The sequence below is a fragment of the Schistocerca serialis genome, chromosome 8, assembly GCF_023864345.2.
Source record: "Schistocerca serialis cubense isolate TAMUIC-IGC-003099 chromosome 8, iqSchSeri2.2, whole genome shotgun sequence".
In the NCBI taxonomy this organism is placed as follows: Eukaryota; Metazoa; Arthropoda; class Insecta; order Orthoptera; family Acrididae; genus Schistocerca; species Schistocerca serialis.
This window is the reverse complement of record NC_064645.1, coordinates 489,592,231-489,664,319: the sequence shown is the minus strand read 5'-3', so window position 1 is coordinate 489,664,319 and position 72,089 is coordinate 489,592,231. Positions and strand designations below refer to the sequence as shown.

Here is a 72,089-nt window from a genome sequence, read left to right as displayed (position 1 = left end):
GGGGGGCGGGGGTGGAAGCTGACCAAGAAGATGAAGGAGATCAGCTCGTGCCACTGGTGTGGACGATGGAATGTATACAGTACAAAGAGAAAAGGTATATCCAAAAAGGGAAAGACTGACAGCGACAGCTTGGAAGGAAGTGTTTAAGTGGATTGGGTGATAGTGGAGAGTATCATGGAGAAGAATCATGAGTCCTCCATGGGCTGGAGTACCTTCAACAGACGGGAGATCAAATCGGACGGACTGAAAATGGACATGGGGACGCAGCTTTGTTTCCTGAAGACAGAAGATGACTGGCGAGTAGGATCGTAAGAGGATCGACAATTCATCCCGATTGGCTCGAATGCCGCGGATATTCCAGTGGATAATGGACATAGGGTGAACAGAAAATGGAGGAATGTGACCAAGGTTGCCGTCAACTCAACGACTGCTCAGAGCTTGCGACCGACAGCATGAAATGGCATTCAGCCGAAGGCAGAGGATCCTGATCCATAGGTTGTTCAGGAGCAGCTCCTGCCACCAGCGATCGGCCAGTTGATCGGCCGCCAGCAGTGCGCCTCGGCGACACAGAAGACGGCCGAGGGCGATTTCCGCCAGGTGGTGCTGTGGATGGGACATGCCTTGGCGGAGAAGGAGATGAACTGGGTTTCTTATTAGCCTTCTTGGAAATATGATGTTTAGATGAAGGAGGAACCGATGGGTGTGAAGTTGGGGTACGTAAAAAATGTTCACGAGTATGCTCTTTTTTCGAAGTCTTGGTGTCTGACTTTTGGGCTTGAGATTTAGGAGAACCCGATGAAGGGTGAGCCATAGAGTGGGCAGGCGAGAGTGGTGAGGTTGAACGGGCGATCTTTGCGCTGACCGATCTGACGACCGTGGCACTAAAGGTGAGGACGCAAGTCTGCGTGGCCGCCTCCTTTGTTGGCCGAGGAGAAGAATGGACAGTGCTGTATTTTCCTGTCTGAGGCACGGTGGGCTGTCGATTGGCGAATAATTTTCGAGCAACAAAGGTCGACACCTTTTCCTTCACTCTGATTTCCTGGATGAGCTTTTCGTCTTTAAAAATGGGGCAATCTCGAGAGGAAGCAGCATGGTCACCCATACAGTTAATGGAGCGAGGGGATGGAGGTGGACAAGCACCCTCATGGGCATCCTTGCCACACGTAACACATTTGGCCGGATTGGAACAGGACTGGCTGGTGTGATTGAACCGCTGACACCGATAACAACGCGTAGGATTTAGGACGTAAGGGCGAACGGAAATTATCTCATAGCCTGCTTTGATTTTCGATGGGAGGTGAACTTTGTCAAATGTCAAGAAGACAGTGCAGGTTGGAATGATGTTCGTGTCAACCCTTTTCATAACTCTATGAACAGCCTTTACGCCCTGGACAGAGAGGTAGTGCTGAATTTCTTCGTCAGACAATCCATCGAGGGAGCGTGTACAAACGACTCCACGCGAGGAATTTAAAGTGCGGTGTGCTTCAACCCGGACAGGGAATGTGTGGAGCTGTGAAGTACGCAGCAATTTTTGTGCCTGGAGGGCACTGACTGTTTCTAACAACAAGGTGCCATTCCGTAATCTGGAACAAGACTTTACAGGACCTGCAATTGCGTCGACACCTTTCTGAATAACGAAAGGGTTGAGCATGGAGAAGAAGTGACCTTCGTCAGACCGAGAAACAACGAGGAACTGTGGCAACGATGGAAGAACTGTCTGTGGCTGAGACTCAGTGAACTTACGCTTGTGAGCAGACATAGTGGAAGGTGAGGAAACCATTGCGGAAGAATCCCCCATGATTACGTCTCCGACGGCGCGCTCCTCCTGACAAACGGATGGAGGGATCAATCGGCACTTTCGGAAGGTATCAGCTCGGGTAATCACCCCTCCCTGGGCATGGCCGTTACCAGGGGGTACGTACGTGTCCTACCTGTCTACCCGGGATGGGGAATTACGCGTTACCCCGTCACCGGCTACGCACAAAAATGCGTGGGTCGGCCTTCAGACACGCACAGGGAGGAAGAAAGAGAAAGGGAAAAACAAAGAAAGGGAAAGGAAAGAAGAGAGGTCTCAAACGCCGCAGCAGAGAAAAGGGTAAAGAGAAGAGATAAGGAAAAGAGAAGGACAAAGGAAGGATGTAGACATACAAGCAGAGAAGGCGAAGAATGCGCTACATTTACGAGCGTCCGTCTCCAGATGTGGGAACAAACCATACTCCCAGAGAGGGAGAAAGGGGAGGAAAGAGCCAGAGGTGAGGGGAGGGGGGAGGGCGAAGATGGGGGATAGGGAAGGATGCGGAAAAGGAAGGTATGCAGCCCGGAAAGGAAGGAGGGCCACATTAGCTCGGGGTCCCATGCTCGCTACGCACGTATCCACAAAAGAGTTGTGAACCCCCTGGGGGTGCTCTTTGCGAGTGTGTGCGTCCTTCATTTGGTAAATTATGAATAGATGTCCACCTTCTGCTCGTCTAAGGGAATTACAAAATTGTTTGTGTTCCATGATTGCATGATCGAGTAAGTATTAGATTTCATTATTTAAAGAGAAGCCTCCGGTGGTGAAAACTGACTTTTAATCCTTATTCCGCTTCTTAATTGTCGCCTCATAATAAAATCATACATAGAATAAGTTGTATTACAACATAAAGACATATACAAGATTAAGCTGATCACATGTAATTTGGTAGCAAACACTCTGAAAGGAATAATTGTCAAATAATAACACAAAGTATGCGAAGAATGAAATTTTCACTCTTCAGCGGAGTGTGTGCTGATATGAAACTTCCTGGCAGATTAAAACTGTGTGCCAGACCGAGATTGCGGTACACGCGAGGCGCCTATTTGCTTCTACCGCCCTGAGTGGAATGCGTAAGTTGTAATAAATGTTCACCAACCTACAGTCATCTATAGTAGTTGTTCCCTGCGCAGATAACAGCACGCTGATCGTGAATCCGTTATCTTGAGGCTGCAAGAAACTCTTAGCGAGAAACTATTATTTTAGAAATAATTACTACGGTCGCAGGTTCGAATCCTGCCTCGGGCATGGATGTGTGTGATGTCCTTAGGTTAGTTAGGTTTAAGTAGTTCTAGGGGACTGATGACCACAGTAGTTAAGTCCCATAGTGCTCAGAGCCATTTGAACCATTTTTAGAAATAATTAAATTTCCAATTAGTTTGTTTATATGGGATGCCACTGGTTTTTTATTAGCAGAAAACGAGAAACTGCACAATTACATTATTCCTTAGAGTCACAAGCAATTTGCATTCTTCAACAAAATATTGAACTGCGAATTTCCGTAATTACTATCACACTGTTCTCAACTATATGTCCAAATAACCAGAAATTGCTAATCAAGTCTTAACTAACACCGACAATCTTAGTACGATTGAGATAAGTGACACGTCATCTGCGGTAACACAGAGGAAGTACGAAGGAGAGAAATATTTGTGAGGGAATGGGTTTATCACACGCATGTATATCCCTCTGCCTCTCTACCTCTCTCTCTACCTCTCTTCTTCAACTTGCCGTAACTGATGACCTCACTGTTTGATCTCCTCCCTCTAAGTCAAATGAGCAAACAAGTATACCTGGCCTATTGCTGTTGACGTTGGATTTCTGTCGAATCCGACGATAACGGTCCTACCACCGAAATGTTCTCACTAATTCACTGTCTGCCATACCTTCCAGTTCATAATGAATCCTACTTCCGTTACCCTACACTGATGAGCCGAAACATTACGGCCAACTGCTTAACAGCTTGTTTGTCCCTCCTTGTAACGAAATAAATCACTAATTCCGCGTATCAGGGATCGGACAGTTTGTTTCTATGTTTTGGAGGTATATCACATCAGATGTCTACTTACAGATCACGTAATTCGTGTAAATAACGGCCGCTGATTTGGATACGCGTCGATGGCCCATATGGGTTTCGTAGGATTTACATCAAGTGAATTTGATCGCCAAGACGGCAACTTGAGTTCACTATAATGCTCCTTAAACCCCTGTAGCAGGGTTCTGGCTCCGACACACGGACAATTATACTACGGAATGCTGACATCGTCGTCGGGGAAGACATCACGCGTAAAGGGTGCAGGTGATTCGCTGCAGTTAACTTGTCTTCGGTTACTACCACAGGTCCCATGCAAGCACAGGAGAATGTCTCCAACACCCTAATACTGCTCCTACCAGCCTGCGTTCGTGGCGCGCTGCACGTTTGGAGCCGCGTTTAAGGAGACGACCATCGAGCTACTGTAGCAATAATGTGATTCACCCGAAGTGCCTACACGTTTCCATTGATCGACGCCCGAATCCCGATGGTCTCGTGCCCACTGCAATCGAATAGAAGATGTCGTTCAGTCAACATGTGAACAGGTAGGGGTGCTCTACTTTGGAACTACATGTTAACAATGTACAATGAACGGTGTGCTTCGAAAAATTTGTGCGTGCACCAACATTGTGCTCTTTCGGCAGAGATGTCACAGAACGCTGTTTAGTTTGTCTAATTTTAATAACTTAAGATTAGCATTTTGACGAGAAAATTCTGATTGCAGCAGCCAATCGCGTAGAAGGATCACAATTTAGGTGGTCTTTCTCGCGATACCCGTACCTCATACCACATTACGGCATCTTGCCACTGCTGCCTTCTCAACTGCCCTAAAAAGAGCTTCTTGTACCTCAACATGATAGCTGCAAAGCCAGGATTATTACACAGTCCTATCGGATTAGGGAAGGATGGGAAAGGAAGTCGGCCGTAGCCTTTCAAAGGAACCATCCCAGCTCTTTACTGAGACGATTTAGGGAAATAACGCAAAACCTAACTCAGGATTGGCGGTCGCGGGTTTGAACCGTCGTCCTCCCGAATGCGAGTGCAGTGTGCTAATCATTGCGCCACCTCGCTCGGTTACGTATACTTGCCGACATCGCAAACAGAAGATAAAAACGGGTAATCCAGTATGTAAAAAGAAATAGAGTGCTAATAATCGTGGGGGATTGAATCGCGATTGTAAGGGAAGGAATAGAAGAATGTGATAGGACAGGAATGATAGAGGAGAAACAGTAATCGTATTCTGCAATGACTTCAGCTAGTAATAGCGAAATAATCTGTTCAAGAATCTCAAAAGGAGGAGACAGACAAGGCCGTGAGACATGGGAAGGTGCACACAGTCCGGAACCGCGCGACTGCTACGGTCGCAGGTTCGAATCCTGCCTCGGGCATGGATGTGTGTGATGTCCTTAGGTTAGTTAGGTTTAAGTGGTTCTAAGTTCTAGGGGACTGATGACCACAGTAGTTAAGTCCCATAGTGCTCAGAGCCATTTGAACCATTTGGGAAGGTGCAGACTGAAAAAGGGTGTAGAAGAGGATGTATTGCGTCATGGTCAGGTAGAGATACCGAAATCAGATATTGGATTACGTACCCAGCACGAGACATAAACTCAGATCACTCTTTAATAATGAAGAAGAGTCAACTGAAGCATAAGATAATCTTCTAGAAGAATCAGTGAGGAAAGATGTCGGATACTGAATTACTGAGCAGTGATAAGGCTCGTTTAAAGTTCTCTAAGTATGGGCATACTGCGATAGCTGTAACACAGTAGGCTGTTTAATTATTGGGGAGTTGGCATCTCTAAGAAGGGCAATCACATATTTTGGACAGACAAACGTAAGTACTAGGAAGGTAGAAACTTTCTGTAACATTAGAAATACTACAATTAATAATTAAAGAAAGGAGTAGAAAAAACGTCCAGAGAAATTCAGGAATACAGAAATATAAGTTACTTAAGAATTAAATAAACAGGAAGTGTAGGGAAGCCAAGACGAAATGGCTGCAGGAAAAATTCGAATAAAATTATTGTCGTAAGGACTCACTCAGCATATAGGAAAGTCAAAACAGCTTTTGGTGAAATTAATAGTAAGAGCGGCTACTTTAAGAATGCAATAGGGGTTCCCTTTTTAAATGCAAAGGAGAATATGGAGAGGTGAAAGAGTGCACTGAAGGCTTCTCTGATGGAGAGGACTTGTCTGATGACGTAGTAGAAGAATAATTTTTGGTCGATATTGAAGGTTTAGGGGATGCTGTTTTAGAGTCATAATTTAGCAGCACTCTTGAGAACTCGAGATGAAATAAGGCAGAAAAGGCAGATGATGTTCTCTTGAAATTTCTAAAATAGTAGAGAGTGGCGGCAAGCAAGCACGCGACTATTCAAGTTGGAGGCTTTCGATGCAACACTCTGATCATAAGGTAGGAAGAGCAGATTAGTGCGACAATTAGCACACTATAACCTAAGAGCACATGCATGAAAGCTGCTGATAAGGTTATCTGACGGAAGAATAGAAAAGAAAATTGAGGATCTGTTAGGTAAGGGTTTCATAGTGTGATTAAAACGAAGAGTGAAAGAGCATCAAAGATAATAATCACTGACACTGTTATCCTCAGTGATAGTGAAACACTGCAGGTTCTCTGATAATGTTACATGTGTAAATTTCATTGCTAGAAACGTATTTTAATTTCAGTACATCATTTCTTCTGATATCTTAGAAAGGACACACTAAGTGTCCAATTGCGCCACCGAGTGCGGAAGAACTGTTGCCACGGCTGAAAATGCTAGACGCAATATGCGACTTTCAAGCAGAGCATGAGCTGCGTAAAGACAGCTGAACATTCCATAAACATTCGGAAGTTGCGAGATGGTATGCATTGCCCAGGTCTGGGTTGTCGTGGTTGCAGAGAGTGGTCACACTCTTACAACGTTGAACGCGTCCATGATATGCAAATATTAACAAATGTTACTATCTCATGTGAAAAATAAAATGATTCTTTCGGTGGTTTATTCGTTATTTCTCTTACGGACATCCTTACAAATTTTTCTAGTACGTTTTCATAATGCCCCTCTAAGATAGTGAAAAGTTGATTATAATCACTCTGTACAGTTGTAATATAGCTTATGTTAACATTAACCCTACGCTCAGACAATGTTGGTGTTTCCGTTATCAGAAATATCGGTGTCGTCTCGTTTCGAGAAGGGTCGGGCTTTGTCTCCCTCTAGAAAAAACCGGTAACCTTCACCCCACACACGATTCCTTCAAGAATCGAACACCAGTGTGTGAAAAAGATTCGGACTACTTTAAAAATGAGATAGTGTGTTAAGTATATGACTAACTATTTTAAAACTTATAGTTGAAGACCCAAAACGCTTAATAATGTTGGTTTTATTAGATTCACATTGTTCAGTGATAGACTGATGGAAAAGATTAGAAAGGGTTTGAAATTATGTTCAAAGTTTGTTGGAAGTCGCTAAGTGCTCTCCTTTACGAAATACTCGATAAGTATAGCTTGGATTTCCGGGCGGGACGGCGTGCCGGACCCACTCACGAATCCGCCCGGCTGATTAGTGCCGAGGTCCGGTGTGCCTGCCAGCCTGTGGATGGTTTTTAAGGCGGTTTTCCATCTGCCTCGGCGAATGCGGGATGGTTCCCCTTATTCAGCCTCAGTTACACTATGTCGGCGATTGCTGCGCGAACACTATCTCCACGTGTACGTACACCATAATTAACCAAGCAAACATTGGGGGTTACACTCGTCTGGTGTGAGATGTTGCCGGGGGGGGGGGGGGGGGGGGTCCACTGGGGGCCGAAGCGCACAATAACTCTGGGTTCGGTGTGGGGCGACGGTGGCGTGAGTAGACTGCTATAGCCTGTTGTGGGGTTGTGAACCACTGTGGGCTACGGCTGGGACGACTCGTCTCCGTCGTTTCTAGGTCCCAGTCCCATACAATAAAATACCATGGTTTGTGTTGTGTCTAGGCAAGACAGCCTAGACACAATGAGAGGAAGCCGAAAGGCACGCGCTTAAACTCACGCAGGCTGGCGTGAGGTCTGAAACAGGATACGTAATGAATGCTATAAAGAAAAGTACGTAGCTTCTGGAATACTTAACTTTAATCCACATTTGTAGAACATCGCTCTTGATGATACATTAATAGAATCTCAATATCAATTGAATACGGCGTCTTGCTAGGTCGTAGCAAATGTAGCTGAAAGCTATGCTAACTATCGTCTCGGCAAATGAGAGCGTATTTGTCAGTGAACCGTTCCTTGCAAAGTCGGCTGTACAACTGGGGCGAGTGCCAGGACGTCTCTCTAGACCTGCCGTGTGGTGGCGCTCGGTCTGCAATTACTGACAGTGGCGACACGCGGGTCCGGCGTATACTAATGGACCGCGGCCGGTTTAAAGGCTACCCCTTAGCAAGTGTGGTGTCTGTCGGTGACACCACAGTTTGAGTAATTTGCACCCCGTTTCAAGAAAAGCTGGTTTCTCAAGCTTCTGAATATTTATAACGTCATGTCTCCCGAGTGACGTACAATGATATAACTTTGCTGATAAATTCAATGGTACTCAACATGCGTGTTGAACAGAGTTAGCTGAGAAGAAATTATAAATTAAACTGTTCGAACTGCTGCGAAAGTTTTACAAGATGAACAACGAAAAAATATTTTGGCATAAAACTATTTTTCGCCCCGCGTTCGCACCCCGATTATTGATTTTATTTACTTAATTTTATTTTATTATTGTTGTTTTCATTTATCTGCCCATGTCCGTAGAAGGTTACTTGACGAATGTTCCTTATCAAGTGAGGCGATACAACGGCGTTATATTAGTTGTAAAATCACAACTGCATTTCACAATCAGTGTCACACATTCATTGTATGATATATGAGTGTATCGTATGTCGAGAGGTTACAATTCATTTAAGTTCTCGTATTCTTATACTTCATTCCCGCATCAGTCTTGTAATAATTCTCATACTTTATTCATATGTTTGTTCTTCAGGAAGATGTGGCGCTTTCTCTTGGGTGATACCGATCGCATAAACATTCGAAACACAGATATTCCGTACACAACGAGCATCGCGCGAATTCAGGTTTCTCACAGTAACATTTTTTTTTTTTTTTTTGTATGGATCTTAATTTAGAAAGTAACATCCTTAACATTGGCGAAGATTTAACGCGTTGCTAATAATTTCACGACAAACCAAGGATAAAGGATCACTTTTCCGTTGTTTGGCGCTTGCAATTGGTTATGAATCACACTACTGGAATTTCACCGAAAACAGTTTCCAATAACTTTCTCATTCTTTTCTTTTGAGATTCATTCATCTGATGTATAATTAATAGTCGAATAAGGGCAACCTTAAATGAGTACAGACAGAATATTCGTGTTTTAATCTTCTACAGACGCGGACACACATGAAAAATAAAAATAAAAGCTAAATCCGGGTTTCGAACGCGTCGCAAGATTAGAAAACCGCAACGGTAACGACTATGCCACAATTTCGTGCGAGGACAGCGGGAAATAAATGGCAGATGCAGTACTTGTGAAATACATCGTCAATTTTGAATGTCGTTCTCACGGGAACAGTCGAGTATCTATGGATAAGCCGAGACACGTGCTGGTTAATTTCGACCCCTCTTCCTGTAGGCTAAGTTTCTGTGAAGTTTGACTGCGGCACTTCCCATATTATCATATTCGAAGCAGCATAACTCACCGCATGCGAATACACAAACTATATTCATCCAGTATTTGAGAGTGAGAGCACTTTGTGAATTGCAGCAAATCATACACATAATGTCAAACTTTGGCAAAACTTTTACTTGCTGACACTCCCCCAAAATGATGATAGGAAAGATGTTTATCGCTTATTACATTTTAGCTGTTACACAGCTAAACTGCCGCATCAAGAAAGACGTTTTCATCTGTTTCTTCCTTATTCAATACACATTTGGCAGACAGTGTCTAGATATACTACTGGCCCTTAAAATTGCTACACCACGAAGATGACGTGCTACAGACACTAAATTTAACCGACAGGAAGAAGATGCTGTGATATGCAAATGAATAGATTTTCAGAGCATTCACACAAGGCTGCCGCCGGTGGCGACACCTACAACGTGCTGACATGAGGAAAGTTTCCAACCGATTTCTCATACACAAACAGCAGTTGACCGGCGTTGCCTGGCGAAACGTTGTTGTGATGCCTCGCGTAAGGAGGATAAATGCGTACCATCACGTTTCCGACTTTGATAAAGGTCGGATTGTAGCCTGTCGCGATTGCGGTTTATCGATTCGCGACATTGCTGCTCGCGTTGGTCGAGATCCAATGACTGTTAGCAGAATATTGAATCGGTGGGTTCAGGGGGGTAATACGGAACGCCGTGCTGGATCCCAACGGCCTCGTATCACTAGCAGTCGAGATGACAGGCGTCTTATCCGCTTGGCTGTAACGGATCGTGCAGCCGCGTCTCGATCCCTGAGTCAACAGATGGAAACGTTTGCAAGACAACAACCATCTGCACTAACAGGTCGACGGCGATTGCAGCAGCGTGGACTATCAGCTAAGATACAATGGCTTCGGGTACCCTTGACGCTGCATCACAGACAGGAGCGCCTGCGATAGTGTACTCAACGACGAACCTGGGTGCACGAATGGCAACACGTCATTTTTTCGGATGAATTCAGGTTCTGTTTACAGCACCATAATGGTCGCATCCGTGTTTGGCGACATCGCGGTGAACGCATATTGGAGGCGCGTATTCGTCATCGCCATACTGGCGTATCACCCGGCGTGATGGTATGGGGTGCCATTGGTTACAGGTCTCGGTCACCTCTTGTTCGCATTGACGGCACTTTGAACAGTGGACGTTACATTTCAGATGTGTTACGACCCGTGGCTCTACCCTTCATTCGATCCCTGCGAAACCCTACATTTCAGCAGGATAATGGATGACCGCATGTTGCAGGTCCTGTACGGGCCTTTCTGGATACAGAGAATGTTCAACTGCTGCCCTGGCCACCACAATCTCCAGATCTCTCACCAATGAAAACATCTGGTCAATGGTGGCCGAGCAACTGGCTCGTCACAATATGCCAGTCAGTGCTCTTGATGAACTGTGGTATCGCGTTGAAGCTGCATGGCCAGCTGTACCTGTACACGCCATCCCTGCTCTGTTTGACTCAATGCCCTGGCGTATCAAGTCCGTTATCACGGCCAGAGGTGGTTCTGGTACTGATTTCTCAGGATCTATGCACCCAAATTGCGTGAAAATGTAGTCGCATGTCCGTTCTAGTATAATATACTTGTCCAATGAATATCTGTTTATCATCTGCATTATTCTTGGTGTAGCAATTTTAATGGCCAGTAATGTAGGCCAGTAGTAGAGTATTAGAGAGGATATAAAATGTAGACTGGCAATGGCAAGGAAAGCGTTTCTGAAGAAGAGAAATTTGTTAACATCGAGTATAGATTTAAGTGTCAGGAAGTCATTTCTGAAAGTATTTGTATGGAGTGTAGCCATGTATGGAAGTGAAACATGGACGATAAATAGTTTGGACAAGAGAAGAATAGAAGCTTTCGAAATGTGGTGCTACAGAAGAATGCTGAAGATTAGATGGGTAGATCACATAACTAATGAGGAAGTATTGAATAGGATTGGGGAGAAGAGAAGTTTGTCGCACAACTTGACCAGAAGAAGGGATCGGTTGGTAGGACATGTTCTGAGGCATCAAGGGATCACCAATTTAGTATTGGAGGGCAGCGTGGAGGGTAAAAATCGTAGAGGGAGACCAAGGGATGAATACACTAAGCAGATTCAGAAGGATGTAGGTTGCAGTTGGTACTGGGAGATGAAGAAGCTTGCACAGGATAGAGTAGCATGGAGAGCTGCATCAAACCAGTCTCAGGACTGAAGACCACAACAACAACAATGTGTATCACTGAATGTACCTGAAAAATTATATCATTGTGCTGCACATGGTTCAGAAAATTTGACGTCATAAATATTGCGATACGTGGAAAATAGCTTTTGCCCAAATTACCCAGAATACTCTCACCCAGAGTTTGATAACTGTTGCAAGCTTTATATATAATTTCAAACATTTTCTTTAACTTTTACTCGCTTACATGGTTAACATCAAATATTTGAACACATTAATTCGTAAGTAATCAGAATATAGAAGCTGTTATATACGAGTTCGAGAGCGTGCTGAAAAGTAATACTTCCGAATTTTTTATTCTGTTCCCAAAATCTGTTGAGGTGTCAAATGTCATGCATATTACTCGGTCCACTTTTCTGCCTTGCCGATACAAGTTTCAACATTCTGTCGCTAGAGGACTCCTAATTGTAGTGTATAACATGGCGGTGTGTAACGCAACTATAAAGTTGCGTAGGAAACAGCGTTCGTAATGGAGTTGCGTAACCGCAGAAAACTTCGTCGGCACATGCAGCACTCGCTCCTTCGGTATGACAGTGCCAGACCACACACGAGAATTGCGACGTCTGCAAACCAACACCTTTGGTTCCATGTCATCGATCATCTCCCATGCTGGCCCATCATGGCCACATCCGATTTTCATCTGTTTCCGAGATAAAGAACACCATCAAGGACTCACACTGATAATCATGAAGCGATTTGTACAGTGGTGAGCTCTTGGGTCTGTCAACAAAGTGAAACATTTTAGAGTGAACGTATCAACCGTCTGCTCTGTAGTTGGGAAAATATGTTCGTCGTCAGGGTGACTTTGTTCAGAAGTAAATATGTATAAATGAAAAATAAAGATGTACTTTTAATAAAGCTTACTATTTCAAAATTCATTGGCGATGGTGGAATATGCTGCAAAATTTCAAATTATTACAGACGTTTATTAAACAGTTTCGATGAACATTAAGTGCATTTGAATCTTACGATGGAATACATTTTTTATATATCATAGTTTCGAAGATATTCCCTCTAAACCTAATATGCCAAATTACTTTTCAGGGTTTATTTTACCCCTTGAATATCAAAGCCACTCGCGTCTGTCGTCTGCTGCAATAGCCCACTAACGCCAAATTTTGCAGCACTTTTCTGAAGCATATGTTCGTCGTACATCCCACATTGATTCATGCGGTTGTTTCGAACAGTGTTTTTTGTCTTTTATCACTGTCAACTCTACGCAAATGCCGCTGTTCTCGGACGTTAAGTGAATGTCGTCGATCACTACGTTATCCGTGATGAGAGGTAATGCCTGAAATTTAGTATTCTCAGCACAGACTTGATACTGTGGATCTCGGAATATTGAATTCCCTAACTATACACCAAACGGAATGTCCCATGAATCTGCCTCCAACTACCAAACCGCGTTCAAAGTCTGTTAGTTCCCAGCGCGCGGCAATAGTCATGTCGGACACCTTTGATATGAATCACCTGAGTACAAATGACTAACCTCCCTTTCACCCCTTGTGTACGGAATACTACCGCCTTCTCTACACATGCATATCGCTATTCCGTAACCCTTGTGACCTAAGTGTGCAGTTGTAAATAGACCACGAAATATGGAAATAGAGAATGAATTACATCTGATGTGCAAATGTTTCATGCACCTCTTCATTTCGTAAGATAAAATCATCGTGTTATAGCTCTACATCAGTGATCGTCCAATATTTACCTCAAGAGCAAACACTGATATTATGGTCGGCATCTCGCGCCGCTTATGAACCGATCTTATTATTAATTGACAGTCTACAAAAATTAGTATATTATGTGCGCCCAATACACTAGTTAATGTAAGTGTGCGATAAACTAGCCGCCGACCCCAAAACAGTGATCATTAAACATGGGAACCATTCGGAAAACTTCAAATCGATTGTTTTCTAGTACCGATTGCTGCCACCTCCAGCGACCCCAAAGTTGTGACATTTTAATTACGTCACAAAATGTTGTTGTGTTGTGTGTGTGAATAGATGATTAATTGGATAATAAATGTAATCACGTTTAAATGCAGTAAACAACATGAAACACGATCGCAAATGTTACTAAATGTTTTGGATATCGCTTTTCTTACACTCACAGAGGTCTATGACAAGAGCGCTAATTTTATTTCATGTTCCTTGCTAGAAATATGTACCGCATATACGAATCCATGTTATTTTATACCATAGCATCTTATCGCTGACAGCCTCGCCCGCCTTCAACTGTCAATACTGAAAGACGAACAAGAAAACATACCCACTCTCACATCCTCATCCCGTAGTCACCATCGTATATAATCCTCTGCCATCTAATGCCAAATTTACTTAGCTCACGGCCGAAATTACAACCACCAATTAAAATTAAGCACGTCTTAAAATAATACTTTAGCTACAAGGTTCATTATCTTTTTTATTTTTTATTTATTTATTTATTTTTTTACTGAACGGGGAAATTTCTCAACGTTGGTTGATATTTCTGGTTTCCGTCGTTGTTTCCCAGGTGCGCATTGTTACAAAACACGGCAGACAACCGTGGGCCGCACGACTACTTCATTCGGCCGCACTTTGATGATAACATTACTAGGGGGCTAGCAAGCAAGACGAATTACTACTGATGTATCTCCGATAGCTCCAAACGCGTCATTCGGTTTTTCGATCCTTAACAGTGAACTAGATGCATACATATTTACTCTGCTGTTTATTTCGGATACTCAACGTAGAAGCGTTTCATCTCGTAAGAAGATTTTTACCATTGTTTTTTCTCCTTTACACACGAGTCATGACATTCATTGTTGGCACAGCGTGAATCAATTCTGGAAACAGTACTTTGCTCTATGTCCGGCACCGACTGATAAAAGTCAACAGACTGAACGTTTTATTCGCGCAGATTTCTTCATCTAGCACCTTACGACAGCGAAGGTGGGTTTTGATCTCCCATTTCCAAGCAAAATTAACATACAAATGAGAAGATAGCGCGGCCGGACATTAAAGCGGTCGTTCTTTTTTTGTGCTCCTCTTTAATGAATGCATAACCCAGAGTCCTTTTAATAAGAAGGGACTGGAGGAAGGACCATCTTATGGACTGCTGTTTCATCTGGTTAAAAGGTGCCTTCTATTATGCCCCAAGGAAAAACAATTATATCTATCCAGAACACTCCCGGTATTAGCAAAAGGTTCTTTGAAACTTATCTCCACCAGCGAGAATAACACAAAATTTTATTAGCAGAAATAAGATAGTGCTGGTCTTTAGAGAGCTAAGGGATAGGAATTCCGAGCACTGGGCAATGGGTTCTGCATTTGCTTGAAAGCGGTTATTAGATAAGGGAATCTGTGGCAACGCGTTTTGACGTTAATATTACAGGAACAAATGTCCGTCCGAATCCCATTTCTCGCTGATGTATTATGATGGCATGACTTTCGGCTTATCGAGAAACACAGCAACACGGTGTCGCCAACTGTAGGTGATTTTGTAATCAAACACTCAGATTTGACGGTAATGAGAAACACAGCAACACGGTGTCGCCAACTGTAGGTGATTTTCTAATCAAACACTCAGATTTGACGGTAATGAGCTTCAAGGTAAGGATCAAGATTATTGATAACGTACATGGCAATACCAAGTAAACTTATACTAAAGCAAAGAAGTACATATCTAAAAGATTTTATTCTATATCTGTTTTCAGATATTATGCAAAAAAATGGTTCAAATGGCTCTGAGCACTATGGGGACTGTGTCCACCTGTACATTTCGTTTATTTTTGCTTGACACGATGGCGTCTACCAAAAAAATGGCCCTGAGCACTATCGAACTTAACATCTGAGGTCATCAGTCTCCTAGAACTTAGAACTACTTAAACCTAACTAACCTAAGGACATCACACACATCCATGCCCGAGGCAGGATTCGAACCTCCGACCGTAGCAGTTTCGCGGTTCCAGACTGAAGTGCCTAGAACCGCTCGGCCACACTGGCCGGCCTATTATGCAAAACTGCTCTGGGAAAATCCCTTTTGAATCGACTGTTACTGTTTCGAGACGAACCCATTCAAGCTTTTCATTTGTCTGTTAAATCACTCGCGTCAGAAATATGACAACGGTGGTGAAAACCTTGATCAAATCGACGGATGGTTTTGTCACCCCAACCAAACATAAACGTCTACATACAATGCAATACAAGCTGCAAAGAAAAAGTACATTCGTGCTTGTTGTCTTCTATTAAAATTGGGAAAAATTGTATTATTTTACTCTTATTCCCTGCTATTCACAGTTATCTTGAACCAAGTTGAAACCTGGTGGTAGTCGTCAAGGGAAGGCAGGATTCGTTTACGATTGGTTGCCTTTTATAATTACACACAATTTATTTTAAACCAGCAATAAATAAGAAATACCACACGTTATTTATGAAGCAATAAACAACAGTGTAAATAATAGTGTTTTCAGTGGGTTTCAATTTAGCAAATCACCATTACACACTGATACAACAGATAATGTTTTAAAAGCAAGCCACTGTGATCTGAGCAGAAGGCCCTACACGCCAGGAATGGCAATAAATTAAGAACTGTTTAAGAACTCGCTCCAATTTACCACTTACAGGTATTGAAATCTTAAGGTAAATCACCACAAACATAGCAGAAGGCATCAGATGCCAGGAATGGCAGTAAATAAGTTATTAAGGCTTGTTGCTCAAATACAAATACCAAATTAGAATTTTAGGGTAAATGACCGCAACCACGGCTGAAGGTCTTACAAGCCAGGAACGTCAATAATATACAAAATTTAAACCTGCTGTAAAACAGCAAATACAGTAGCAAAAGTTAATTAAAAAAGAAGGTCCAGCAACAAACACTTTAGCGAGCGATGAGATAGGCAGCCAAGAGTTGCATTCACTTCACAACATGGTAACTCAGACTAGTGGCAGTCAAACGAATGACTAATGATAATCTTGCTGAAGCTACCTGACGTCCGATAAACCAAATGCAACGATGGAACAATACGGCAAAGCCGGAACCGGCGGTCTGCACTATGTCCCCAGAATACTGTGTTTAGAGCGCTAGAATCGAGAAAGGAATCACTACCACCAGAGTAGAAGAACCACCAACCAGCCTACAATCAAGAAAACTGTCGAAACTGCACGCCTTGCCGGGCAGCAGCGGCAAGGCGAGGAATCGTATACTATTGTTACATACGCTAACCCCCGGGCAGGTAACTGGGGCGTTAGCGGCCACCAGGCAAGAAAAATTACCGCTGGTTGAACTTAACAAATTGTAAGAAGTTGAACGCAGTAAACAGTAATAAGATATCGACGAAACCTCATCATATCCGCCTTCCCTAAGCACTCCACTCGCTGCTCTTCGTCTCGGTGATACTATGAGCAGCAACACGAAGCCAAGTCACTGGAGAATCGCGAGATATCACAATGGTGGAAGTTTCTCTACTTGGATTTAAATGCACTCATCTTCAAACTTGCTGGATCCGATTTACAACGAGGTCATGCACCCTCGTGACCACAGCCATTCCATCCGGCAGTCCCTGCGTGCTGCCAGCGGTCCTGGCGTGTTCCGTACTGTGTGGATCTGGCTCCTCATGACTCCCCAACCGAACTCGCACACTCACACGACCCGCCAAAACAATGACGTCGCCCCAAAGATAGGGCAACCGTTACTACATATCTATAACAACCGCTGCTGCCACTAGCGGACAGGCAACGCTTGCGAAACCGAGTGGCGCCAGTCAACACGAGAAGAAGACAAACAACCGCAACCATGCCAACTAAACGGTACCGTCTGGCCTGCAACAGAGGCTAGAAACCTACAAACAGCACGGCTCACAAATCCCTGCATGTATATCTATACTATTTTACACCGAGCGAGGTGGCGCAGTGGTTAGCACACTGGACTCGCATTCGGGAGGACGACGTTCAATCCCGTCTCCAGCCATCCTGATTTAGGTTTTCCGCGATTTCCCTTAATCGTTTCAGGCAAATGCCGGGATGGTTCCTTTGAAAGGGCACGGCCGATTTCCTTCCCCATCCTTCCCTAACCCGAGCTTGCACTCCGTCTCTAATGACCTCGTTGTCGACGGGACGATAAAAAAACACTAACCTATACTATTTTCTAAATTTGTTATTACAATAGGAAGGTATTGCGTAGTATCGAATCCTGAGCAGGATACGCCAAATGCGAGACTTCCCCATTCCTCCCACCTTTCAGGCCTTTCACCTGGATGATCTGACAGGTATATTTACAGCGAGTTCACTTCTCAGGACTCACTGTTGATTAATAAAGTTATACAACGGAATTTAATAAACACGCTGTCGGTTATTGGCTCTAATCACTGTGCCCTGAGTCAATTCATATAGTACAAGGATGATCACATTAACGACTTCTACTAGTTATTGTCAAGGTTTGGAGAAGGACAGAGATAGCGTTTCGGTTATCACGATTCACTGTCATGGTAAGTCGCATGATAAGGTTGACAGCAAACGATGACCAATATCTTAGTGGGCCAGAGCGACCATTAGAGAGATCACCGCCTCCATCGAAATTAACAAAATTTTTCCCTACCCATCCACATCGTGCTTGTGCTGCAATATAATCATATCATATATACAGTATTTTTATGGTAGGCTTGGAACTTTATTCCTGTGAGTCCATTCGTCTCAGCATCTAGAAGTCTAAATTCTGATCCCAAAAACGTCGAACACGGCTGCTGTCTCGAAATCCAGAACACGAAACTCCACACTCGAAAGACAAAACCAGAATGTCTAAGAAGTGCACTCTTCTGTGCCTGGTGACAGTTTTTCGTGCGCCTAAAATATCGTAGCTAATCGTGTGGTTTCTCGCCAACATTAGCCCATACACAACTTTCTAATGTCTTTCATCGCCCCCCCCCCTCCTCCCATCGGTTCTGTAAGAAGGACTCTACCAATCAACATCTGTATCGCCCTCCTCTGTCCAGAAAGTCGAGCTCAGTACCAGAAACACAGGTCGCCATCCAATGAGAGAGCGTGCTTTTCCTGCCAGAGCGACTTTGTCAGAATAGGAAAACGCCAAGGAAAAAAAGTTATACTCCCTCAACGTCGGCTTGGCGAGCCACCAGCCTTGCAATGCAGTCATAGTCAAGGGCCGTTTCCGGTGAGTTTTCTGTAGATGTTACCTGCAGCTAGAGTTTACGCTTTTGTATGTGGTGGATAGTGTTTCAATGAAATCTCTCATACCACTGGTCAGACTTTCATATCCACCTGAGGGCTTACTACGCAGTCCGCAGTTTGGATTTGTGAGAACAGTGGGGGGGGGGGGGGGGGGGGGGGTTGCCTTTTTGGCACTGCAACTGTAGCCAGCGATATTATCCTAGGTCCTGTCGGTTTACAGCCCTATGCCATCCTAGCAACTATCCGTTCTCGTACAGAGACAGTTCTCTCACTTTCTCTCTGCCACAAATTTACTTTCCAGATTACGAAAGGACACCACCATCTGTGCCCCAAGGCCACGAAACCTGTGGCTATCCCTTGATCCCTAGCTCTCGCCTGCTCCAGACGGCACAGCCTCCGCCTTTACTTGTGATGTACCCTGCATGAAAGCCCATAGACAAGAAAAAGTGCGGAAAATTTGCACTACTTCTGCCATCGCTGTCATGTGTGTCCTTACAATTCTAAGTGCAGATGCTCATTATACATATCAGTAGCATACTTCTATGTTCCATCTCCACTTACATGAATGAGATGTGCTTAGCCAGAAAGGCTAGCCGTCTCACATGACTCGCAATCCAAATTTTGCATGAGAGGTAACATATTGAAAAACTGCTAACATGGCATCTCACAGTAAAATTTTGAAAAATAAAGAAACTATTTGTTCTGTGTAATTAGAACGAAATATTTTTAATTGCTCATCGAGGTACAAGGTAGAAGGTTCCTCCTGTTCAGGAATGTACACAACGATTGGTCATCTACATCTACATGATTACTCTGCAATTCACACTCAAGTGCTTGGCAGAGGGTTCATCGAACCACAATCATACTATCTCCGTACCATTCCACTCCCGAACAGCGCGCGGGAAAAGCGAACACCTAAACCTTTCTGTTCGGCTCTGATTTCTCATATTTTATTTTGATGATCATTCCTACCGATGTAGGTTGGGCTCAACAAAATATTTTCGCATTCGGAAGAGGAAGTTGGTGACTGGAATTTCGTAAATAGATCTCGCCCCGACGAGAAACGTCTTTGCTTTAATGACTTCCATCCCAACTCGCGTATCATATCTGCCACACTCTCTCCCCTATTACGTGATAATACAAAACGAGCTGCCCTTTTTTGCACCCTTTCGATGTCCTCCGTCAATCCCACCTGGTAAGGATCCCACACCGCGCAACAATGTTCTAACAGAGAACGAACGAGTGTAGTGTATGCTGTCTCTTTAGTGGACTTGTTGCATCTTCTAAGTGTCCTGCCAATGAAACGCAACCTTTGGCTCGCCGTCCCCACAATATTATCTATGTGGTCTTTCCAACTGAAGTTGTTCGTAATTTTTACACCCAGGTACTTAGTTGAATTGACAGCCTTGATAATTGTACTATTTATCGAGTAATCGAATTCCAACGGATTTCTTTTGGAACTCATGTGGATCACCTCACACTTTTCGTTATTTAGCATCAACTGCCACCTGCCACACCATACAGCAATCTTTTCTAAATCGCTTTGCAACTGATACTGGTCTTCGGATGACCTTACTAGACGGTAAATTACAGCATCATCTGCGAACAACCTAAGAGAACTGCTCAGATTGTCACCAGGTCATTTATATAGATCAGAAACAGCAGAGGTCCCAGGTCGCTTCCATGGGGAACACCTGATATCGCTTCAGTTTTACTCGATGATTTGCCGTCTATTACTACGAACTGCGAACTTCCTGGCAGGAAATCACGAATCCAGTCGCACAACTGAGACGATACCCCATAGGCTCGCAGCTTTATTAGAAGTCGCTATGAGAAACGATGTCAAAAGCCTTCCGGAATTCTAGAAATACGGAATCAACTTGGGATCCCCTGTCGATAGCGGCCATTACTTCGTGCGAATTAAGAGCTAGCTGCGTTGCACGAGAACGATGTTTTCTGAGACCATGCTGATTACGTATCAATAGATGGTTCCCTTCGAGGTGATTCATAATGTTTGAATACAGTATATGCTCCAAAACGCTACTGCAAACCGACGTCAATGATATAGGTCTGTAGTTCGATGGATTACTCCTACTACCCTTCTTAAACACTGGTGCGACCTGCGCAATTTTCCAGTCTGTAGGTACAGATCTATCGGTGAGGGAGCGGTTGTATATGATTGCTAAGTAGGGAGCTATTGTATCAGCGTAATCTGAAAGGAACCTAATAGGTATAAAATCTGGACCTGAAGAGTTGCCCGTATCAAGCGATTTGAGTTGCTTTGCAACCCCTAAGGTATCTACTTCTAAGAAACTCATGCTAGCAGCTGTTCGTGTTTCAAATTCTGGAATATTCAATTCGTCTTCCCGGGTAAAGGAATTTCGGAAAACTGCGTTCAATAACTCCGCTTTAGCGGCACAGTCGTCGGCAACAGTACCATCGGCACTGGGCAGCGAAGGTATTGACTGCGTCTTGCCGCTTGTGTACTTCACATACGACCAGAATTTTTTCGGATTTTCTACCAAATCTCGAGACAATGTTTCGTTGTGGAACCTATTAAAGGCATCTCGCATTGAAGTCCGTGCCAAATTTCGCGCGTCTGTAAATTTTAGCCAATCTTCGGGATTTGGCGTTCTTCTGAACTTCGCATGCTGTTTCTGTTGTCTCTGCAACAGCGTTCGGACGTGTTTTGTGTACCATGGGGGATCAGTTCCATCTCTTACCAATTTATGAGGTATGAATCTCTCAATTGCTGTTGCTGCTATATCTTTGAATTTGAGCCACATCTCGTCTACATTTGCATAGTCAGTTCGGAAGGAATGGAGATTGTCTCTTAGGAAGGCTTCTAGTGACACTTTATCTGCTTTTTTAAATAAAATTACTTCGCGTTTGTTTCTGGTGGATTTGGAAGAAACGGTATTGAGCCTAGCTACAACGACCTGTGATCACTAATCCCTGTATCAGTCATGATGCTCTCTATTGGCTCTGGTTTGTTTGTGACTAAGAGGTCAAGTGTGTTTTCGCAACCATTTAGAATTCACGTGGGTTCGTGGACTAACTGCTCGAAATAATTTTCGTAGAAAGCATTTAGGACACTCTCGGAAGATGTTTTCTGCCTACCGCCGGTTTTGAACAAGTATTTTTGACAACATATCGAGGGAAGGTTGAAGTCCCCACCAACTATAACCGTATGAGTGGGGTATTTATTTGTTACGAGACTCAAATTTTCTCTGAACTGTTCGGCAACTATATCATCGGAGTCTGGGGGTCGGTAGAAGGAGCCAATTATTAACTTAGTTCGCCTGTTAAGTATAACCTCCACCCATAGCAATTCGCACAGAGTATCTACTTCGACTTCACTACAAGATAAACCACTACTGACAGGCACAAACACTCCACCACCAATTCCACCTAATCTATCTTTCCTGAACACCGTCTGAGACTTCGTAAAAATTTCTGCAGAGCTTAATTCTGGCTTTAGCCAGCTTTCTGCACCTATAACGTTTTCAGCTTCTGTGAACATTGTAAGTCTGTAATCATTTAATAATTGTCAAACTATATTATAGAGAGAGAGATTACTCTTTCATTTACATAGACAACCCTTTCCCGAGCAGGAAGTATTAACCTCTCTAATTTTGTGTGACTATAGCAGCGTGCAAAGATCGCACCAATAAAAATCATTGTTGGCTGCCAGAGTCTGGAGGAACGATATTGATCGTCGGATGCCAGTATGGTGGGTCTATAGAGGCAAGATCTCGAGGTACTGTACACTTGAACTGCGTTGCTGGAGGATTTATTTTGCTGAACAGATCCATGTAATAATCCTCCACCGTATTTTGTTTCCTTCACTCTCCTTTGCTGTGGCATCCATGACTAATTAAAAGAAAGTTTTCTCTTTTCACTGCCACTTACAGAAAACGTTCTAGCAACCTACTTCACAGCTTCTATCACATATTCGTGAACAAATATAAATTTCAACCGTTTCTTTATCATATCAATGAGGCCTGAATCATCATCACATTCCACACACGTATGCCCAGGTTGAAGGAGCTCATGGTCTGCAGCGCAAAGATGTTGATCTTGCTTCAAGGTGAGCATCCACTAATTTAAAATATGACGAATTTAAATTAGCATTAAATATTACTGTAATTAGTCTTAAAAGACTATGCATTTAGCTATTATTGTACTTTCAAAAAGGTTCATACCAGAAGCTTTGTTAAAGATAGCAGTAATTCTCCTTTTGTCCACCATTTCACTCCCTCTATTTGTATTCTAAATACAGTCCAGGCACTGGCTTACAGCCTACAGTTTATCATAAGAGCGTGCAACACCACGAAGGAAATTATTTATACTTATTTTACTCTAAGGGATCCACATTTTAGCTTACCAAGTGTGCAGTTTTATCTTTTTCTTGTGAAATATCACTTGTACCACTTGTAATCTCAACCCCCCAATTGTAACCCGCTCTTGTACGGGATAATGATCCTATTAAATCTTTTGCTGCTACTTGTCTTAGTCTACTAGGTACAATATGAACATCAACAGTAGTTTTGCCTTTTCACATGGCCTGCCAATGCATAACACCTTTCAAACTCTTCTTTCCATATCTTTGAAATAACAAGTCACCTTTAATTTCATATAACATTTCAGCAGACCGTAATACGTATTACTTGTGTTTACTTACATGACTATGCCACAGTAATTTATTTATTATTTCTTTTGATATGCACAATAATTGTCGAGCCTCACACAAGTTCCGACACCATAATAGTATTCCTGGCCTCAATAGGTAAAACTTTAGTTTAGCTGTCTTCTTCTGTCTCCCATCTTCCCTTTTAATTTTCTTCAGCATTGGGCCACAGTCCTATTCCTTCACAATGACCCTTAGAGATGCCACAATAAAATTTTCAAATGCTACTCGCTGCATATAATACGAACTATAGACCACCTGCCTCATATATTTCAAACTGTTCTGATTTTCTTCTAATTCTTCATTCTTAGTTTCTGTTATTTCTGTTGGAGTGCGATATAGCGTATTGGCTACGATTTTCATCATGCCAGGCACGTTTGTAATGGTGGATTTGAATTCTTGTAGTTATAGTACCCATTTTGCTAACCTTTCACACATTATCCTTTCCGCAGTCAAAAGTTGCAACGCTTTGTGGTCTGAGAACATGCGTGTATTTTTTCCATACATAACATACCCCGAATTTCTTGAATCCCCACACAATACCGAGGGCCTCTATTTCCATCACCGAATAATTCTTTTCTCCCTTTTTAAACACTGTAATGCTGCCTTCGTCCGACTGGTATGGATTTCTTGAAATTGTTTTAGAATCAGAGCTAAAATTATCACGAAGGAAGGTTGCACCAAATCGTTGACAGATAAAACATAATAATGCCATGAAAAGCAAGCTTTGGATTACTGAGCTGAAGTAATATTCTCCTGCTTTTTTCTGTATCTTGAATTGATGAAATAATTGTTAGTTTTATGAAACTGAATCATCAGGCACAAAAGTCGTTGCTGCAGAATGAGAAAGTTTGGCCACAGAAAACCTAGTTTTATATTAGAGTTCAATGCAGAGAATGATGATAGGATGTTGTTAACATGATAAACTGCAGGCTTGAATAACGTACATTGAAATGTGGAAACTACGCCATGCTTATGGTGCACGATTGTTGTGACACCAAACTAATCACTTGCAATGATTAATTAATAGTCTGAAAAAGCAAAAGAATTTTTGGATTAGTAGAGTCTGGTGCTAATTACACTATTATTAAATCAAATGGAATGCATTTCTTAAGTATTTGTTTACATTACACTAAAAATTATGATAACAATATGTACAGAAACTTCCCCTTTGGGAGCTATGACAGGCAGAAGAACGAGAGTGAGATTTTTGCCTTTCAAAACAGCTCAAGAACGAAAATTCCACAGATATCTGGATAAGCACAAGAGAAAAACTGGCCTCAGTACATTTAAGTCTTTGACGTTAAGCTCTAATCTTATCATGCCCGCTCGAATAGTGGGGACAATGTTTCTCAGAGATTTTGGAAGTTCCATTCGACCATGTTTCATGCGGCAGTTTATCGTTGAAATGCTATCGCTGTTGTGGTCTTCAGTCCGAAGACTGGTTTCATGCTACTCTCCATGTTACATTATCCTTTGCAAACCTCTTCGTCTCTGAAGAACTGCTGTAGCCTACATTCTTCTGAAGCTGTTTACTCCCTCTATGGTTGTTACCCCCCACGCTTTCCTCCAATACTAAATTAACGATACCTTGATGCCTCAGAATGTGTGTGATCAACCGATCCCTTCTTTTAGTTACGTTGTACAACAAATTTCTTTTCTCCTTAATTCTACAGAGAACTTCCTCAATAGTTACATGATCTACCCATCTAATCTTTAACATTATTGAATAGTACCACATTTCAAAAGCTTCTATTCTCTTCTTGTCTGAACCATTAATTATCCATGTTTCACTTCGAAACATGGCTACACTCCAAACAAATACCTTAAAAAATTCTTCACATTTGAATCCATATTTGATGTTACAAATTTTCCTTCTTCAGAAACGCTATTCTTGCCATTGTCAGTCTACACTTTATATTTTCTCTACTTTGGCAGTCATCAGTTCCTTTGCTACCCAAATAGCTAGTCACATTTACTACTTTCTGCATCTCGTTTCCTAATCTTATTTCCTCAGCATCACCTAATTTAATTAATACTAATTGCACAGCTATGAAGTTGCTCAGCTAAACAAGTTTTTGGTCACAGGTAAACAATAACGTTTTGCAAATGTTTCAGATATGCCATTTGATCATAACAGACTAAGATTTTTCAATGAAGTATTAGATATCATGACTTAGCGTTAACATCTGGAATTTAAGTAAATATTTCCTCTCCCTTTCCACCCCTCCCCTCCCCCTATTTGAGCTTAGTGAACAGGAAACCCAGGAAAGCTGTTACGTTAGCACTTACTGAGTTAGAGACATTATGAAGCATTGATCAGTGACAATGGCACTAGTGAGATTTCGGCTACTAATTCTGTTAAATGAGGTTCCGTTGTGCTCTGCAAAATTATCATTTAGTATGGATTCTGCAGTCTCAGTTTATTCAGCCCCAATTTATCAGAAAAATTTCAGTTGATGTTATTGACAAATATATATATATATATATATATATATATATATATATATATATATATATATATATATATATATATGATAAGCTCTTATTTAATGACCTTTTCATTACTTTTTTCACAGGAAACATCGTATAACAATGTACAATATATGGGATAGGTGCAGTCAAAAGGCTGTGACAGTTCGTATTTCATTACAGTAAGTGTTAGGAGTCAGGAGATGCTAGCTGGTAGTGATGGCTGAATGGTTTCTTGCAGTTAGTGACAAAGTACAAAGACTGAAAGAACGGTGTGGGTGATGTAGTCAATGATCTTGGGGATCCATCTTTGTAGTCACTATCTGGACAGAGGTTGATGGCTGAACAGCATGAAGATCACAACAGTACATCCTTCCGTGGCAACCCATAGATTTCTTTGCTGTTAGTCAATAAAACACAGGTAAAATGTTTATAGAACAAATTGGATACACTGTTGTGTAGGAATAGTGTCAATACTCCATTAATGAAATACATTTACAATTATGAAAATAGTTTTGTTTTATGACTGTGGTGTGAATTCAGAAAACCATAGCGTTCTCACTGGATCTACATTTATGTAGGCCAAGACAGCATCATACACTCCTGGAAATGGAGAAAAGAACACATTGACACCGGTGTGTCAGACCCACCATACTTGGTCCGGACACTGCGAGAGGGCTGTACAAGCAATGATCACATGCACGGCACAGCGGACACACCAGGAACCGCGGTGTTGGCCGTCGAATGACGCTAGCTGCGCAGCATTTGTGCACCGCCGCCATCAGTGTCAGCCAGTTTGCCGTGGCATACGGAGCTCCATCGCAGTCTTTAACACTGGTAGCATGCCGCGACAGCGTGGACGTGAACCGTATGTGCAGTTGACGGACTTTGAGCGAGGGCGTATAGTGGGCATGCGGGAGGCCGGGTGGACGTACCGCCGAATTGCTCAATACGTGGGGCGTGAGGTCTCCACAGTACATCGATGTTGTCGCCAGTGGTCGGCGGAAGGTGCACGTGCCCGTCGACCTGGGACCGGACCGCAGCGACGCACGGATGCACGCCAAGTCGGTAGGATCCTACGCAGTGCCGTAGGGGACCGCACCGCCACTTCCCAGCAAATTAGGGACACTGTTGCTCCTGGGGTATCGGCGAGGACCATTCGCAACCGTCTCCATGAAGCTGGGCTACGGTCCCGCACACCGTTAGGCCGTCTTCCGCACACGCCCCAACATCGTGCAGCCCGCCTCCAGTGATGTCGCGACAGGCGTGAATGGATGGACGAATGGAGACGTGTCGTCTTCAGCGATGAGAGTCGCTTCTGCCTTGGTGCCAATGATGGTCGTATGCGTGTTTGGCGCCGTGCAGGTGAGCGCCACAATCAGGACTGCATACGACCGAGGCACACAGGGCCAACACCCGGCATCATGGTGTGGGGAGCGATCTCCTACACTGGCCGTACACCACTGGTGATCGTCGAGGGGACACTGAATAGTGCACGGTACATCCAAACCGTCGTCGAACCCATCGTTCTACCATTCCTAGACCGGCAAGGGAACTTGCTGTTCCAACAGGACAATGCACGTCCGCATGTATCCCGCGCCACCCAACGTGCTCTAGAAGGTGTAAGTCAACTACCCTGGCCAGCAAGATCTCCGGATCTGTCCCCCATTGAGCATGTTTGGGACTGGATGAAGCGTCGTCTCACGCGGTCTGCACGTCCAGCACGAACGCTGGTCCAACTGAGGCGCCAGGTGGAAATGGCATGGCAAGCCGTTCCACAGGACTACATCCAGCATCTCTACGATCGTCTCCATGGGAGAATAGCAGCCTGCATTGCTGCGATAGGTGGATATACACTGTACTAGTGCCGACATTGTGCATGCTCTGTTGCCTGTGTCTATGTGCCTGTGGTTCTGTCAGTGTGATCATGTGATGTATCTGACCCCAGGAATGTGTCAATAAAGTTTCCCCTTCCTAGGACAATGAATTCACGGTGTTCCTATCTCAATTTCCAGGAGTGTATATTCATAGGACAAAATCAACCTTTTCTTAAGAATTTTAAACGAAAGTCACAAATGAAAATTAGCTAAGATATGAAAAAAATGTTCCCAAATCTGAGCTAAAAAATATTCGCTTGGACCTCATGAGGTGCCTAGACTAGCTTAATTATTCAAAGCTCACTTGTGTGGCTAGAGCTAGTATTTACACAGCTTTTATTACAATTGCTACTGAATCAAGTTTACATCCTTACCATACAGCACCATGATATGTTATGCATTTACAAACAGTTGGTAGTGAAGGCAAACCTTTCTTGTGGCAACCTTTCATTTGATTTATACTACAAATAGTGGAAAAATACACATAGAAAATTACTTACTTAACATTTCAATATAATACACTATTGACACAGTGAAGAGTTATGTCATATATATATATATATATATATATATATATATATATATATATATATATATATATATATATGTGTGTGTGTGTGTGTGTGTGTGTGTGTGTGTGTATAAAAGACTTCCTTTTCCTTTACAGAACGCTACTATACTCAAATCAAGTGTTTTTATTTATCATAGTGTACTGCACATGCAATGGACATACTAACACTAAAATTTCTTTAGGCCTTGTATTTCTAATAACTACTACTTACACATATATTTCAACCAGTGATTGAGTAACACAGGCAGGGTAGGGCTTGGCAATTTGTTTATTTTACATTCACAACTAGTGTAGGAAAGTTTGGTGAACTTAAGTACTAATACTTCGAAAGTTTTGCCCTTGTAATAAGTGTCTAACGGTAAGCAGCAATAGTAATCACATCGCTTTGTTTCAATCCATATGGATATCATACCTTCAAGCTGATATTTCTTAAGATCTTGGTGGGTATACAATTCCTTAGTTTTGTTGGTTTTAGGATAAGCTGCCAAGTAGGATCCTGTGGGTGGAATCCTGAACATTTTATAAGAACCTGTGTAAAGCAGCTGCCACTTATAATTCCTTTTGCACAGAAATGAAGGTCTCAGGAGTTTTCAGTAGAATGTTTTCTCCTTCCTGATATCTTTGCATTTTCCGTAATTTCTTTTGTGATCGACACTCACTTGGTCAATTGCATGAAGTATGCATTCTAATAGTGTACTAATTGGAATGAACTTCCATTTGGCATTGGAATATAATAAGTGTATTTTTCTCAAATACATGCACATACTTAAATAGGAATATTTTCAATTCTGCCTGCTGCAACGAGTCAATGGCTTTACAGTCTACAATCTTATGCTTTGAAACTTCCTGGCAGATTAAAACTGCGTGCCCGACCGAGACTCGAACTCGGGACCTTTGCCTTTCGCGGGCAAGTGCTCTACCAACTGAGCTACCGAAGCACGACTCACGCCCGGCACTCACAGCTTTACTTCTGCCAGTACCTCGTCTCCTACCTTCCAAACTTTACAGAAGCTCTCCTGCGAGCTTCTGTAAAGTTTGGAAGGTGGGAGACGAGGTACTGGCAGAAGTAAAGCTGTGAGTGCCGGGCGTGAGTCGTGCTTCGGTAGCTCAGTTGGTAGAGCACTTGCCCGCGAAAGGCAAAGGTCCCGAGTTCGAGTCTCGGTCGGGCACGCAGTTTTAATCTGCCAGGAAGTTTCATATCAGCGCACACTCCGCTGCAGAGTGAAAATCTCATTCTGGAAACATCCCCCAGGCTGTGGCTAAGCCATGTCTCCGCAATATCCTTTCTTTCAGGGGTGCTAGTTCTGCAAGGTTCGCAGGAGAGCTTCTGTAAAGTTTGGAAGGTAGGAGACGAGGTACTGACAGAAGTAAAGCTGTGAGTGCCGGGCGTGAGTCGTGCTTCGGTAGCTCAGTTGGTAGAGCACTTGCCCGCGAAAGGCAAAGGTCCCGATTTCGAGTCTCGGTCGGGCACGCAGTTTTAATCTGCCAGGAAGTTTCATATCAGCGCACACTCCGTTGCAGAGTGAAAATCTCATTCTGCAATCTTATGCTTTATTTGATATTCAATATCCTCAACCTGGCTACACTGGGAATGTGCACTATCTGTGTACGCAGCTTCTGCTTTGACCCTTTCACGGCTGCTATGATCGATCATACAGCCTGTCCGATTGACTAAGGCGGCTTAAGGTGTTGTGAGCCTGGCTGGTGGGTGACTGACTCAGCCCTACAACTGCTGCAAGTTACGGTCACTGCCTGCTAATCCGGCGTTCCAACGCATGTACGACCACTGTTCAGTAATATTCTTTATGAAATCACTGGCACACCGTATAGTCTGAGTGGTTGCAGGTTTTGTGAACCACGAAAACAAATTCAAAATTAATCCAAGTTTTCTGTTATTTGTTAAATCTGGGCTGAGAAAAAGTTATTTCAGAAAAATTATGAGAACTTTTCTATTTATTACTGGAAAATTCTGTAACTTGAGATTTAGACTAACAAAATTCGTCTCTGTAACAAACTAAATTATCATTAATACCAGACCAGTACGTTTCCAGATATAAAGTTGCAAATTGAACAGTTGTTAGAAAAGCCATCCAAAACTCGGACCTTCTTCTGTTCCACGCAGCAGTGAGGGTTGCTGGGAAACTGCACTTATTTAAATGCACTGCTTGCCTTTTGCAACATATGTTACGTGAGTTGTGCAGGATAATTCATGCCCTTTCGCTGTGTATAAGTTTGTATCATGTGTACTAAGCAGATTAGGAAATGACATTACAGATACTTGACTGTGCGTGTCGGTTTCCATTCCAGATAACCATGAGGGTTTCTGGAAAAGTGTATACTTTGCTGCAGAAGGTGCCTTTTGCAACAAGTGATATGTCAGTCACTTATAATAATATTTTCCCTTCAGATTCTGTATGTTAGTGTCATTTGACTAGTGTACATTAGAAATCAAACTGTATCTACACTCCTGGAAATTGAAATAAGAACACCGTGAATTCATTGTCCCAGGAAGGGGAAACTTTATTGACACATTCCTGGGGTCAGATACATCACATGATCACACTGACAGAACCACAGGCACATAGACACAGGCAACAGAGCATGCACAATGTCGGCACTAGTACAGTGTATATCCACCTTTCGCAGCAATGCAGGCTGCTATTCTCCCATGGAGACGATCGTAGAGATGCTGGATGTAGTCCTGTGGAACGGCTTGCCATGCCATTTCCACCTGGTGCCTCAGTTGGACCAGCGTTCGTGCTGGACGTGCAGACCGCGTGAGACGACGCTTCATCCAGTCCCAAACATGCTCAATGGGGGACAGATCCGGAGATCTTGCTGGCCAGGGTAGTTGACTTACACCTTCTAGAGCACGTTGGGTGGCACAAGATACATGCGGACGTGCATTGTCCTGTTGGAACAGCAAGTTCCCTTGCCGGTCTAGGAATGGTAGAACGATGGGTTCGATGACGGTTTGGATGTACCGTGCACTATTCAGTGTCCCCTCGACGATCACCAGTGGTGTACGGCCAGTGTAGGAGATCGCTCCCCACACCATGATGCCGGGTGTTGGCCCTGTGTGCCTCGGTCGTATGCAGTCCTGATTGTGGCGCTCACCTGCACGGCGCCAAACACGCATACGACCATCAATGGCACCAAGGCAGAAGCGACTCTCATCGCTGAAGACGACACGTCTCCATTCGTCCATCCATTCACGCCTGTCGCGACACCACTGGAGGCGGGCTGCACGATGTTGGGGCGTGAGCGGAAGACGGCCTAACGGTGTGCGGGACCGTAGCCCAGCTTCATGGAGACGGTTGCGAATGGTCCTCGCCGATACCCCAGGAGCAACAGTGTCCCTAATTTGCTGGGAAGTGGCGTTGCGGTCCCCTACGGCACTGCGTAGGATCCTACGGTCTTGGCGTGCATCCGTGCGTCGCTGCTGTCCGGTCCCAGGTCGACGGGCACGTGCACCTTCCGCCGACCACTGGCGACAACATCGATGTACTGTGGAGACCTCACGCCCCACGTGTTGAGCAATTCGGCGGTACGTCCACCCGGTCTCCGGCATGCTCACTATACGCCCTCGCTCAAAGTCCGTCAACTGCACATACGGTTCACGTCCACGCTGTCGCGGCATGCTACCAGTGTTAAAGAATGCGATGGATTTCCGTATGCCACGGCAAACTGGCTGACACTGACGGCGGCGGTGCACAAATGCTGCGCAGCTAGCGCCATTCGACGGCCAACACCGCGGTTCCTGGTGTGTCCGCTGTGCCGTGCGTGTGATCATTGCTTGTACAGCCCTCTCGCAGTGTCCGGAGCAAGTATGGTGGGTCTGACACACCGGTGTCAATGTGTTCTTTTTTCCATTTCCAGGAGTGTATTTGATCAAGTCATAAGCAGAAAGGAACCATGAGCACATGAAAGAGCAGCGCTTTGCAACATTACAAAGAAAGGCAGTTAACGAAGTCTTTGACAGGAGTGTGGAAATGTGGACATCAGTGAGTCGCCATTCCATTCTTCACATTTACCTTCTCCCGCGCCCGGCCGTCGGGCGTTCCTGCCTGCCAGGTATATATGAATGACTCTAGCCATCTGGCAGTTCTGCCAGCACCCATAGCAATCTGGGTCATCCACCTACCAGTCATACATGTATGTGCATAGCCATAAAAGGCATTGGCGGTATTTACCATGCTCACTATTTGTTTTTACTAATTCAATAGCAATAACTTTGCCATCAATGTTCAGAAAGCATTCGCCTGAGGAGAAGTTGGTCACTCCATCCTCCACCTATAAGAACTCTATTCCAAAAATACATTTTACGGTGAAACCACTTACAATTAGGAACAGTCATATGATCACTCCATTGCCTATTACAACTTCAACCTGCATTTACATTTTGATATTTTGTGATGTGACACCAATTGCTCCAACAATCTTATAGATCTGTACCGGGAGTATTGTTACCCTATTTCTCTCACGAATCTTAATAAACAGTCACCATAGCACCCATGTCCAGAACAATTGTAGTAACATCAGATGACGAAAGTGATGGTGTTTTGAATGTGCACGTCGTTCTGCAAAAGTCATCCAGAAGGTTGTGGCAGAGAGTAAAGCACCTGATACTCTCAAATCTGCCACACTAATGTTGCAGAAAACGACCTCAAAAAACAAGAAAAATCTTGCAGCAGCATTGTCATAAGAAAATAACACTACTATGATAACTCTGACGTGGCGGACTTGGCGATGTGCGTCACATTCTTTATGTGATCAAGAGTCAATGCACTGACTTCATGTCAAGCAATGTTAAAGCAGACCGTCTCAGAAATAGCGTTCTGTATCCAGTTTGACCTAATATCCCTATTTGCTTTTTTCTCTGATGACCAGAAATTGGCACCACTGTCTGTATTGAAACCTGACTATTTCGTACTTAGTATGATCCTCACTGATTGTACATGGTAGGTTGCATAAGATGGAGCCATACTTTTATTTTGTGTACAGTTCGATAGATCGAAACGAGGGTTTTGGTAAATGATAGTAACCAGAGAGGTACGCGGTCTTGCTGTACGCTGATACTGCTAACTCTTGTTAGATACTGAAAGAGTTATTTTTAAAAGATATAGTAATCGCTATGGAAAGTAAAAAGTATTTATTCTCACGACTGCAATTTTGCCCTTAAAGACAATCTCTAGATGTACGGTGAACGACTGTGCTTCAACACATGTCATACTTTAAAAATGTTCTGGCATGTACACATGACATCGTATCATCTGACCCTCTGTAACGCTGATAACGGACTTAACATAAATCTCTATAAACCACTGTTCTTGTGCACCATTCACATGTGAACTGAGGCACTTGGCATAGTTGACGATGACATGCAGACATGTCGGAAGACTTTTAAGATCTCACATGTGCTGAAGCACAACAGTATGTGGTACACCACTTGAGAATGGCGTTAAGGGCGAAATTTGAATCCTGGTAATAAATACTTTCTGCGTTCAATGGGAGGACATGATGTCTTTTAAAAAGTTCGGCGTCGCTGTAAACCCCAGCTATGAGGAGCGAAATAAATATATTTTAGGAAAGGGAAAAATATACATATCAACAGAATTCGAAAGCTCTTGAAAGTATGAATAAGTGATTAACACACGTTGTCGTATGCACAGAAACCTTTCGTTCATGGAAATACGCTTTGGAAAGTAAGCAGTCACCCCTACGTAATGTGGAATTCAGCACTACATATTGCGAGATGCAACCTTCAGTACAAAGGAGGCGGAGATTATTGTTTTTCTGTAGAGAAACAATAACAGCAGAATTTGTCGGACAGGAGAGCTCAGTAATTTCGAAAAACTTGTCATTGGTTATCACTTAAATAATTAATCCATCAGGGATCTTTCACCCTATCTAATGCTGACCAATTCGAATGTCTGTGACGTGACTGTGAAGCGAAAAATCTAAGGAAGAACCACAGCGAAATCAAGACACTGTGGACGTTTTGCACTGACTGACAGGAATCGTTGAGCATTGTGGAGGTCGCTGATATCGTCTGAAGTCAGCAGGAGGAGTCGCTCGTTAGTTTTAAAGTGCTTCCAGTAGGCCAGCAAGCACAATGACTGTGTGTATGGAGTTAAGGGAAACGAGTAAAGTGGGCTTAACGGCTCCTCATGAACCATACATTTTTTATCATTGTTAAACGTCTCTTGAGGTAGTTCAACGAGCGACTGGAAACGAGTGGTTGGGAGTAATTAACCACGCTAAACCCTGTAGCATTCTGATGGAAGTGTGTGCGTATGGCGATTGCCTAGAGAACATTAGCCGCCCGTCATGTAAAGTTCTACAGAAGCTAGAAACTTAGTACTATCTTCAATGCGAGATGCTTTTCATACACACATCAAAAAAAGTTTTTCATCATCCCGGTTCCAAGAACTCCTGAAGATAGACGTTTAATGTGCAAATTGTATCACAGACACAGTCCCTTTGACTTTTCAGAGATGTCACTAAATCCGACCAAAGATGTAAACAACCATGCATGAGTAGCGGCTATTAGATGGAGGGGAGCCCGACAGCCAATCACTTCCAGTCATTCCGCCGGGAAGTAAGTACACGTCTCGTGTTATCTGTAGTTCAACCATGGCTAGACGGTCCAGGCGTTTTGGAGTGAACCAAAGCGATATTCTTCAGACATGGATGAGATACAGAGAGACAGGAATTACTACGGGAGTAGATGAGCGCTGTCTACGGATTACGGCTCAGAGGAACCTTGACAGCAACGCCACCATGTTGAATAATGCTGTCCGTGCGGCCACAGGACGTCGTGTTACGACTCAAACAGTGTGCAATAGGCTGCGTGATGCACAACTTCACTCCCGACGTTCATGGTGAGGTCCATCTTTGCAACCACGACACCATGCAGCGCGGTACAGATGGTCCCAATGAAATGCCGAATGGACCACTCAGGATTGGCACCACATTCTCTTCACTGATGAGTGTCACATATGCCTTCAATCAATCGTCGGAGACTTGTATGCAGGCTATCCAGTCACGCTGAACGCCTTAGACATACTGTAGAGCGAGGGCAGCAAAGTGGAGGTTCCCTCCTATTTTGGGGTGGCATTCTGTGGGGCTGACGTACGCCACTGGTGGTCATGGAAGGCGCCGTAGCGACTGTATGATACACGAACGCCATCCTCCGACCGATAGTTCAACCGTATCGGCAGAATATTAGCGAGGTATTCGTCTTCATGGACAACAATTCGCGCCCTCATCTTGCACATCTTGTGAATGACTTCCTTCAGGATAACAACATCGCTAGACTAGAGTGGCCAGCATGTTTCCCAGACATGAACCCTATCGAATATGCCTGGGATAGATTGAAAAGGGCTGTTTATGGACGACGTGAGGAGTGGGACAATCTGGACCAACAGTGGCTTGATGAACGTGTGGATAATATGCCACGACGAATACAGGCATGCATGAATGCAGGAGGTCGTGCTACTGGGTATTATAGGTACCGGTGTATAAAGCAATCTGGACTACCACCTCTTAAGGTCTCGCTGTATGGTGGTACAACATGCAATTTGTGGCTTTTATGAGCAATAAAAAGGGCGAAAATGATTATGTTGATTTGAAACTTCCTGGCAGATTAAAACTGTATGCCCGACCGAGACTCGGACTCGGTACCTTTGCCTTTCGCGGGCAAGTGCTCTACCAACTGAGCTACCGAAGCACGACTCACGGCCGGTACTCACAGCTTTACTTCTGCCAGTACCTCGTCTCCTACCTTCCAAACTTTACAGAAGCTCTCCTGCGAACCTTGCAGAACTAGCACTCCTGAAAGAATCTCATTCTGGAAACATCCCCCAGGCTGTGGCTAAGCCATGTCTCCGCAATATCCTTTCTTTCAGGAGTGCTAGTTCTGCAAGGTTCGCAGGAGAGCTTCTGTAAAGTTTGTAAGGTAGGAGACGAGGTACTGGCAGAAGTACAGCTGTGAGTACCTGCCGTGAGTCATGCTTCGGTAACTCAGTTGGTAGAGCACTTGCCCACGGTAGGCAAAGGTCCCGAGTTCGAGTCTCGGTCGGGCACACAGTTTTAATCTGCCAGGAAGTTTCATATCAGCGCACACACCACTGCAGAGTGAAAATCTCATTCTGGATTACGTTGATTATTCCAATTTTCTGTACAGGTTCCGTAAATCTCGGAACCGAGGTGATCCAAAACATTTTTTGATGTATGTAGTTTCCACAACGAAACCCTGTTTGAATATGGCAGAAAATTGGAGTAGATTCCGGCCATATGTAAAATGTCAGCGGAAAGACGCAGTCAGCACTTTCACTGCTCTATGGCACTGGGATGATACGGATGACAGTGCCGCTAAATTACGAGTACTAAACACAGGTTTCCGAAATTCTTTCACCGAAGAAAACGAAGCAAGTATTCCTGATCACGAATCAAGAATAACTGGCGACATGAGTAACTTAAAAATAGATAACCGCGGTGCAGCGAACAGCTTAAATCACCTAATAAAGGCAATCCTTCCGGTCCAAACCGTATACCAGTCAGAGTCCTTCCACTGTCGAATTGCGGTACGGTTTAGAAACATGAATTGTGTTCGAACATTACAGATTACTTCGCAGAAAGTGATTTATTGACGAACAGCCAACACGGATTCAGAATATATTGTTCTTGCAAAACAACTAGCTCTTCATTATCACGAAGTAATGAATGCTATGGACAGGGGATGACACACTGTTTCCAAATTTTTAGATTTCCAGAAGGCTTCTGGCACCGTTCCTCGGAAGCGAGTTCTAATCAAATTGCGTGGCAATGGAGTATCGCCTCAGCCCTAGTAACCGAGGGAAAGTCATCTAGTAAAACTGAAGTACTATCTGGTGTTCCCTAAGGAGCTGTTATAGGCCCTCTGCTGTTCCTGATCTACATAAGCGATTTGGGAGACAATCTGAGCAGCCGTCGTAGATTTCTTGCAGATGATGAAAAAGTATATAGACAAGGTATCTGTATGGTGTGAAAATTATCAGTTGAACCTAAATGATGAAAAATGTGAAATCATTCACGTGAGTACTACAAGGAATCAGCTAAATTTCGGTTACGGGACAAAATGTACAGGTCTTAAGACTGCAAATTCAATTAAATTCTTAGGGATCACAGTTACGAATGACTTAAATTAGAACGACATAGCTAATGTTGTGGACTGCGATTTGTTAGCAGAACACTTATACAATGCAAAGGGCCTACTAATGAGACTGCTGACACTATGCTTGTCCGCCTTCCTATGCAGTATTTCTGTGCGATGTGTGGTCCGCATCAGATTGGATTGACGGAGTGCATCTAAAAGTTCGAAGAAGGGCAGCGCATTTTGTACTATCGTGATATAAGGGAGAGAGTGCCACGGATATGACACTTCAAATAGGGTTGCAATCATTAAAGGAAAGATGATTTTCGTTGCGGTGGCATCTTCTTATGAAATTTCAATCTCTGACCTTGTCCTCAGAGTGTGAAAATATTTTGCTGACGGCCAGCCTACACAAGGAGGAATTAACATCATAATAAAATAAGAGAAATGAAAATTTAAGTCGTTCTTCCCGTTCGCTCTCCGAGCGTGGAACGGTGAAGTTTCTTCGATGAACCCTGTGCCAGGCACTTAATTGTGAATTGCATAGTAATCATGTACATGTAAATATAGAGAACAGTGATGTACAGAGGAGGTTGTGTTACACTATGGGGTGTTTTTCGTGGTTAGGACATGGTCCCCTTACTGTGGCTAAGAAAACTGTAAACGCAGACGGATAAGAAACGGTTTTGCAGCATTGTGCACTGGGTGCAGTAGAGGAACATCACGGAGTCTCTGACTGTTTGTACCAGCGTGACTACGCAGTTTACCATAATGCGCCATCCGTGGAGCAATGAAACGTGGGCAGCAACATTCGTAAAATAGACTGGCCTAGCCATAGCACTGATCTCAGCTCAATAGACCACCTTTGGCATGAGTTAGAACGTATACTTCGCTCAAGACCAAGCTGGTTTCGGTTCTTAAGGAATAATGAAATGCCGTACCTCCGTAGACATTCACACGCTTCACTGACAGTGAGCTCAGCAGATTTCATCTTACGGGCTGAGGGTGGAAAACCTCACATTGTTATCTACTAATAGGTGTCTGGATACTTCTGGTTCAGATAGGGTAGCTTCATTTACATCTGTTGTAAGGCAAACAGGAAATACGTTTTATTTTAGCAGCGTAAGCCTAACCTCTTACTGCATTAAATATACGAGCCTCCCACGAGAACACCGCTTGGCGCGGTTTACTGTAATAGCCGATTCCGACTTCCTTTCCAGTTTTAGCACAATTCTCGGATACCTTCGCGACAAGGTTCAACGCCTTACATTTCTACAAATGGACTCGGCTAATGTCTGAAGTAGTGCTGGAGGGAATTGACACCATGAATCCTGCAGGGCTGTCCATAAATCATTAACAGTACGAGGGGGTGGAGATCTCTTCTGAACAGCACGTTGCGAGGCATTCCAGATATGCTCAATAATTTTCATGTCTGGGGAGTTTGGTGGGAGTGGAATTGCTTAAACGCAAAAGAGTGTTCCTGGAGCCACTCTACAGCAATTCTGGACGTATGGGGTGTCGCATAATCCAGCCGGAGTTGCCCAAGTCCGTCGGAATGCGCAATGTACATGAATGGATGAAGGTGACCAGACAGAGTGATTATATACGTGTCACCTGTCAGAGTCGTATGTACACGTATCAGGGTTTTCATATCACTCCGACTGCACACTGCACACACCCACACCATTACAGCTTGAACAGTCCTCTGCCGGCATGCAGGTTCCATGGATTCATGAGGCTGTCTCCATACCCACACACGTCTGTCCGCTCGATACAGTTTGAACGGAACTCGTCCGACCAGGCAACTTTTTTCCAGTCATCACCAGCCCAGTGTCGGTGTTGACGGGTCCAGGTGAGGCGTAACGCTTTGTGTCATGCAGTCATCAAGAGTAGACGAGTGGGCTTTTGGCTCCGAAAGCCCATATAGATGATGGGTCGCACGCTGACACGCTTGTTGATGGCCCAGCATTGAAATCTGCAGATATTTGCGGAAGGGTTGCACTTCTGTCTCTTTAAACCATTCTCGTCAGTCGTCGTTGGTCTCGTATTTGCAGGATCTTTTTCCGGCCGCAGCGGTGTCGGAGATTTGATGTTTTACCGGATTCCTGATATTCGCGGTACACTCGTGAATTGGTAGTACGAAAAATCCCCATTTCGTCGCTACCTGGGAGATACTGCGTCGTATCGCTCGTGCGCCGACTATAACATCACGTTCAAATTCACTTAAATCTTGATAACCTGCCATTGCAGTAGTAGTAACCTATCTAGCTACTATTGCAGACACTTGTTGTCGTCTATAAGGGGTTGTCGACCGCAGCGCCTTATTCTGCCTGTTTACATATCTCTGTATTTGAATATCCACGCATATACCAGTTCCTTTGGTGTTTCAGTGTATATATGTTCAAACAGATCCGCACGCTCTTAGAGGCTCCTTCTTTCCTGATTATCCTTAAGGTATACAATGTTTGTATTTTAATTATTTGTAACACTTGTACTGAATACTGATGAATTATTCTTTAAAAGATGGTGCTGTAGATTGCAAACGAATTCACATGACATTCCTCAATCATCTGAAGTAACTATTCATTCAATGATGCTCATACCTCCTGTTTAACGTATCTTTTGACCTTTGATACAGTTCGGAAATAATTTTTTCTTTGTGACTGAAGTAGGCATGACGTATGGAGAGAGATCCCGCAGTGAATATGAGCACCACGGTTGGATTAAAAACAAAAAAATTATGCTTCATCAATTACGAAGGTATATCTGTTATCAAATGTATGGTATCCACTAAAGTAAAAATGGGCGCTCATTACATGTGCAAATACAGTTCTTCATTTCTCACACAAAACTGTCGAGATCTGACATATGAACATAAAACAAAGAGGCGAGTACCTTGCTGGATATCCCAGAGAAATGGCTTAGCCACAGTTGTGACCCTTAAACGTGTGCACTCCTCTGAGGTTCCGAGAGACGCGCTCCTGCCGTCGCAGCGGAAGGAGCTCTCAGCCGGTGATGGCCGGTGCAACGGTAGCAATTGGGGTTTAGGCCTCGCTGACCGCTCTGCTCTACAGAGAGTTCCCTTCCGAGGAGCCAGTAGCGCTCGATGGATCGGCGGAAGGTTGGGCTTGCTCCCTTTCGTCGAAAAGCCGCGTAGCTCGCGGAGAAGCTCAATTGTCGGAAGAGTCACTGACTCGCAGTAACCCGTAACTTCGGTTACAAACTTCCTTAGCGAGACTATCTAGTTCTGTGTTAGGGTTAATCAGCGCCAGGGGCCCGTTCACGTCGTACCACCCCGCGTACTGTAGGCCACTTCTCTTCCTCCGCACCTCCTTTAGGTGCCGCGCCACTTCACCAACGGCGCACGCTAGGCCGTAGTGCATTCCCCCTCTTCTGTAGGACCTACTTGTTAGCCTTTTCTTTTCAGAAAAAGCATAATTGTCGTGCCCACCCACACCTAATAAACCTCCTGAAAGCACCAAGATGGCACATTCCGCCGTTGTTTCCCCCGCCCTAACTCGCAGCAAGGCTGCAGCTAAAGAGGCGACTGAATCGGCTGTTCCCGTCGACGTCAACGTCCGGCTTGCCGCCGTTGAGGAGATGTTGGCCGACAAGTATCGGCAGATCGCTGCGCAATCGCAGGAACTGCTGAGCCAGCGTCGGTTGATAACCGACCTCTACGGCCCAAGTGAGTCCCCCACGCGGACAAGTACCCTCCACATCACGCTACATTCACCTGCAACTGGTGACTCATGCACTACCGTCCCACTGCGGCAGCTGACTCCAACGGCGGAACCAGCAGCTGCAGATGCGGACACAGAACAACACTACACTGAGCCTTGGCAGGTGGAGGGCCCACGACGCAAACAGAGAAACACCACGCAAACAAGCGGGCAACCACACTCGCAAGGTAGCCGAAAGGTGCTGCTGCCTACACCAAAACCCGCACTTCCGGTTAGGAACACCAACACAACAACAAACATGACCCGACCTGCGGTCAGCAACACCACACAAGAACCAACCGCAGCTACGCCCGCACAACAGAAGACTGGTTTTCCCCCAGTCGTAATACAAAACTACGGGTACCTCAGTGTCCTCAACACAACATTCGCGGAAAGGCACACACCTTGCACGCTACACACGATGTACTCTGGGGATAGGGCCTCACTGTTCGTATCAACTAACAATGAATATAAAGATCTCCTTATCTTCCTCAAAGAAAAGAGGATCGAACATTATACGTACAGGACTGCTGAGTAACGGACACAGCAATACGTGGTAAAGGGAGTGGACCCCAGCACCCCAAACACCACAGTACAAGCGGTGCTCAACTTCCTAGGATTCGACTGCAAAAGTGCTTCCAGGATGACGGGCTTCCGCTCCCACCACCGTCTACCACACTACCTGTTCGTGATGGCCGACACGGTCGCCCCCCGCGGCCTTCTGCAGATTAAAAGCCTTCTGCGGATGGACGTAAGGGTACAGATATACGAACCGCCACAGATCCCACAACAATGTAACAACTGCCAGCGGTTCGGTCATTCGGCCCTCCGCTGCGGCCTGGCATCCCGTTGCCGCGGATGCGCTGGCAAACACGCATCCAACGCATGTACACTAATCCACGAAAACATACGCTGTTGCGCCAACTGTGGCCAAGGCCATGCGGCCAACTACAGGGGCTGCGATGTGTACAAAGAGGCGCAGAGTCATAACACGTCCAAGATCCGCACCACACCCTGTCAGGAACGGAGTGTTGTTCGCCATGGCTACACGCCCTGGAGGAGCGGAGCACGCCGCGGAACCTCTGCGCCCAGCACACGCACAAAACACAACCGCTGCGACAACACACAGTCGTCTCAGCCAACACAACACTACAACCACACCGGTACCAACACCAGCCCCCAAAAACAACACAACCCCACCCCCTGAAGCCACTCAATGCGAACCTGCACACGACACACAGAAAGACACACTCACCCAAGAAACCCCAGAACCAAAAACCCAGAGAAGGCGTAGGCGACCACGCGGAAACAGGAGTGGGAACACACGTGCACCACAACAAAGTACCCAGCGACAACAAAACACTGACACACAGACACACAGTCAGCAAGCCAGTGATACCAGCACACACACTACTCCACCTATCACCACGTCTGACACACAGGCACCTCAAAATGCTCCATATAACAACAACACAAACGCCAGCCCACACATAGCGCCAACACCCGCACCAGCAGCCGCCAACACCACAACTGAGCCACAGGGCAACACACACAACACTTGAGGGTTTATTGGAAACAATATTCCCCCATCACACGACCGCTCAGATCTTTAACAAGTTCATGGCGGCCGTCACAACACTCTTCGCACGGCTCTTGACTGCTCAACCTGGGCAGTACTGGGCCGCCATACAAACAGCGCTCACCACACTGTTTACACCCATACATGGATAACACGCCACACCCCGCCCCCATCGCAAACAACCAGGCACTGACACAGATCCTGTTCTGGAATGCATATGGGATCAACAACAAAAGGGCGGAATTTGCCGCGCTCATGGAGCGTAAGGGTATCCTTATCGCACTACTGAGCGAAACTAAGCTCAAACCACGCAACCAACTAAACTTCACCGGCTACTGCGTCTATCGTACCGACCGACCGGACGGCTGCGGTCACGGCGGAACAGCCATCATCATACACAAAGACATAGAACACACAGACATAGTGCTCCCTGAACTAGAAAAACTAGAGGCAACCGCCGTCAGGGTCATGTTCAACGGAGCCTACACTACACTGGTGTCAGTATACAACAGCCCTAAAAACATTAAAACACGCGACATGAGCACAATACTCAACATATCACCGCGCGTAATAGCCGCTGGAGATCTTAACGCAAAACACCCGGACTGGAACTCACGAATACGAAACTCCAATGGCAAGAAACTATACCAACACGCACTAGGACGAAACTACAACACACTAGCGCCGACCGAACCGACGCACATTCCCTACCGGAGGGGACACAGGCCAGACGTGTTAGATATGGCCCTCATCAAGGGCACAACAACGACACTCAACGTTGCCGATGAAAACGATCTGCCCTCAAATCACCAACCCGTTATACTGTACATTGAAGAAACACTGCAGCACATGGAAGAACGCAGGATGTTAGACTACAGGCGCGCGAATTGGACCCAGTTCAAGGAAACGCTTGACAGTCGCATCCCACCCACCCACGCGATTAACGAGACAGCCCAAATTGACGAGGCAGTTGAAACCTTCACCGGCGCCGTCCAGGACGCAATAGCCGACACCATACCAATCCGCACACCACAACACAGTGCTGCCCTGCCCCAGGAGATCCTGGGCCTAATCTCAATGAGGAACCGCCTCAGGGGACATTGGCAGCGTACCAGGCGCCAGCACTCCAAACAGCAAATTAACAGGCTCCAGGGTATAATCCGGGAAAAAATACAAACATTTAAGACAAAACAGTGGGACCAGAAACTCGAAAGGCTGGACACCACGCGACCTGGCGTGTGGCAGCTAGCCCGACACTTCACCAGGGAGAAACTGTACACCCCCACATTACAAGGGCCCGACGGACCAGCATATTCTGCGGAAGAAAAAGCGGAACTGATGGTCCTCACACTCGCAGCGTCGTTCACACCGAACCTGGATCCCTCAGACCCAGCGTTCACACTTGCTACGGACCAGGAGGTCACACGCATCTTGGTCCAACCAACGCGCAACATCATCCGACAAGCTAGTACAGCGGAAGTCAAATGGGCCATGATGCATACCTCCGCTAGGAAGGCCCCTGGTCACGATGGCATTCAAAAGCGTGTCCTCCAGGAGTTCACGGACAAAGCTGTAGACAACCTAACACACATCACGAATGCCATACTCGAGCACCAACACTTCCCCGCCTTTTGGAAGACGGCCAAGGTCCTGATGTTCAGGAAGCCGGGGAAAGACCACTCCTTCCCACAAAATTAGCGACCCTGCAGTCTGCTGAGCGCGCTCAGCAAAATCGTTGAGAAGGTAATATTAAAACGACTCGACAGGCACTGTATCACAAACGACACCCTGAGACCGGAGCAATTCGGTTTCAGGAATCACCACTCAACAACACAACAACTCCTCCGCGTCGTTGAATACATAACGCACGAATACAACACAAACAGAGCAACTGGGGCGGTGTTCCTGGACATCGAAAAGGCTTTCGATCGTCTATGGCCCAACGACCTAATACGCAAACTTAGCGACGCAGGGTTCCCCGACGGTCTCGTACGCCTCATACACTCATATCTCACGGACAGGAGTTTCAACACCGACGTGCAGGGCAAACAATCGACCCGACAGGCAGGAGTACCCCAAGGAAGTATCCTAGGGCCTTTACTGTTTAACCTCTACATTAACGACCTCCCAGCTACACACAACACGACGGTAGCAATCTACGCGGATGACACCGCCAACCTTGCGCAAGATTGGAAGCCGTCTAACATTAACTCACGACTACAGACTGCACTCAGAACGGCGGAGCCATGGCTGGTGAAACGGCGTGTTAGAGTAAACGTCGACAAGTGCGAGGCCGTTCTGTTCACTAGAAGACCGAAGCAACTGCGCAAAAATCAGCACTGCACCCCAATAACACTACACACACGCCCAATACGTTTCCGCGAGAAGGTCAAATACCTCGGTGTCTGGCTGGACAGGGAACTACTCTGGGGGGACCACATTCAACACGTGACCAACAAAGCTAACGCGAGGCTAAAACAACTCTACCCTATGCTTAACAGGCGTAGCACACTGAACAGGAGGGTGTCTAGGTCCATGTACATGACACTTATTCGACCCCTGATGACGTACGCAGCCCCTGTCTGGGGATACGCTGCGCCAACTCGCCTGCGCCGTCTACAGCTCATACAGAACAAAGTACTCAAAATCATAAGCATCGCTCCGCGCTACACACGCATCGCGGACTTTCACCGGGAATACCGGCTAGATACTATCTTGCAGGTATTCCAAAAACTTTCCACACGACTGTACAATAACACGAGACACTCGCGCAACCCGTTTATCCTTTCTCTGGGTAACTACGACCACAACCATAGATGGAAGCATAACAAACCAAAGACATTACTGGCTAGGAACTAAACATCTATGGTCCATAGAACGCTAACACGACAGTATTGGCGAGCCCCTGCAACACAGTTATTATTGGAAACCCCAGATGTTCGACCAGCCGAAAAACAGGCAACCGCAGGGAAACCGTACTGTACACAGCACGCAAACCAGCCACACACACCCCCTACACCGTCTGTGAGCCGATCTATGACCGATCGCCCACTAATCTACAACGACCATGAACTGTTGCAGGGACGCAGCAGGCGCCGCAACAAGCTCCAACAACGACAAAGGTAACGATGCACGATACCTCGAACTAACATAACCACACCTTGCATGCACTGTCGCAAATAGCAAGCCGCTACTGCCCTTACTACCCGTCCTACTGTCGCAGAGGTTTTTTTCCCTTGGCTCTTGCCTTGGCACTTTTTTTCCTCTGCCCTTACAACCGCTACTCTTCGATCGCTTTCGTCCACTCTCTATCTCCTAATAGACCATGTTAATGAGTAATCTTACCCAGACGCATGGATAACATCACAGCCCGCATCCTGTGACTCCTGATTCAAAAACTAACATGTTATCCGGAGGTGACAGTAGAACTTTTGGTTTGGTCATCACGTTGGTGTGGGCGTGGAGGGGCCCCATCCCATTCTGAGGTTCCGAGCAAACAGCAGACGGAGATGAATTTTACCAATAATAAATGTGAGACACAATACATGCTGTAAATACCACTGACTTCGGATCCTCTAGTGGACGAAGTATGTTTAAAAAAACTTACCAGTGATTGTAAATCCTAAAGGACAATCTGGGTGTACAGCGAATTTTATTTTGTGGCGCCCGAGATTTCGAAGACCCATCGTTCCCGTCGTTATTCATACATCTTGTTGATAAACAACTCCACCGCGCTCTTCTTCATGGTCTTTTTTTTTTTTTTTTTTTTAGTCATCTGTCTTTTTCCTCTCCGCCGACTTCATCATTTCAGAGTATCACTAGTATCTCTTGCACCTACTTCGTCACTTCTTCAACTATTTGTTGGATGTATTCCAATCTCTATTTTCCCCTCTAGTTTTTAATCTCTACAGTTCCCTCTGGTGCCATGGAGGTTATTCCATGACGTCTTAAAACAAGTCCTTGCATTCTGTGCCTTCTTCTTGCCAGAGTCTTCTATATGTTCCTTCCTTCGTCGATATTGTGGAGAACCTCCACATTCCTTACCAGTCCACCTATTTTGCAACATTCTGTGGAACCGTATCTTGAATTACACACTACCACAAAATGCTTTGTTCCAAACCAAATGTACACTCTCGGAAACTTCGTCCTCAAATTACGACCTTTGTTTGGCACCAGTCGGCGTCTCTTGGTCCGTGTTGCCTCTTTTAGTCTGCATTTTATGTTCCCCTTGTTTCGTCCGTCATAAGTTATTTTGCTCCCAAGATATAAAAATTCCTAAATGGTTCAAATGGCTCTGAGCACTATGCGACTTAACTTCTGAGGTCATCAGTCGCCTAGAACTAGAACTAATTAAAACTAACGAACCTAAGGACAGCACACACATCCATGCCCGTGGCAGGACTCGAACCTGCGACCGTAGCGATCGCTCGGCTCCAGACTGTAGTGCCTAGAACCGCACGGCCACTCCGGCCGGCTAAAAATTCCTAAACTTCGTCTACTTCGTTGTCAGCATATTTCCGAATGTGTAGTGTCTGTTCTTTCGGGATCGTCAGAAAGAACAGATACCACCCATTCATAAAACTGGTTATTGCGAAGTAGGCGAATCCCGAAATAACAGAAACTACGCGGAATTTGCAGCTGTGAGACGCATTATGTAAACTGAAGGTGGAGGAAGGAAGAAAAAAGAAAGGAATCGGAAGGAACTGATGATATTAGCTGCACCGATTCACATTCCGAACTAGCTCCATCTACACGCCTTTTCCGCCCATGTACTCAATGCTCTCTAGTTTCAGATTCCCTCTGGAAGTCAACCGTAAATGTTAATCCGCTTTGGACATTGTGAATTCATTGCTCAGCGGCACGAATCAATTATATGAATGCGTAGTGTCTGTTCTTTCACACGCGTATGTAATATAATTGATTCATCCCACAATAAATTCTTCGTCTACGTTTTAAGTTCGTTATCGGCATATTTTACAGGCGCAGCTAATACTTATGTTTGAAATTTCGCTGGGTGCCGATCGTCCATCACATTTCAGAGAGATGTTTTTATTAATTCCCAAAACCAGTAAAATTTTAACGACGTACAACCAATTTATTAATCAAATGCAGACGTTAAACCTTCTAGTGTGATAAAAGAAAAAATAATAATAAGTTAAATGTATTTCAATTTTTTCAGTTTTAATCTGATAATTATAGATATATTGTGTCTCATACCAGAATGTCGTGTTCCCAGTTTGGCACAGCTTTGCAACAGGAAACACGAAAGCGGTCGAAGACGTCCGTCTTCTGGTCGACTCCTGATCGTTGTCAGGAGGAGGCTAGTTTTTGATTACGCAAGGACTTCTATTATTTGGAAAAGAACAACCCGGATTTCCTTACGTAATCAGTATGAATTTCATAATTACTTAAGGGACCTTTAACAATGAAGAATAAAAAAATTGCATTTGCAAATGAGATCATTAATAAATGGGGCAGCTATGAGTTGTATAGTAGACAAGGATCGGCCTTCTGTCTACGACCAGGATGCCGTAGTATTCTCTGCTGTAGTAAAGGCTGTTTGACATTTATAAAAATAATGTGACATGGAGGTTAATAAAAAAATAAAGGAAAAGTAAATGTACTTGGTCATGATCACGGTAACCTGAATCAGGGGACATAAGCCGTAGTACTTTAACTACTCCGACAACATCACACAATCACTTTTTGTCTACACTACCGGGTGGTTACAGTTATAGTGCAGCTGTTTCCATAGGTCCATTGTGGGAGGTCCGGTGTGGGCTGACACCGAAATCAGACGCATGACTGCACACTAAGTAACATGGGATTTTGAGCACCCGTAACCTAGGAAATCTCCTGGTCACGACGGCATTCAGAATCGTATCCTCCACGAGCTCACGGAAAAGGCTATCGAATGCCTTACACACGTCACTAATGCCATCCTACAACATCAATACTTCCTGCCTATTGGAAGGTGGCCAAAGTCCTGATGTTCAATAATCCAGGGAAAGACCCTCCCACAAAATTATTACTCCATCAGCGTACTGATCATGGTCAGCAAAGTTATAGAAAATGTAATACCAAAACTATTCACTCAGTTATGTATCGACAATAGCACCCTACGCCGGAGCAATTCGGCCTCAGAAATGAACACTCTATAACTCAACAACTCGTAAGAGTAGTAGAGTACATGAAACACGGCTAAAACATGAACAAAGAAACAGGGACTGTGTTCCTAGACATCAAAAAGCCTCATGCGTAAAGTCATAGACGTTGGGTCTCTCATGCCCGTGCCTCACAAACAGACGTTTCGACACGGACATTTATAGCAAACAGTCATCCCAACACGTTATCCAACCAGTTGTACCCCTAGGCAGCGCCCTGCGCCAACTCTTGTTTCACCTCTACATTAATGTCATTCCATCAAGACGATGGTAGCCATCTACACGGATGACATTGCATCCTTGCACAAGACTGGAAGCCATCTCACATCAACAACAGACTACAGACGGCACTCAGAACTGTTGATGCTCGGTGGGAGGGACGGCGTGTTAAAGTAAACGTCAACAAGTGCCAGGAACTTCTGTTTAAGACTAGAGACAGATAATACTACATACACGACTAAGACGCTTCTGCGCGGAACTCAGATGCCTTGACATCTGGCTGAACCGGAAGTTTAGTGTGGCATGGGAGGGTGGGAGGGAGGGTGGGGCAGAGCTAACGTGGGGGCTCAAACAACTATGTCCAATGCTCAACAGGAATAGTACACTGAGTAAGAGGGTGTCTAGGTCCATGCTCAGGACGCTGATTACACCATTGGTGACGTACGCAGCCACTGTCTGGGCATACGCAGCGGGTAAACACCTGAACTACCGTCACAAAATACAGAACAAAGTTCTACGAGCAATAAGCAACGCTCACAGATGTACTAGTACAGTGGATCTTCACAACGAATACCGCCTGGAGTCTCTCGGAGGTATTCAAAAACATGCCAGACGTCTGTACAGAAAATTTAGTCACTCGCTCAGCCTTCACATACTACATTTGGGGAACTGTCACAACCATAGGTGGAAACACAAGGGTCCAAAGACACTTTGCCTGAGGGGTTAACGATCTATGATATCTATTCAACCACGCAAAGGACACAGGCTAGCCTCTGCATAACAGCTACTGACTAGCACTGCAGCCAAAAGAACTGGAAATCCCAGGGAAGTCGAACACAATATACGAACCACCTCTCAGCACAGTCTACAAGCGTCAGGTCTTCTCACGGCAGGACTCATTCATTATATGACAAACCTGGCCATGACTTACGGTTACAGAACCGATGCATCCAATGCATGACACCCAACCACTGACACAAACCGCTACTGCCCTTTTTTCCGACCAGACTGTGACAGGGTCTTCTTTCGCTCGGCACTTACCTTGGAACATTTTTCCCTCTGCCCTTCAGAACCGCTACCCTTCCTTCACTCTCGATCGACTCTATCTCCCGATGCGCCAGTATTAATGAGTAAAACTGCCAAGACGTACGGATAACATCACAGACCGCATCAACTGAACTCCGCGATTAAAGAGTAACAAACGCGGAAGTCGTGGTAGAACGTAGCAAAGAGTGTTGTCGTTGTGGTAATTTATCTGACTTAGGACAGGGCATGTTCATTAGGTTTCTGGTCAAGATTCGAAGCATTTCCGAAGGTTTGTAAACAATTTGCGTGCCGCCGTGGTTAAAGTATAACGTGCACGACGAAATGGCGCTGTCCAAAACCAGCGCCGAGGCCACTGTGGTGCATCACGAACCATAGACGACTAGGGCGAAAGCCCAGCTGCGGAGACGCATCCTGGAGGGAAGACGTGCAACTGCTGAGCAACTGACCGCCCAGATGAACCAAGGGCTATCAACAGTGTCTCAATGACCGTTCAGCGAACGTTGATGAGTATTGACCTCCACAGTCAAATGGTTCACATGGCTCTGAGCACTATGCGACTTAACTTCTGAGGTCATCAGTCGCCAAGAACTTAGAACTAATTAAACCTAACTAACCTAAGGACATCACACACATCCATGCCCGAGGCAGGATTCGAACCTGCGACCATAGCGGTCGCTCGGCTCCAGACTGCAGCGCCTAGAACCGCACGGCCACTCCGGCCGGCTAAAACGCCTTGTTCTTGCACCCAGGCTGACTGCTGTTTATCGTTGCGAAAGCTGGAACATGCACTCCTGTACCACAGCTGGACGTCCACAAATTCGGACTGGTTTCCTTTTCAGGAGAATCGCGTTCTGTGCTCCATCGGCCTGAAACGTCTGAAAGGAAACACCCTGCAAGAATAATCGGAAGAATCCAGGCCGGAGGAATGTTTTCGAGGCTTTCCCCGGGTGATCTCGTCACTCCGGAAGCCACAATGGTCCACTCAAGTACCGATCTGTCCTTGGGGACTGTGTCCATCTGTACATTTCGTTTATTTTTGCTTGACACGATGGCGTCTACCAAAAAAAAAATGGCCCTGAGCACTATCGGACTTAACTTCTGAGGTCATCGGTCCCCTAGAACTTAGAACTTCTTAAACCTAACTAACCTAAGGACATCACATACATCCATGCTCGAGGCAGGATTCTAACCTGCGACGGCAGCGGTCGCGGAGCTCCAGAGCGTAGCGCCTACAACCGCTCGACCACTTAGGTTGGTTCAAATGGCTCTGAGCGCTATGGTCCACTCAAGTACCGATCTGTCCTTGGGGACTGTGTCCATCTGTACATTTCATTTATTTTTGCTTGACACGATGGCGTCTACCAAAAAGAAAATGACCCTGAGCACTATCGGACTTAACTTCTGAGGTCATCAGTCCCCTAGAACTTAGAACTACTTAAACCTAACTAACCTAAGGACATCACACACATCCATGCCCGAGGCAGGATTCGAACCTGCGACCGTAGCGGTCGTGCGGTTTCAGACTGAAGCGCCTAGAACCGCTCGGCCACCAGCGGCCGGCGACCACTTGGGCCAGCTAGCGTCTACCAACAGGATCATGGAACGTTTCACACAATTCGGGGGGGTACGTGTTGTTCTAACAGCACCAGGGTGAGTTAATCATGCTACTGAACTATCAAAATTAACACCCAGTCGAGAATCTGTGGAAAGACCTCCATCGATCTGCTCGCGCTGTGGGTAATGTAACCAGACTGCGTAGTTCTGCTTGTACCGGAACTTTTTTTTTAAATTAACGTAATGACGAGCCCAATACTGTGTTTTTGAGGGCATTTCATCTGAAGAGTGCCTGCTGTGGCCTTTCGTTGTGATACAGCCGCCGGAAAAATAGCTGCACTCGCACATGTTGTTCTCCACGACTCGCGGTTGTTCAGGATAGTGTGGGACGCAGCAAACGGTGTATTGCACTGTCAGGCAGCTCGTCGAAACTTTGGAGGTAAGCGTACTGCTTAAATTAGGTTCACCGATTGAGCAGACTGGCACGTTGTCACCTAAACAACTATAAATCTTAAGTTTGTCGAGCGAAAATGTAGCTTAGGTGTTAAGTGTGAAACTATCAGGTACTTAGAAAGGTATGTGTACGCGAATAAGTGAACACCAAATGCGGTGTTGTTGCTGCTTTTTTAAGTATGCTGATTAACGCGTATACCACATTCCATGCCCATCTGAACCGCTAAGGCCTTAGTTGAAGCGGTCGCCTACGAACTCGGGCGGCAAAATCCCCGGCTTCGCGCGTGCCCTGCTAAGCTGCTTTTGGAGGAGGGCGCCTGGCTAGATCCGCAATACTAGCAGCCTCGGAGCACAAACCGCAGACGCTCTGCTATCGCGGCAGCCAACACTGGCGTTACTCGCCTATCTCGCCGAAGCAGACCTCAGGCACTGCATACTCTCACTGTCTTTAGAGACGACGATTTATCACCACCCAACTTACCACAACCATACATGTAACTAACTCCAGCTATTCTCTCTCTCTCTCTCTCTCTCTCTCTCTCTCTCTCTCTCTCTCTCTCTTTCCCCCTCTCCCTGCTTCTCTCATCCAGGAACAGTCTGAGTGGAATAAGCTATTCTCTATTTACTACTTACTTGTTTTATTAATTTTTTGTACAGAAAATCAATGAAGCTCATGACATTTATACGTCATAGCGTAGACAGTTTGTAGCCTTACCATTAATAATGGATGAATGTGACATTGTGTACAAGAAATAGTAATTTCTTATTAGTATTCTATTTTATGAAAGAAGGTAAAGTTCCTTATACAATTTTTGGTAGTATATTCCTTTGGAGATTGTTTAAATATAACCTTTGTGGCATACTGGATTGATGTGTAAATTCGTAGCGTTTTTCCTTAAGTTCAACATATGCACATCACAGAGACGTTAGTCATTAATAATATATTCTCCTACACTATTTACAACAGCCTATCAACGCTGGGGTAACTTCTCGGTTCCACGACTGTAGTAATCAACCAATTTTGAGGTGAACAACACGTCGATCCAAGTTCGGAGCACATTTTCATCCGGAAAGGAAGTTCCTTGAAGGTTATTCGATCGAAAGCGGAAAAGGTGAAAAACCCAGGGCGAAAAATCATTGTCTATTAATGCCTTTAAACGATTTGCTTCAAACTCCGACGTCTTTCTCAACGTGGAGAGCCACTGATGCCAAAACAATCTTCCTTAAAACGAGAAAACCGTTTCCTTCTGTGCTTTGTACAAAGAGCATTATACCCATACACACGCAAGTAATTTTGGCTGTCTCCGCTGTTGTCACCCCTTAACTGAAATAAATTTTTCGATTTATTCACTTGGCACCTCATTTTCTAGCCTCCACAACTCCAGTCACTGTCTCCAAATCATAAAATAGCAATATAAAAACTCAAATAGCAACATTGAACTACAGATAAAGAATGACAATCGATAAATAAACTCACAGCAACCGAAACAAAACCGGAATAGCAACACGGAAGACCAGAAATCTTCGAACTTAAGCACCAACCTAATAGTTATTATTATGTGAATACATAACGTAATTTTTCTGTTTTTCTTTTCGCTCGTGGAACGAGAGATATCCTGTTTTCATTAAATTCCGGAGATTTTGAAAATATAATTAAGTGCAGCAGTGCAAGAGCAGTATATTTGTCAGAGCCACAAGGACATTTATTAAACCTTGTAGTTTTGACAATGTGGGTTTTTCGTTCGAGTAATAGTGAGCTTTTATAGGCATTAAATAGTTGTGACTGGTGACGTCAGTTTCTGACATTGCGGAGTTGTAGTGGACCGATTAGAGTATTAATCGATATGACATATGACAATAACAAGACAATGAGTAAAATAGAGGAAAGATGCTGAATGGAAAGGAAAACAATTGTGTTCTAACTGTAGTGGACACAGGAAAATCCTGAGGAAGATCCCAGCAGAGGGGTCGAAACGTCGAATATTTTAGAGGAAACATGACGCGACCTAATAGCCCATGTTGTTGTTGTTGTGGTCTTCAGTCCTGAGACTGGTTTGATGCAGCTCTCCATGCTACTCTATCCTCTGCAAGCTTTTTCATCTCCCAGTACCTACTGCAACCTACATCCTTCTGAATCTGCTTAGTGTATTCATCTCTTGGTCTCCCTCTACGATTTTTACCCTCCACGCTGCCCTCCAATACTAAATTGGTGATCCCTTGATGCCTCAGAACACACAGGATTTTAAATGAAGGCACAGTTCTATTTACGTACAATGCTCGCTTTGAATAACAGAATGTAGACCAATCTCTCACAAGTGATGGTTTGAATTAAATACCTAATTATACAGATAAGTGAAATCGAAACTGGAGCAGGGACAATGGACAGTAACTAGCTTACAATATTCCCATGTTTGGTTGACGGTGAGCTCTAATTTATAAATAAGGGAACTTCCAAATGCTTTAATGAAACTTGCGACAAGCGGTGGAAGCCTGCAGGGGCAAAATCAAAGAAGACGGGGGCAGTGGAGCAAATCTGATCGTGTAATTCGGGAACGACAGGGAGAGTGGGAGAGGTTTGAAAAATAAAGAGCACCAGTTACGAAGAACCACAGCATCTTACCATTGTTAGTTTGTATGACAAAGAATGAGTTAAGGAAGTGAAAGAGTGAGAGTGGGCTAACTTCCTTTTAATTTTTTTATTTAATATCAATAAGTTACAGTACCCTGGGATCCGAAGGCAGTTAATTGAATTGAATCACGAATTATAAGATGTATCAGTGCCGTCAGAGTACACAAAAAATAAAACCGAAATGAAATACGATCGTGGTAGCAAATGTAAGTAGATGTTATTGAGCAATGTAGCTAGAGAGCAAATAGTAGAAAGACGCGACGTAATTGTTATCTGTTAATCGACAGTGGATACTTACGCAGTTTACCTTTCCATCAGACGCTGAGTTTGGTTTCATATCGAGTATTAACGAAGCACTCTTCATCGAATATAACGAATAGAAGTTTTCCATAGGCAAATCTTGCCAGTTTGGTGGCATGTATTTGGTGTGTTACAGCCACCGATTGTTAAAAACGAACGATGTGCATACAATTAAAGCAGCTTTTACCTTTCTTGAAATTGGCGGTATTCCTGAACTTATAATAAAAAGATTCATTTCAAGCTGTGCTATGTACAGAAATGGTTTACAAAAGAGTCATTCAGTACTCTTCTGCGTAAAAGGGAATTCCCGCCACTCATGTCAAATAATTTGGTTGCGTCTACTGGCTCTGTTGATGACCAAGATCACACTTCGAAATCGGATGTTGCCCTGCGATACATATGTGAGCCGAAATATCTAATATATTTAATTTTTCATACAAGTTATATATACTGAAGGGCCAAAGAAACTGGTATAGACATGCGTATTCAAATACAGAGATGTGTAGACAGGCAGAGTACTACGCTGCAGTCGCCAACGGCTATATGAAACAACATGTGTCTGATTCAGTTGCTGGATCGGTTACTGCTTCCTCAACGACAGGTTATCAAGATTTAAGTGAGTTTGAACGTGGAGCTATAGTCGGCACACGAGCAATGCAACACAGCATCTCCGAGGTTGCGGTGAAGCAGGAATTTTCTCGTACGACCATTTCACGAGTGTGCCGTGAATATCAGGAATCCGATAAAACATCAAATCGGCGACATTGCTGCTGCCATAAAAAGATCCTGCAAGAAAAGGAACAACGACGACTGAAGATAATCGTGCAACTGAAACCCTCACGCAAATTGCTGCAGATTTCAATGCTGGGCCATTAAGAAGTGTCAGTGTGAGAACCATTTAATGCTCACTTTTGTACCCTAGACGAATGCACGACACAAAGCTTTACACCTCACCTGGGCCAATCGACACCGACAATGGACTATTGGTGACTGAAAACATGTTGCCAGGTTGGTCTCGTCTCGTTTCAAATTGCATCGAGCGATGGACATGTACGAGTGTGGAGACAACCTCTTGAATCCATGGAAACCACATCTCCGCAAGGGACAGTTCAAGCTGGTGGAGGCTCAGTAACAGTGTGAGACGTATGCAGTTCGAGTGATATGGGATGATATGGGACCCCTGATATGTCTAGATACTACTCTGACAGATGATCACCTGCATCCATTCATGTCCGCTGTGCATTTCGACGGACGTGGGCCATGCGACACCCCACAGGTCCAGCATTGCTACATTGTGGCTCCAGGGACACTCTTCTGAGTTTAAACACATCAGTTGGCCACCAGGCTCCCCAGACATGAACATTATTGAGCATATCTGGGATACCTTGCAACGTGCTGCTTGCAAGAGAATTCCACCCCCTCTTAGTCTTAGGGATTTATGGACAGCTCTGCAAGTTTCATGGTGTCTATTCCCTCCAGCACTACTTCAGAAATTAGTCGAGTCCACGCCAAGTCTTGTTACGGCACGCGTGCGTGCTCCAGGGGACCCTACAAGATATTAGGCAAATGTATCAGTTTCTTTGGCTCATATATATATATATGTCTGTTTGTGTGTAAGCCGGTCATGTAAGGATCCCGATAAGATTGATCGTTATAGAAAACTTCCATGTACGATTCTTTTTATTTCGTTTCTTTTGCAGCAAGAAGCATGTTTCGTAGACAATAAGATCACTCAGATGGATGCAAACAAATTTGTAATTTGTGGTATTTATAGAAAAGCGCTTTTTGTTGTTTCCATTTGGAAATTTGATTTAGATTTCTTTATCCATTGGCTATAATTCAATAGTTCAGGCACTTACATCTTTTATTGGTACGTATCTCGTGTTTCACTGGAATATACTCCGATTAGTCTTTGACTATATTTCCGTTTATACAGTATATATTTGGGAGGCCTCCCGCCCCCTGTTTTTTAACAGTGCGCCATTATTTCACTCCAGTTTCCAAATCTCTTGCCATTATGCCTGTACCATAAGCAGCAGCTAAACAGTCTTTTCACACCACCTTTCTTACTTTAACTCCTTAACTGTTTGAACGGTGACGAGTTTTGTGTGTGACAGATTTCCCTTTAAAACTCGGAAAATTCGGTCTCCGAAACAAAATATCTTCATTACTAATGTTACTGCTATTACTAATACTATTCAATAAGGATGATCCTCTTATAAGACTATGCAAAGTACTTAAAAATATTTCCTCTGTGCACATATTGCTTTCATTTGTTTGCTGTGTATGTGTTTTACTCGCTTCAGACAGTTTCTAAGGCATTCTTCTTCGGTAAATCCCAGTGGTCAACTTGAAACTGCTCAATATTCGATCGGAAAATTTCTATGTCGTTTAACTTCATTCCTATCTTCAGAAAACTGAAAATTCACATAATTTGCTTGTTTTTTGTCTAGTGTCTCTGATACGCCCATAAAATTTTACTGTGCGTTTCCTGGTGTTACAGTGAAAGGTTGTGTCCTGTTTGATCCTATCTGTATATTTCAGTTTGGTCACTCCATTTACAGGCTACATATTTTCCAACAGTTTTCCTTTCTTTATTTCCACAATTATACATTGAAGTCATTCAGTGGGAACTTGATGTGACTTCGTTGAACTTCAGATACCCTTTATTCCAGTTTCTGCCAGTGTCTATTAACTTTCTCGAGACTTGTGAGCGTTTGTTGCTGTATATCACACTTCTGTTAATGTAACTAGTTCTTAATGTGTTTCGCGTTTGTTACAGAATGCAACACATTTCTTTTGATGGTTAATGGACTCATTTGTGCTGGGTGTTTTTCAAGTTCCTTCATGTATTCTAGTGTTGAAGTTCTTTTGTGTGTGTGTGTGTGTGTGTGTGTGTGTGTTGTGTGTGTGTGTGTGTGTGTGTGTGTGTGTCCGTTTCCTCTGGCTCATGTGGTGTTACCACTCGTTAGAGCGAATGAGAATTCGGTGTTTCAAAAATGATTGTGATTCTGAGTGTTGTAACTTACATGCTACCAATTTTTAACGTTGCTACAACCAATATGCCTATGTTCGTCAGTGAAAATGGACTTGATAAGCAACCTAAGCTATTAGTAATAGAAATCTATCCTCCATAAGACTGTGTGCATATACTATGAGTGTCAGTTCCACTGTAACTTAAGCCGTCAACAGATCGTTACGTGGGAAAGTAAAACTAACATCTGGATAAGCTATCTGACTGTAGATTTGAATATGAAAAGCTACAGGAGCAAATGAACTTGTAACAATGTACACATAATCTGTCTGACTGCGTTTTTGAATAAGAATTTACATTTGATACAGAGTCTGTCTTCTGTAACAGAATTTACTGCATTACAGTACCTGACATGTTGTGGTGTCAGTGTCTGTGGTTTGGCTCTTAGTTTTGCACTCATCTCTTTAGATGACTGCCCCTTTCCACGTGGTTTGCAGCAATGCGCAGCAGCGTGCAGCAGCAGCGGCTAAAGCATATCGTTAATAAGAATTAGATTAATAAAAAGGAGTTTGCTTGTGTCCTGTTAACTGCTAAATAACTTGTGAAAAGGGATTTCATACATTAAGTGTATTTAGAACTTCAGAAATAACAGATAACAGACAATGGCAATGACAATGACGTAGGTATCAAACATGGCTGAGTGCCAGATTAACAAATTATATCAGTTTCAAACTCACATTAACATTTAATAACCACAGCATTTATTTATTAGTTAGTTGTTGAGAATAATTACTAGTATTTGGAGGATAAGGAGGCTTCTTTAACTGACAAGCAAAGCATTGGGTTATTGCAAACTCGGATTGCTTTCGCACTGTGCTTGCGAATTTTACCTTGAGTTCCATCTTCAAGCGTAATTAAGACATATAAACCTCTCCTGGCGATATAAATGAAATGAGGCCTTGAGTGTGGTAAGATCTGCCATCACCGATGTGAGGGCAGTGAGACACGTCTTCTTCCTCTGAGCTCACGACCGTCACTACTACCTCCACTCTCGCAAACAGACTTCGTCTCACAAGTGCTTAGAATAGCACTCCCATGTTTCGCCCTCAGATTGTTACTATCGATATCTGAGTGCTTACACAATGCAAAGAACAGCGTTAAGAGTGGTGCATTGTTTTCAATGTAATGAAGAGTTCTCACACACCTTACAGTGTAGGCCTACTTGGCCACAGCTGTTCATTGCGTTTTGATTCAGATCCTGAAAAGTCCGAATGTCACTTCTGTTGATAGTTAAGAACCATTGAGAGTAAACAGAAATCACTTCTGTACTATAAGAGGTAACCAGTCCATGATTATTGATAATCACATTTACTATTATCACTACTGTTATTATTATTATTATTTTATCGTTATTATTCAAGAAAGGAATCAGACAAAAGATAACTCAGCCGTTTAGAAATTAGACTGCTGTAAAGTGCCAACAGAAAGCAGGAACGGCTGGAGGAGTAGAAGACACTCCCTCCAAAGTATTGAAATCTCATGGCAAACCCACCAAAAGAAAATTATTCCTCTGAGTATGCAAGATATATGAGACAGGCGAAATACCATAATGTTTCAACAAAAATGTCGCAATTCCAGTATCGAAAAATACGGGGCACACAGCTGTGAAAATTACCGAATCTTTCGGTTAATAACTCAGGGACGCAAAATACCAACACGAATTATTTACAAAAGAACGGAAAGACGGATAGAATCCTACAAACGGGCAGCTTAGTTTGGGTTCAGAAGAAATGGAGAAAGCGAGGCAGTACTGACCCTTAGAAGAGAGAAGGAAAAAGGCAAACCCACTTTTATTGCATTTGTAGACACAGAAAAGCATTTGTCCATAATACTGGAAAACACATTTTTAAACTTCAGAGAGTGAACGTTGTAGGGAAAGCCAGTGGCGGATACAGAAAAACCGCAAGGAGGGGGCTCTAAAGATATCTTGAGCTATCTTTACTTTTACCGTAATAAAAAATAATCAAGTCACATGCAAAGCTTAAGAAAGTTTTATTTAGACTGATTATACATATACACATACAATACCATCTTATGATATAAAAAAGGTACAATTGTGGTTCTCTTCCTTAAATCATGAATTTTATGCGCCTATTCTTCCTGGCAAATTGATTAATTACATCATCAATAGGACAATCAATGTCAGGGCGAGTGTTCAAACAGAGGTAAGCCATTAAGTCGATCCTCCTTCATTGTCGACGTCAGCCATGTCTTTGTACGCCGCTAGGTTGAAAAACTTCTTTCTACTGTAGCAATAGATTCAGGCAGACAAGCAAATATTTTGTACAGCGTGTGCAAGGTAGGATAGTCAGATCTAGCACAAAAAGGGAACGCTTGAATAACAGAATCACGATCATCAATGGTGTTTATGCTCGTCTGCTTGTAATGGAGAATCTCTCCCATTAGTCTCGTTTCAATCACAAATAGTGATTCTTTTTCAAATAAAACTTTTTTCTTATTTATTCTTAAGTCTTCATATTTCTGCTTCTGCATGTAAACTAGCTTCCTATTCGAGGAATAGTCCGTATCTATAACTCTATGTATCGAAGGTTCTCTGTACAAGAAAACAGTAGAGTATTCGCGACTTTTGTGTACCAATGTAAATTCCAGCCTTTACTGTTTCAGTCGCGAATGGTCTGTGCGGATAACGGGAGCCGGTAAGCCTCCGTGTGTGCTCGAATAGCCATAATTGAAGTGGGATATTGGGACATGGGATTCCCTAGAGTGGAAACCACTGGATACATTAGAGTACCCAAAATTTTATTTTAAATACATAAGGATACACGCTAGCAGCAACAGACTAAGGATTTTCCATGAACAATTGCAATCTTATTTTAAAATCAGGTGAAAATTACATTACTGTTAGTGCTCAAGAAGAAGATGAGTAAAAAATACACAACAGTAACAGCAATACTCCAGGCTTAGATAATAATAATTAAAATTCTTGTTTAACAAAAAAGTTTTTGTTTCTTTTTTAGTTATTTCTATACCGTGATAACACCGAGAATTTAGCTAACGTAATTCCACATTTAAAACTTGCACTGTATAAAATCAATTCGAATTTCACTGAACAACCTTACGCTCTAATCATGTAAGGCTTTAGTAATACCACTGGGCCAAAAAAACGATGCACATCGTTAAACACACACTTGAACAATTTTTGCAAAGTAACAATATGCAACCAACACCAATACCATTTTAATAAACAATAAAATAACATTTCATCAGAAACCTATTACAAGGTAGCAGACAATTTTCAGCCAATGCAATGGTTCACCACAATGGTCAGGAGTACTGTGGCCTTGCAGGTGTCCACTTGCACAGCTCTGGTCACACCACTGCAAGTAGGCAAACGGAATACGAGTACTTAGATTAAATCCAGAACACACTAAAATTAAATTGTTATAACACTTACAGTAAACGAAACGGGATAATCCACAAGATGGTAAAATACTGAAAAACTCAGATATGAAAGGCACCTTTAACTAAAATACTTAAATAGATCTTCAACCCTTAACGTAGAAAATTTGCTTGTTTTATTATTTTACTTCACTACATTGCATTATTACACTATATTGGTACACGCTATACACTTTAAACATGTCTAACATTATGGGAATGAGGCACAGTTGGACGAACTTACCACATGCAAAGTGATCTTGCGGGCACCGTAGCCATGAGACCAGTAACAAAATGGCTCACACACTCGATAATGAATTGCTTAATGTCAGTTCTCTAACGAAACTATGCCAAGGTAAACCCCAAATTCAAGCTGCTCACCGTGGAATATCGGAATTCATTCTTCGGCAATTAAACCTAGTGGATGCCGGTGCAGTGCAACAGCAAACTGCAGGAAACGACTGTAGATCGGGACGACACAACCGTGCGTAACTAGTGCTCACGTTTCCACGAGGGGAGCCAGCTCCGCTATTCGTCCCTCCGCACGCTTCCGCCATGCCACAAACTTTATTTAGATTGCCGTGCACGTCCGCTTACTGGCCGTGGCTCGATGCTCACTCCCACCTGAAGCAGCGAGAGCCACCTCCTCTCCCCAGCAAGTCACATTCCTTGCCCTTCATCTAGTGGCACAAGAATCTTTGGGCGATGACGATACGAGGGCACCTAGTAAGATATTCAATATCAATAATTTTCCCTTTTTTCTATTCAAGCGAGAAATTCGTAGGGTTAACTTTTCTGGGAACGAAAGCTCTCGTAATTTTATCAGTGAACCACACGATGATGCAAAACGCATCTCTTGTAACATCTGCCACTGAAGTTGTGTGTTATCTGCCCTGCCTTCCAGTTTAAGTCATCCCATATGGATACTCACAAATATGTAATGAATATGACTGTTTCTAGTGATCGTTCTGCTAACGTGTAACCATTCAGTAATGGGTATTTCTGCCTATCTAATCCGCGGTAAGTTAAATTTCTCTATTTTTAAGGAGCAATATAAATTCATGCTTTAGGACGTGCTTTCCGAAACTATTCATTTGGAGAGAAAACCGCTGTGGGCGACAAACTTACGTACAAGAAAAAAATTGGTGGATTGTTAAATGTAGTACTACTGAAGAATACTGAAGATCAGATGGGTAGACTCTGTAACTGATAAAGAACTATTCATATGAGTCAGGTTGCGTTGGTTTTGGAAAGGAGACCAGACAGCGAGGTCATCGGTCTCATCGGTTTAGGGAATTCGGCCGTGCCCTTTGAAAGGAACCATCTCGGCATTTGCCTGGAGCGATTTAGAGAAATCACGGAAAACCTAAATCAGGATGGGCGGACGCGGGATTGAACCGTCGTCCTCCCGAATGCGAGTCCAGTGTTTAACCACTGCGCCTTGGTCATATGAGTCGGAGAGGAAGAAATTTGTGGTAGAACATGTCTAAAACATGGGACGGGTTGACTGAAAGAGTAAAGAGGTTCAAATGGATGTAGGTTTCAATAATTACGCAGCAATGAAGATATTGGACAGAATAGAGAAACACCGAGAGCTACATCAAAACAGCCTTTAGACTCAAGACGGAAACAACGACTCTGATAATATTCCACCAGATTCAAATATTACGTAATACCGTCTTGGTTCGTCTTATTGCAGGAGTACGTAAGCAAAAACCAACCTCTAACGATAGCATTTTATCCTCAGCAGCTAATTTTTAACATCGTCATCGGAATTGTGGTTATCTACATTTTCATTGTGGTCATTTTACTCTCCTATCTATTTTTCTATAGTTCGGCATGTATTGGCAAAACTGTTGTTCTGTAGTGTAGAGACAAGGGAATCTAATTCATCTACAGTGAAAACGAGGTTGCTGTCTCCAGTCAGGGTGACTTTGATGACATCAAATCCTCCTCCATCTTCTTGAGTATGACAGTAATTACAGAGGAGATGCAGATGACAATCGAATGTGATTTTTAGGATTTTTGTTTCGTCTCACTTGGACTGGCAATAGGTTATAAGACCTCAAAGTTACCTGCCCATTATTGTTTCTAAGGTATTGAAATTCGTTATCGAATTTTATATCATGCATTCACAGAGATTTTGAGTTTTGAAGCTCATCACCAGGCATAAATTTACTAGGACCAACGTTCTTGATCTTTGCGGGACTCTTAAAAGCTTAAATCAATCGTCAGCACTGTTATGTGTGTTTATTTCGTTGTTCCATACGGAATTGTAATGATACTCATGACGTTATCACTAACTCTGCACTTAATATTTTGATTCATATGTGTTAAAGAGACAGCAGCACATATTTATAGCCACACTCCTTCGAAGAATATTTAGTGATGATGTGAATAAGTAATTGACGTATGCGTAGAGAGAGTATTTAATTGCATATGCATTTTACTTTGTTTAGATACAGTTACTTTAGCGAGAATATTAGCAGAGAAAAAAGGCGAGATGAGGAACAGTATGGTTTCCAAGAGGATTGTGCACCATGGCTTCCTGTTGGGACAGCGATGTCAAACTCTTGGAAGATGAAAAACGCGTTAATCTCATGTAGATATCAATCTTTTCGAGAAACGTAACATGAAATCTAACGGAGATTAATTTTTCTGACGTTTCTGCGTAAGAGTGAAGAAGGAATATACCTATAGAGACAAGATGGATCACAAAATTTGAGGAACCATATGCAGAAGACTTCCTCAAGCCAACAGTTGGGAAAAGGCCAACTGTTTTCGTGCCAAAAGAAAATAGAAAACTTTCTCAACTGTCTGTGTTATGACGCAGTCGTGACTTACTACCATCTCCATGAAGGATGGGCCTTTTCTTGAAAGGGTTGCCAAGTAAATCGCCTTTCATACATTTAGTAAATGCCATCCTCTCTGTTTGCATTACTATTCGTGACAATGCCATACACACTTGCCGACCTTCCAACAAGTACACGCCGCACCACAGACTGAACCTCACGTCCCACTGAGGTTGGTGTCGCCGTCGCAATCATTACTGCAGTATACAGGTAAACTGTACTTTCACCTTGAAGCTGTTGATTCCTCTCAATCTTGAAGGATACATCGGAGATAGATGATAGCCTTCGCTTAAACATACGGTGTTCGAGTAGGGCCGGCCGGAGTGGCCGAGCGGTTGTAGGTGCTTCAGTTTGGAACGGCGTGACCGCTACTGCCGCAGGTTCGAATCCTGTCTCGGATATGGATGTGTGTGATGTCCTTAGCTTAGTTAGGTTTAAGTAGTTCTAAGTTCTAGGGGACTGATGACCTCAGAAGTTGAGTCCCATAGTGCTCAGAGCCATTGGAACCATTTGATTTTGTTCGAATAGGTTCACGTGTGGTAACTGAGCGGGTATTGAGGTTATTTCATCAAATAGTATTCTATAGTGGTATGGAGATCTGTGATTTTGTGCCTATTTCTGACAAAGGCTTATTCAAAAACTAGACTGTATGAACACAAGCTTTTCTACCAGGCTCTCTGTGTTCGTATTCCTTCATTAACGGTCAAGCCAATTAGAATACTCTGTGTTACTTCAGGAATCGATCGACAGACACAACATTACTTTTCAACCCTGCAACTAAGACTAAACTGATGACCTTTGACCTACAGCATTTCTATAAGTGATATTTAGATTAACGCACGCATTTACTCCTACTAGGAAATAGTCGAATAACTTAAGCCCATTATGAATTTATTTAAGTGAATCACGCAGGTACAATTGATAAAAGCGTTTAATGAGGCATTAGTTCTTAATTTATTTTGAGACCGACGGGAGGTAACGCCGTCAAATATTCTGTATTTAAATCTAATATTATGTGAATTGAGAGACTCTAAACTGCTGAACATTAAAATTATACTGAGCATAGGTTGTATAACATATACTATATGAATTAGAGCTTCACAGCTAAATTCTTTGCACACTAGCATACAAAAACGTCCGCTATAAATTTCTTCATTTGCATATTTTCGGTAGAAAATACATGTCAAACGATAGTAATATAGCAAAATTGTAAATCTGTGGGAAGTTACGCCAAGAGAACACACTGCCTAAGAGTATTCATTTAAGTTTGTGTTGGCGGCAATAGGGAAAATGGCTTTGTCCAGCCTTTGTGGCAGAGCCTAGTGACATAAGGACCAAAAGTTTGATAACGCTCCTCTATACTTTCATAATATGCAGTTAAAATTTTTTTTGGGATCTAAAGTACCTCGCAATCTAAGCGGTATTAAACAAATAGCCGCCCCACGGCCCTATGGAAGAGCTGTCAGATTCTATAAATTAATTTGCAGCTTAGTTTTGCCCTCTTTTAACTGTACTCTATGGTAGATCCCTCGAACAAAAAAACGTGCCTGGTAGTTGGACGGTAGCGTATACATCTCAAAGAGGGGAGGAGAGGTGATCCCCAGAACTATCGACCAATATCCTTGACATCAAATGGTCGCAGAATCTTTGAACACATTCTCAGCTGGAACATAATGAGGTATCTCTAACAAGGTGACCTCCGGCATTCTAACCAGGATGGATTCGGAAAACATCGATCATGTCCAGCCCAACTCAGAATTTTCTCACGTGCTGAAAGTCAGGCAGACTTCAAAAAAGCATGTGACTCATTACCATAGCTACGCTTATTCTCAAAAGCATGGTCGTATGGGGCATCAAGCAAACTTTGCGGAGCGACTGAAGATTTATTGGTAGGGAGGACGCAGCATGTAATCTTGAATGGACAGTCATCGACAGACCTGGAAGACGCTGCAAGTGTGCCCCAGGTAAGTGTGTTGACGCCCTTGCTGTTCATGTTCTCTACCGTTGACTTGCCTGACAACTTTTCTAGGATGACCCAGTTATTTATAATTAAGCACCAACTGGAGAAAGGTGCAGTCAGACTATGAAAAGATGTGAAAGTGGTGAAAAGACTGACAGCTCGATTTAAGTTTTCAGAAACATAAAACTGTGCACATCAAGAAAGGAAAAACTTATTATACTCTGATTACAATATCAAGGAGTCGCAACTACCACTGGTCAACTTAAACAAATACCTGCGTGTAACAATTTTTAGGAAAATGAAGTTGAGCGACCAGACCCTGAGATGCTGAAGAAAATTAACCAGCAAATGCTTAATGAATACGTAAAATATCGGGAGAAACCCGACCTACATTATTTCTAGAACCAGCTTTAAGTCATGGTTCTAGGAATAAAACACAGCCACCTGTGTATCCCAAAGTATCCCGTAGTCGGATGGTGCATGCAGAATGCAAGAAGGTGCCCAGGCAGCAATGAACAATACAATTTTATTCTACCAAGTTGCAAAAAAAAGAACATGAGCGTCACAAACAGTTTCTCAGAGGAAGGAATGTAAAGATCGTCCTGATCTATCAGGAGAGGTGTGTCTTATACGTTACAGTTCCGTGAAGATGCTAGAGGGAACAACAGTCTGTCACAACGGGTATCGCTGCCATACGCAAGGTTTGAATCGTTGCGTTATTGTTGTTCTGGGTCTGATGTGCCGTACGCCGTGGTAGAAGCCAGACCCGCATTGGAAAAGAGATGGAGGCGGCGGTACTATAAAAATCAGCCAGCATATTAATACCAGGAAGTTGGCCAAAGTCACGTGGCTTACGGAGGCAAGGTAGTGCCGGCTCTGTCCGGTGATCATGGCGTTCTTGTTCCTGCAGTAGATGAAACAGTGAAGTATAGCTGCTGAGATATGGCGGCTCATTTCAGCTTCCCACTATCGATAGCTTTTAGCTGGCGTCTCGCCACTTGAGCGCATTACTCCCTCCTGCGGTTATCGCTGTCCCGGATAGGCTTCAAAAGCGTCCGCTAGAGCGGCATCGAGAGAAGCCTTCCAACATCGCAGTGCCAGAGTTTTGCGTGCATTCTTCGCTCAATGTGGATCTGGGGCCAGCGGCAGTGCTTGGAGCGACGGACACGCGATGCGAATCGTCATGACTTCTTTTTCCGGGTCGTTCTTCACTCGTCTTCGTCAGGACTGGGTAGAAGGCAAAAGGTATGGTGCGCCTCTGCCGTGTGTATTTCGCTCTTCAGCTGTGTGCACCGGTTTCTCTCTCCGCAAGCTGTTTGAGCAGACGTTCATCTTTATCTTCATTGAGTCGTCATGCACGTCATTTTTATTTGGCTCTATCTTATTGTAGGACAAATTTATTGCCCTGTGTGTTTTTTGAAGTCACTTGTGTTAATCTGCTGGTCTGAATACTCTCTAAATACAGGGTGTTCAAAAAGTCAGTACAATTTATTGCCCTGTGTGTTTTTTGAAGTCACTTGTGTTAATCTGCTGATCTGAGTACTCTCTAAATACAGGGTGTTCAAAAAGTCAGTATAAATGGCAAATACCGGGTGATCAAAAAGTCAATATAAATTTGAAAACTGAATAAGTCACGGAATAATGTAGATAGAGAGGTACAAATTGACACACATGCTTGGAATGATATGGGGTTTTAGTAGAAACAAACCAAAATACAAATGTTCAAGAAATGTCCGACAGATCGCGCTTCATCTGATCAGAATAGCAATAATTAGCGTAACAAAGTAAGACAAAGCAAAGATGATGTTCTTTACAGGAAATGCTCAATATGTCCACCATCTTTCCTCAACAATAGCTGTAGTCGAGGAATAATGTTATGAGCAGCACTGTAAAGCATGTCCGGAGTTATGGTGAGGCATTGGCGTCGGATGTTGTCTTTTAACATCCCTAGAGATGTCGGTCGACCACGACACACTTGCGACTTCAGGTAATCCCAAAGCCAATAATCGCACGGACTGAGGTCTGGGGACCTGGGAGGCCAAGCATGACGAAAGTGACGGCTGAGCACACAATCATCACCAAACCACACGCACAAGAGATCTTTCACGCGTCTAGCAATATTTTTTTTTCGGTTCTAATAAAACCCCATGTCATTCCAAGTTTGTGTGTCAATTTTTACCTCTCTATCTACATTATTCCGTGATTTATTCAGTTTTCAAATTTATACTGACTTTTTGATCACCCGGTATTTGCCATGGTTAATGTTGTTATGGCAATTTGTGTTACTATGAAGTGTGCCCAGTTTGCACGCGTAATTATGTCAGGGGCCTATCAGTTATCTACTTTTTGGAAAAATTTGTGTTTGTTTTTAAACTGTCTTATGTGAGAGAACAAACAGTTTCTGTATTTTGATATGTGTTTTCACTGTGTTTCGGGGGCTGGTGTGCTCTCTGGTATTATCATTATCCATCCCCTTGAGTTTTGTGTGCTATGACCACCAGCTGATGTTAAGACCTTAGCGAATTGCTATTTGCGGGATGGTTATAATTAAAATTTCCCTATTTAACACGTTATACATGAAACTAATTACCGTACGAGTACCATACTTGGTAGCATTAATTTCAAGGACATGGGGAAGAGAAATAATGCAGAATCAATTCAACTGAAACACTTTTAATGTGCTGCTACGATCATACCATTACATACCAGTACCATTACTGCTGCAAAAGGGACTCAACATGGTGCCCATAAGTGTGGCTCTGAGCACTATGGGACTTAACATCTATGGTCATCAGTTCCCTGGAACTTAGAACTACTTAAACCTAACTAACCTAAGGACATCACACAACACCCAGTCATCATGAGGCGCCCATAAGTGTCCATAAGAGCCTGAAAGCGCAGGATTACATTCTGCACAAGAGAACGAAGTATGTCCGTATGGATGCTGGATACCTCTCTTGCTATACTAAGCTTCAGATCAGCACTTCTGTCAACGTTCCCCTCGTAAACCCTGTCCCTCAGGTAGCCCCACAACCAGAAATCACTGGGAGTGCGATCAGGTGATCGTGCTGGTCAACCATTTGGAAACTATTGGCTGATAATTCGATCGTTTCCAAATGTGTTTCGGAGAAGCAGGTGAACTTCACGGGCGATGTGTGGTGGGCCCCATCTTGCTTGAAAACTGTTGAGTTCAATGAGTCTCTCTCCTGTTGGGTGGGTATGACATGCTAGCGAAGCATGTCGCGGCAACGCTGGCCAGTCACACTACACGGGTATGGTCCTTGAGCGCCAACCAGTTCAAAAAATGGGCCATTGATGATCGTAGCGGTGAAGCCACACCATACGGTGACACGTTCACCATACAGAGGAACTTCATGCACAGTGACTGGAGGTGAAGATCCCCAAATTCGTCAATTCTGTGTATTCACCTCACCCATCAGAGAAAAATGGGCTTCGTCTGTCCATAAGATGGTTCAGGGCCAGCTCTCGCCGACTTCAATCGTTGCGCGTCATATGGTGCAAGTTGCTGTAGGAATGGATCTTGTACGGATACCATTCGAGAATGGTTCGATGCACCTTCCATACAGTGGGCTACGGAATGTTCAACTGTCGTGGCACAGCACGTGCACTGCCTGACGATCGGGAATTGAGCGCAGTGTCGTCTGACGTAGCAACAGCTATTTCATCAACCACCTCTGGTGCAACCGGTCGTCGGCCTCTTCCCGGGGCAACGCCTAGTTCTCCAGCTTATTCCAAATTTCCATCGTGCTCCGCACAGAAAGTGGAGACAGAGGATGCTTCTGTAATCCTTTCAGCTGGCGGTATTCCCGAAGTGCAGCTACAGCATTACTTGTTTTGATAATAGAGATTCACTAATAATGTCCATCTCCTTATGTCTAAGCTTATCTTGATACGTCAACAAGTGCACAGCAACTGATCACTTGTATGAGACTATGTATCACGATTACTAATCACGGCACCTGGTGGCCATAGTTGGAACTGGGCTGTGGTGCTGTGACGCATGGAAATCATGCATCCCATTTGGACGTTAATGCTACCAAGTTTGGTACTCGTGCGGTAATTAGTTTCCGTGTTAAGTAGGGAAAGTTAAATTATAAGCACCCGATATATTCCCTCCTGGAAACATTTGCAGCCCTACTTTGAGTATTTCTCTTTTACACCTTACATTTTTAGTGAGGCATATTCCCTACAGTGTCCTTATTGGAAGTTTCTATAAGGGCAGTCGTGGTTTTAGTGAAATTCTGTGAGGCACTTATGTTCAGTGTTTGTCGATAGCATCAACTAAGTTGCTGGCGGCTGCTTGCCGCATGGGCCTGGCTTGTTTGCGGCCGTGTGGACGGCCCTTGAGCATTTCCTGCTAGGCTTGCAATTCTTTTACTTTCGGGCTGTCTGTGCCCGAACTGAGTACCTCATATTATCTGACTTGCACTGTAAATTTTGCTGTCGGTCAAGAGGCTTTTATTCGATTAACTGTCTTCATACAGAAAGATTTTCCTTTAATATTATTGTTCTGTATAATTAATGTTGTAATCTTGTTCTAAATTTTATTTTGAATTATTTGGTGTTAATCCTTTGGGTAAGCCGTAAAAGCGAATTGCTATGTCTTGTTAACCAGCTAACATTTTTCTTTTGTTGGTATGCCAAACCTTTTTGAACTCGCTTGCAGAAATTTATCTAGAGCTCAGTTTCAATTGTTTGCTGGTTTATTTAATTTATTTTAAAATTAAATTCTTTTAAAAGGCCAGTATTGTTATAGTCTTATCTTCTTGCATATTGTTTAAGGCAATTAAAAGAATAACTGTGTTATATACCATTTTGAACGCTTTTCAAGTGTGCAGATTTAATATGGAAAATTAATTTGGAATTTTCCTACCTGTTTTTCTTAAAGGGGACCTGTTGTTACTTTGACAAATAAATGTTTGTTGACAAAAGGGTAAATGATATTAGTTAAAGTGGCCTAGTACTTACATGTCATTTTCCTGATCCTGGTAATTGCTGATCACAGCTGCTTTGATCGCAGGCGTCTCATAGGGTGGCGTCCAGTAGAACTTTCTTCTGTGGCGTTTGGTTGGAATATCGGCCACCAGCCATGTGCACCACCCTTCCCTTCGGAGGGAAATGGTGAAGCCATGTCGATGCGTAGAGAGCGGTCGTTGTGGAGGAGACAACCAAAGACGTGGCACATCTCTTTCACAAGGAAAAGTCGGCGCGACCTGCTGAGTGAAGCGCAGCAGAGAACAGGTGCTCCGTCGAAGGTGATGCTCTGGAAGAGCTGGTCCTCTGCAGAAGGTGAGGGCCCTGGAGGTTTGGGACGATGGTTGGGCGGCGACGAAGATGAAACGGAGCAAAGTGGTGTCGAGACGGCGCAAAGGAGCCTGTTACCAAGAAAACCTAGTGTATGTGTCAAGAAAGTCCTAAGGAGGAAGCAAGGTGCCGAAGACGTGGGCGAGACACTGGCAACAGCAGGAAGAACATCTACAT

The 72,089-nt window shown here is 43.9% G+C and overlaps 2 non-coding genes across 2 annotated transcripts; one reads left to right on the top strand and one right to left on the bottom strand.

Moving 5' to 3' along the window:
- Positions 1-29,400: 29,400 nt before the first annotated feature.
- On the bottom strand, positions 29,401-29,477 carry Trnas-cga (transfer RNA serine (anticodon CGA)). Its single transcript has one exon. It is a non-coding gene; the product is annotated as a tRNA-Ser (tRNA).
- A 158-nt stretch (positions 29,478-29,635) lies between these two features.
- On the top strand, positions 29,636-29,712 carry Trnas-cga (transfer RNA serine (anticodon CGA)). Its single transcript has one exon. It is a non-coding gene; the product is annotated as a tRNA-Ser (tRNA).
- The last annotated feature ends 42,377 nt before the right edge of the window (positions 29,713-72,089 follow it).